Raw genomic sequence first — 72,089 nt, 5'->3', positions numbered from 1 at the left:
GAAAACACAGGATGACACCAGGACTACAGTTGAGTTATCTGTATGACACACACTCCAGAGGAGAACTCGAACACTCCACAGACACTCACTTTCTGACGGTTTCTAAACTCTGCACAGTGAATTCCTTTCTCTTTTTTTCTTTCTTTCTTTCTCTCACACTCTCTTAGGGTAGGGGTCCTGGGCATGAACCTCCAGGGTACCGCTCCTCTGCTTCTATTCTTCAACACATGAGGGTTGAAGGTACCCCTATGTGGCTGGCATTAACTCTCCGGCTGACTGGAATGGAACTCTCTGACTTGCACCTTGCAGTCACATATATCTTGTATACTTACATGACAACACAAATTGTTACACTTTCCAGACATATCCCAGACATTCACAGACATTAACCTCTCACATGCTGAAGCTGTGCAATACACATAACTGGTATCAGGACAATCTTCACAGTCCATCCACGGTGAAGACATGACATGTGAGACAAAGACAGTTATGGAGGGGCCAGATATATGTATTTCGGGCCACTACACTAACACAAGAAAATAAATATGATGTCATAGATCCAGACATTTCTTGGGAATCTCTCTCAGGCAAAAGTAATGGGTCCAACAAATTCTTATCCGCTCTTGCAGACAACCTTATCTTCCAAAATGCAGAAGAGAAAAAGGGATCTGTTATCTTGGACCTAATTATTACCAACAGGGAGGGAATGGTTGAGAAAGTTAGGGTGGCTGGGACCTTAAGAGGCAGTCATCATGCCATTCTGAGGTCCCACCTCCCCTTAACAAGGAAAATACAGACCAGTGAGCCTGACTTCTATACCAGGAAAGATCTTCGAACAAATTATTAAACAGCATGTATGCAAGTACTTGGATGAGAATGGAATAATTAACCAGAGCCGGCATGGGTTTGAAACAAACAAATCATGCTGGAGAAATCTAATTTTTTCTATGACATAATCACTGACTGTGTATAATAGAGAACAGTTCAGCTCCCTTGTATTAAACAGCTATAAGTAAGGGATGTACATTCAAACCAGAGTGAATGTTACTTACTTCACTGGGGGTATCAGGATGCAACCATTTCTTCCCATTCCAGGTCAGCCTTAAAGGAGATGTCCCGAGGCAGCAAGTGGGTCTATACACTTCTGTATGGCCATATTAATGCACTTTGTAATGTACATTGTGCATTAATTATGAGCCATACAGAAGTTATCAAAAGTTTTATACTTACCTGCTCCGTTGCTAGCGTCCTCGTCTCCATGGAGCCGACTAATTTTTGGCCTCCGATGGCCAAATTAGCCGCGCTTGCGCAGTCCGGGTCTTCTGCTTTCTTCTATGGAGCCTTTCGTGCAGGATGCCGGCTCCGTGTAGCTCCGCCCCGTCACGTGCCGATTCCAGCCAATCAGGAGGCTGGAATCGGCAGTGGACCGCACAGAAGAGCTGCGGTCCACGAAGGTAGAAGATCCCGGCGGCCATCTTCAGCAGGTGAGTATGAAGACGCCGGACCGCCGGGATTCAGGTAAGCGCTGTGCGGGTGGTTTTTTTAACCCCTGCATCGGGGTTGTCTCGCGCCGAACGGGGGGGGGGGTTAAAAAAAAAAAAAACCGGTTTCGGCGCGGGACATCTCCTTTAAAAGATAAAAAGGCTATTTTATTCTTTCACTCCTTATATTTACAAAACCAGCTGTAATTTGAATAAATAGGTATACAGGGCAACGCGTTTCAGGGTCCACATAGCCCTTTTTCAAGCCTAACGGTAATACACAAACATACTCGCATATATTATCCTATAATAGTATTCACAAATGGGCCCACAGCGTTTCCAAATGACGTCAGTTATCACGTCGGCGCAATCATTTGGCATCATCCACAGCGGGACGATGTGTTCCATTGTGCGTTCCAACTAACTCGGTCATGTGACACGTCACGTGGTGATGTGATACATCAAGGCGCACATCACATGAGGACACAGCAAGATGGCGATGCGTTCCACTGCGCGTCTCAGCTGACGCCAGTCACCAAGATCAGAATGCCCAACGCTGTCTGCATTCTACATGTATTTCAGAGCAGGCATCTTATCTGATAGAGTAAATGTGTAAATTTATGACAGATTGGAAAAATACTAAATGCTCTCTCTTTTCAGAACTTACAGATATAGTTAAATGTCTGATCCATGTTATGAAGAATATTTGTAAAAGCACATGAGTGAATCTTCACTTATTCATATGTATGTAAACACAATATATTACAAGATTAGAAAATTAAAGAAAATGATTACGTTTTTGAATAGACCCATACTCCCGATATATCTATCATTACAGGAACTCTATGGATTTTTGGTTCCCATTTGTAATAACTATTGATATAATCCTAAATATTCATGTAAAATTCTGCTATCTATAAGTATACGCAATATATTAAATTTTAAAACATTATGTATTAACCCCTTAAGGATGCAGCCCTTTTTTTCCTGACATTTTAGTTTTTTCCTCCCCTCTTAAAAAATTGTAACTCCATCGATGTAGCTGTATGAAAAAGTCATGATTGGGTTAACGGGGAGGAAAGTAGTTAAAGGAGATGTCTCGAGGAAGCAGTGATTTTTTTTTTTTTGCCCAGTCCCCCTAATTAAACATACATTACTAATTACCCCTGTAAATTACTTTTCTAGCTGGTTCGTACTTACCGTTCCAGCGTTTCAGTAACTTATAAAAGTTTCCCCAAGATGGCCGCCGGCTCTTTCCCCGTCGCTCGCTGCAGCCCGACGTGCGCGCTCCCGAGACGCTGCCAGCTGTGTCTCCATGGCAACCGGACGCCTCGCAGCCGCCGACCAGACGCCTCGCAGCCGCCGACCAGACGCCTCGCAGCCGCCGACCAGACGCCCCGCACCGCCGACCAGACGCCCCGCACCGCCAGGCAGCAGGTAACCGGCGCTAGCCCCCGGCTCCCCAGCGCTATGCTCCCGGCTCCCCAGCGCTAGACCCTCAGCCCAGGTGAAGGCCCCGGAGCCCAGCGCTGGGCTCCGGGGCCTTCACCTGTCAGTGAACATCACCCCCGGCCTAGCGGCAGCCCCCCCCCCGGCCTAGCGGCAGCCCCCCATCGCAGCGGCAGCCCCCCCCCCCGGCCTAGCGACAGCCCCCCCATCGCAGCGGCAGCCCCCCCCCCCGGCCTAGCGACAGCCCCCCCCCATCGCAGCGACAGCCCCCCCGGCCCATCACTTACCTGGACAGCTGGACGGCAGGACAGCTGGGCGGCTTCTCCGGCAGCTCTGCACCTTCCTCTAACAGAGGAAGGTACAGAATGGCCGCTCCAGCGTGCTCCCGAGCAGTGACAGCTCATCTGCGCATGCGCAGAAGAGCTGTAGCGGGGAGCACACTGAAGCGGCTCGTGCTGAATGGAGAAGACCGGACTGCGCAAGCGCGTCTAAAAAAGCAAGCTGCCGGCGAATTTAGACGGAACCATGGAGACGAGGACGCTAGCAACGGAACAGGTAACTGGAATAACTTCTGTATGGCTCATATTTAATGCACGATGTATATTACAAAGTGCATTAATATGGCCATACGGAAGTGTATAACCCCACTTTGTTTCGCGAGACCACCCCTTTAAGGAACAGGCTGCATGCTCGAAGCAGGGGGAGAGGAGGATACAATTGAAGAGTGCACGAAAGGCAGGGGAGGAGCCAGTTCCAGCAGTAAGGGAGAAGGAAGAAGAAGAACCTGGAGCAGCACGGAGAAGAGGAAAGTAAGTAACTGACTGAGGTAAAGAAGCTGGCTGGCAATCAGAAGGAGGAAGAGGAGAAGTAAGAAGAGTAGATGCAGAAAAATGCTGTCTTCACAGAGATAGTGTCCACAAGTCTTTGTTTTTATGTAGCACTTTATTCAATAGTCAGACGTCTACACAGAATGCGTTTCCACTTTGTGAGGAGTCTTGATCAAGACTCCTCACAGAGTGGAAACGCGTCCTGTGTAGACGTCTGACTGTTTTTATGTAGCACTTTATTCAATAAAGACTTGTGGACACTATTTCTGTGAAGACAGCATTTTTCTGCATCTACTTACCTGTGTACCGCAATTGGATGGAGCGGTTGAAGCAGTCTGAAAGCGATCCCAAGCCAATGCATAATTTTTCCAAAGGAGAAGACACCTAGGCAGTGGACGAGCAAAAATATTTCCAATACATATCGAGAAGTAAGAAGAGCCTGAAGAGGAGAAGAAGGAAGAGCCCGAAGATGAAGGACTTATTGAGGAGAAGATGGAAGCATTGCTGGTACGCATCCTGGTGGCAGCAGAAGAACAGGGCCTGACCTGGCTGGAACAGATCTCCGGAGCGGCCCTTGGAGCAGCAGAGACAGAGCCAGTGGCAGGTCTGAAGAGGGAGTGGAGGCTACGGAGGGTGCATGCACCCACAAGCGTTAGCCCCGAGCACATGCCAATGCGCCAACGCCAGAGAGGGAGCACATCCCAGGTCCCTTCAGGCAGGCTCTTCCCTGCATCAGCACCAAGCAGAGATAGCAAGGCTGGGGGGAATCCCGCTCAGTGGCATGGGGCGGCATCCACTAATGGGTCCCATGTGGAGAGGGAGGCGGGGACTAGTGCTGGTCTGGTATCCATGAGAGCTGAGAGAGGGGGGCTGCTCTCCTGTTGCAGGACCGATCGGGGAGTAGTCCCACCACAGACACAGCCCAGCAGAAAGAGGAGAGAGACAGGCTCCACTGGTTGGTGGAGGCAGGTGGCATGGAGAAGTTAGTGTGGGATGGCGTTCGGCCGGTTCAGCACAGAACAGGAGGATCTCAGCCCCGAAGCATGCATCGGTGGCTGTGTGCACAGCTGGGAGGAAGCAGTCCGGAGAAGAGATGGTGGCGCAAAGCAGAAACGTCATGGACTCGAAGGGAGATCGGCAGGAAGACGGGTCCTATGCAGCCTGGTGAGTTAACATTCATGTCGGTTTTGTCTAACATAGTTAGCTGGGTAGTGCCTGCAGGGAGTAGTTTTTCAGGGGATGGGTGGTTTAGTGATGCCTTTGCAGCTGTGTGCGGTGCTAGCAGTGAGGTTAGGGCATTAGTAGGGTGCATGGTGGAGTTTTTGCAGGGACAGGAATTAGGGCCTGGTCCACAGTCTGTTTCGCTGTGTCACATGCCGTTCAGCACATCATCCAGTAGGGAAAGCCTTCCGAATGGAAGCTCAGTCAGTGGGCCTGGGGTAGAAAGGCGGGGGGGGGGGGGGTCTGAGGTGTGGCCAGTCCCGTTGCTGACAGCAGCATGAAACTTGCCGATGCGAACTTCATCCAGCAGGAATGGTACTCTGGCTGGAAGCTCGGCTGGGAGGGGGGGGGGGGGGGTGAATGGTCAGGAATCGCTAGTGGGGGTTACAGTGGCAGTACAAACAGAAAAGGATGGGGATGGGGTTCGCCGGGATGATAGGGTGAAAGGGGAGGTCTATGTTTGCTTTGAGGGGCCATTATGGGCTCACTTGAAGAAAGACGTTAGGGAAAAGATCTGGAAGGATGAATATTTGGAAATATTCTCCCTCCTTCTATTGGAAAAATTAATTTAGATAAAGTGAAGAGGACAGAGTACAAGGAGGAGAAAAGACATAGGTGGCATATGATTCCTCAGACATTCACCAATTGGCTACAAGCGTTTGCCATTTTGGCAAAGGTAATTGGGGAAAAAGAAAAAAAAAAAAAAGCATGGGAAAATTGCTCCGGCCTTTTTGTTATTTGTACTCAATAGGAGAAGCATATCGAGTATACAGGGGGCAGACTTGGCTGCGCTATGATGAGCAGTTCAGGCAGTGGAAAGCAGTCCGGCCATCAATCAGATGGCATGAAAAAAACATCAGTTTGTGGCTGAGGGTAATGGCCTTAATGCATTCTGGACAGCCCTTTCAGGCAGGAGCCGCTTCTAATTCGCAAGCTGGAAGTCAAGGAGACCGGGCAGGAGGTAATAGATTTTGTTTTGTTAGCAATTCCATGAAGGCCAATGTAAATTCGGGGCGGGTTGTAGGTTCAAACACGGCTGCTCCCTCTGTAATGCAGGGTCACACAGAGCAGCTAAGTGCTTCAGGAAAGGAAAGGGGAAAGCTTACAGGGGTTTTGAAAAAAAAAGATGACCCCGGTGATGCTAGTTGAGTTGGTGTACTTCCTAAATAGATACCATGACAGGGAGAAGGCCGAGTTATTGCTGAGGGGTTTTAGGGGCGGTTTTGCCATTTCGCCCCGTTGCATAAATTACCATTTTCTACAAAGAACTTGCTGTCGGCACTGAGGTGTCCGGAGATTGTAACCGAAAAGTTGGCCGAGGTGGTTAGTTTAGGCCGCAAGGCAGGACCTTTCAAGGACCCTCCTTCACAGGAATTTGTGGTGTCACCTCTGGGGGTACTTTCAAAGAAGGAACTAAACAAGTTTCAGTTAATCCATCATTTATCCTACCCAAAAGGGGGCTTCAGTAAACGATGATATAGATCCTGAGCTATGTTTGGTGGTGTATACGTCGTTTGACACTGCGTTATGAGGGGTCAGAAAATACGGAAGTGGGGCATTATTGGCAAAATCTGATATTGAATCAGCTTTTCGCCTATTGCTGGGGCTCAAGACAACATCCAGTTACTGGGGTAATAACGGGGGTTATTTTGCAGGTCATCCTTTTTAGAGAGGGCAATAGGAGATCCATGATAATGGATGACTTGAGCAAGAATGTGAATTGGGAATTGTTGAGGTATATGGCAGGAAGCGCGGGTCTTCGCGCCTATTGCCAGGGGCAATGGTGCATGGGGAGAGTTGCCAGAGGAGTGCATAACTTCGGGTTTAGTACGCAATCTACTACTATTGGAGCTTTTCCCAATAGTTGTGGCTATTGCACTTTGGGGCACTCATTTTCAAAACAAAAAGGTGAGGTCCCACTGCAACAATATAGGGGCTGTACAGGTCATTAATTCCCTGATGGCCCCAGCTCCCCCTGGGATAAATGTGCTGCGCCATTTGGTTTTGGAGGCACTGTCCTTGAATATGTGGGTAGTGGCAGTGCACGTTCCATGGGTCAAAAACTTAATTGCGAATGCTCTCTCTCGATATCAGTAGGAGCGGTTCAGGACATTGGCCCCAGAGGCGGAGGAAGAAGGAGACCCCAGAAACCCCAAAGAAGGAGGAACAGGGAGACTGACCAGTGAGCACCGCGTAGCTGACTGGAAGCAACAAATGAACAGACCAGAGAGTAGTCGTGAAACGAGCAGGGTCAAGCCGAAAGACACCTGTGGAGTACAGCAGGGCAAAACAGAGGTGGAGTCAAATGAAAGGCCGAAGTCGAACACAGAAAAAGTCAGGTCAATAATTGCGGTTGTAGGCAGAGAAGTCAAACCAAACACTGGCAACCAGAGTCTGGGCCAGCAAGGTATAAGTGCAGAACTCCCCGCCCAGAAGAGCAGAGCGAAGTCACATGACGAGTGGAGGTAATCATAAATCTGCCTCCCCGCAGCGGCGCGCACTGGCCCGAGCACCACACGGCAGCTGCGACCAACCACCAGAGTGGGGGAACCTAGGACAGAGCTGCCAGCTTGGGCCCCCCCAGCGCAAGGATGAGCAATTTTTATCAAAGTTTCAATTTATAGCAGTCTTTAATAAGGCGGTGGAGAGTTCAGGTTTAACCCATTAAGGATCAAGCATGGTAAATATACGGTGCCTGGTCCCAGGCTAAAGCCCAGCCAATAGTGAAATTATGGAGTGTTTTTAAGACTCCTGCCTCTGCAATAAATCATGTGATCGCCGGGATTCTCCGTTACAGTAGAGCTACAGGGTCCTAGAAGACCCTGACTAGGTCTGCCAGTGACGAATGTCACTACAGGGGATGTTTTTCTCTGTAACTGGGGCTCCTATGGATGCCCCAACTACAGTGGAAAAGTGTCAAATAAAAAAAAAACCATGTGAATGTCCCCCAGAGGTCTTTTTACGATGTCAGGGGGGACATAGATAGTAAAAAACATAATTACATATATAAGTAATTAAAAAAATTACAGAATAAAACAATATATACATTAGAATGAAAACGACCCAAAGCCGACGCCAACCAAAACCGTCACCGTATGCGCCCTGTACACCAAGGCCATACATATATATCAAAACATCCAAAACAAATAGACGAACCCGTTCCCGTACTTTATTTTAGCATAAATATACCCATGAAAGGGTTTAAGAAAGTAAAAGGTTTTGGGGAGTGGCTTGAGAGACTGAGGAAGATGGTGGTGTAGAGGAGAGCTCTGTGCTGCAGCCTCCTTTCTAGAAACATCCCAGCCTGTAGAGGGAGAGAACTTTGTCCTAATCCACAACAGAGAACTTCCTAATATAGATGGCTACTATATCAAGAGCATCCAAAGCTAGGGGGCGTGGCCTGAATGCGGGGGCGGAGGCAGACGTGCAGTCTTGAGCTCCGTGCTCCACTAGCCTTACAAGCAACTAAAAAAGCGTTTCCAGCCTCACAAACTTCATAGAAACCTCTCGGAGAACCGTTAAGCATCCCAGCTAACCATGCCTAAGAGAAAAACGTCAAAGGCTCCGCTCTCAAAGGTCTCCGACTTCTCCCCTGCGGCGCGGGGCAGAAGGGGCCAACAAGAGAAAATGGCTCCCCTCACTCCACATGCTCCGAAGTGAGCGCTGACAGCTTACAGGCTTCTACAGCTACTCACCACAGCAGAGCTGCTTCTGTCGGTGATCCGAAGGGAAATGGGGATGAGATGTCAGGTGTTCTCCTGCAGTGTCGGGTGAGGGAAGACTTTGTTAAGTCAGACATACCCCGCAGGGCTGCATCTAAAATGGCACCTGAACGCAGTCACTCCACCTCTGCCCCCTCCACCCCTTCTGCAAGCCCTGAAAAACAGAGACCACGTCTCTCATCTTCCCTAAATTCATACCAGCAGCTATCCCATTTGGAAGAGGACCTTATCAAGGACCTTCCTTCATCAAACCTCCCTGCTTCAGAAGATTTTATAAAAAATATGATTTTAGCCCTCCGTGGCTCCATACAAAAGGACATAAAATCTCTTTCAAATGTGCTCAACCTTTCTATGCAAGATCTAGAAATGCGTACTGACCATATTGAAAACAAAATGGGAGAAGTTGCAACCTCCCACATCAAACTAATCGATGCGCATTATACACTGGAGGACGAAGTGGAACAAATTGACCGATCTGGAAGATAGAAGCAGACATAATAACGTCAAATTTAGGGGTATACCTGAAAGTGTCGCCCACGCTGATCTGAAAAAATTAGGGGGGCATGATCTGAGACCAATTTAAATTTTCTACCCAGTAGGTAATATCTCAGCGCATCTAGTGCCCATTTGATTGTCAAAGCCTCTTTCTCCACTATTACATTTTTTTTCTCGCAGGGGGTAGGCTTCCGACTTAAAAACATGAAAGGATGTTTTTCCCCCATTAACCTCCTGTGAAATAATGGCTCCCAGACCCACATAAGACACATCTGTATGGACTATAAACGTTTTCTTGAAGTTAGGAGCCACCAACACGGGCTGCTGACACAATGCACGTTTCAACTCTACAAATGCCTTTTCTGCTCCTGGCAACCATTGTGCCATTACCGAATTTCTCCCTTTCGTGAGTTCTGTTAACGGGGCTGCCATAGAGGCAAAAAATCAGGGATGAAACACCTGTAATAGCCCACCATCCCCAGGAAGGCTCTCACTTGTTTTTTTTGTCAAGGGTTGGGGCCAATTCTGTATGGCCTCTACTTTATTGCATTGAGGTTTTACCAAACCCCTTCTGACTATGAAGTTGAGGAATTTAACTTCCTCCATGCCTAAGGCACACTTTTTGGGGTTTATCGAGAACCCCGCTCTTCTGAGAGAGTCCAGTACCGCCTGAACTTTACTGAGGTGGCTCTCCCAATCCCGGCTAAATATTACGAGGTCATCCAGGTAAGCGGCTGCGTATTGTTTGTGAGGACCTAACAATCTATCCATCGCCCTCTGAAATGTGGCAGGGGCATGTTTCAACCCAAAAGGCATTCTCCTATATTGGAAACAGCCGCCTGGAGTTGAAAAAAACTGTCTTCTCTTTAGCTTCCTTTGTGAGGGGAATTTGCCAAGACCCTTTCGTCAAATCTTGGGTGGTAATGTACCTGGCTGGGCCTAACCTCTCAATTAGTTCATCATGGGCTAGGCATCCGACTTTGATATCTCATTGAGCTTCTGGTAATCATTACAGAATCGACATTCCCCTGAGGGTTTAGGCACCAGCGCTATTGGGCTTGACCATCCACTCTTAGACTGCTCGATTACCCCCAGTTCTAGCATTCTTTTTATTTCAGCGGACACTATTTCCCTACGAGCCTCCGGAATTCAGTACAGTTTTTGGCAGACTTTTACTTGGGGGTCTGTGAGAATCTTATGTTCAATGACCCTGGTGCGACCAGGCAGGTCAGTAAATAGGTCCTTATTGCGCTGCAGAAACTCTTTACATTGTTGTACCTGGGAATTTGACAATGCCTCAGCTATTGTCACATCATGGATGTCACTCGATGACTCCATAACCAAACATGGTCTGTCCAGAAAGTCAGTCTCCTTCCAGGCTTTCAACAGGTTAACATGATATATTTGTAGAGGTTTTCTTTTCCCCGGCTGATGAACTTTATAGTTGTCCTCACCTACTTTTTCTCCGACCTCATAGGGCCCTTGCCACTTGACCAGGAACTTGCTCTCTACCGTGGGGACAAGCACCAGTACCCGGTCCCCCGGACTGAATTGCCTGACCTTTGTCATTCTATTATACACCCGGATTGGCTCTCCTGAGCCCTGAGGAGTTACTGACTTTAGCCATTCTGTCTTGCATCTGGGCCACATGTTCCACCACACTTCTATGCGGAGTAACCTCGGCCTCCCATGTTTCTTTGGCAATTTCAAGCAATCCACGGGGTTGTCGCGCATATAACAACTCAAACAGTGAGAAGCCCATGGGATGCTTGTGGGACCTCTCGGATGGAGAAGAGCAGGTAGGGAAGCAGACAGTCCCAGTCTCATCCATCCTTCTCTACTACCTTTTTAAACATACTTTTTAAGATTTTATTAAACTTCTCTACCAACCCGTCGGTCTGGGGATGATAGACAGAGGTACATAACTGCTTAATTTTTAGCAGTTTGCAGAGTTCCTGCATCACCTTGGACATAAATGGAGTCCCCTGGTCCACTAATATTTCTTTTGGTATGCCCACTCTAGAAAATATATGAAACAATTCTTTTCCAATACTTTTGGAAGAAGTATTCCTCAGGGGAACTGCTTCTGGGTACCTGGTTGCGTAGTCCACTACTACCAAAATATACTGGTGACCCATAGCCGACTTTACCAAAGGCCCTACAAGGTCCATGGCAACCAGTTCGAATGGCACTTCAATTATTAGTAATGGGAACAATGGGCTCTTAAAATGTGGAGCAGGAGCTGTCACCTGGCAGGTGGGACAGGATTGCCAAAACTCTGCTATTACCTTGCAGCAACCTGGCCAGTAGAATCTCTGCAAGATGCGCTCCTGCGTTTTTTCGACCCCAAGTGGCCCCTAATATGTGCGTGTGTGCCAAGTGTAAGACTGTGTCTAAAGGAACCAGGTACTAGAAGCTGCTCCACTACCTCATCTCTAATTTTGGTCACTCAGTACAACAACTCATTTTTAATGGTGAAGTGAGGGAAGATCTCTGCCGCACCTGTACTCTGCGCTGCACTATTTATAACAGACACATTCTCAAACACATATTTCAAAGTCTGGTCATTAATCTGGGCAGATACAAAATTACCCAGTGCCACCTCAAGATCAATCATCTGTGGTTCTGACAGCTCCTCTTCCTTGGTTGCCCCTGCAAAAGGTAACTCATCATTATTGACTTCACTGCCCTGGTTACCCGGCGGTAACAAATTGGTTCATAAGTTCCAGAACAGGGGGGGGGGGGAGGAGACTCTCCCAAGGACAACAGGGTGGATCAAATTTTCCACCACCCCAACCTTGTGTGCACACACTCCAGAGTCAGTGTCTATGGATACCTGGGAAACTGGGTACCCTTTTGTGTCCCCTTGTATGCAAATGACCCCCAGTTTTTCCCCCTGTATCAACACATGGGGAAAGGAGGCCCTGATTAGCGTGACCAAGCTCCCAGAGCCAAGCAAAGCCGACACCTTGACCCCGTTGACCGTTACCTGGCACCTCTGGGGCTGTGGGTCTTTGCATACTGGATGTGCAAACCACGAACATCACCGACCATGTGTACAGTCCATGGGCTCTGTTTTCGCTGGACAGTGGGCTGCAATATGCCCTGGCTCCAGCGTGGGGTGACTTGGCTCCTCCTGATGGGCACCGCTCCCCACGAATTCTGTGGCTTCTCCTACATGCTGACCCGGGATTCCTTCCTCCGGGCATCCAACCCAACTGTGCTCTGACTGCCGTGCTGACTCCCAGGCGACCAAGGATTTCAGCTTTTAACTTGGTGTGCTCTCAGGCCTCCTGCTGCGCCAAATAATAATACGCCTTCTGGGGTTCTCCAATTAAGTATGGGGCCAACATCTCCGTCCACCGTCCTTGAGGCAATTCCGCCCTCTCTGCCACCCGTTCAAAAATGGCGAGGAAAGCCTCTACGTCATCTTGTGGCATCATCTTTTGTAATGTCCCTCTTACTGTTTTTAAAGTGTCCATCTGGGCATGTTGCCTGGAGGGATCTACACTCTCTTTGGCCTGCACCACCTCAGTTAGTATGGCCAATTGCCTTACCAGGAGTTGGTTTGTCTCCTGTTGTGCTAGTTGCTGCTGGGCGACTGCTTTCTGTTGCACTTGCATTACCTCTGCTTGGGCCTTCTCTTGCTGGGCCATCATTTGTTGCTGCTGAGCAAACGTTTGTTGTTGCTGCATGTTCATTTGCAACAGCTGCTTTATCGACTCCTCCATGGTTGTATTGGCCGCCTGCATGCTCACCGCTGATTTCACCCAGGACATGTACCCGTGGTTCTTTTACTGCCGGCGCATACTCCACCAATTGTAGCAATGCAGGGAAACACACTTCAGGCCACAACCGGAATACTGTCCATGTCTCTCTTTTATTCACTGGCTGAATGTAACATAAATGCACTGAAAACATCCTTTTCCACGCCAACAGTCCATCAAAGCAAAAACACCTTTAAAAAGTCCTTTTTAAATAAGAGTGGCAAAGGCCCAGCAAACCTTTGTTGCAGAGTGTGGTGAAGCCTGCAGTTCCGCTCACTTGCAGCTTGTGTCTCTCACACCAGGCAGCTCTAAACTTCCCTTCACACTGCAGCCTGCACCCATTTATGCACCTCACCTGTCTGGGCCAGGTGGAACTGGGTCTACAACGGACTGGGTCTACATCACAGATGCTAGTAGTATCCGTGATATGTACCTTCCGTCCCACACTTCACCTCTCACTCTACTACAGTCCCCTGGGGTCTATGTAAGCCCCTGATTATAGTAAGTCACGAGTAGCCCTCCAAAAGTCTGTACATCGCTAGGAATGTGTTAGCAGCTGATGTCCCAATATGGGGGGCATCTGTGGGTGAAACCTGACTATGAGACTAATGCCAGCTGGTGACAATACAGGAGGCATTACTGACTGTCACCTTAGTACAAGGGACTTGAGAGCACAGAGTCATTATATAAGGAGGGTAAGAGCCTGTTGTCAGTTTATTTATACATTTCCAGCTGGAATGACAAAAATAAAATCACGTCTTAAGGCCGAACAAAGGCAAGGTGCAGACTAACAGGGAAAAAACACCCCTGGTCATAAAAAGGGTTACAGAAGTAAAAGGTCTTGATTCTGAGGTTCTCTTCTGGATGCGGCGTCATTACTGCTTATAATAATATATTTATTACTGTAGATATTTGCTGTGCAAACAGATAGAGGGGAAGATTCAAGTAGATGCACAAATATCTTGGAACGTCTGCGAATGCCGGGCTATCTAAGGTAACCTAAAAAAACACCTTACATACAGCCCTAAATCCTTTATTTACCTCACTGCACTTAAGGGGTCTGTCAGTGACCAAAGATGGCCACTTACCTCCAGTATAATTAATGGCACCACTCATGATACAATTAATGTCACCACTCTCCTGCAGTACAATTACATCCAGCATTTACCTCCATTATAATAAATGGCACCACACACAATACATGTAAAAGGAATCTATCACTGGACTTATGGGGCCAGATTGGAGAGCTGCATAAACCTGTGGCAGAAACCGATAATGACAAATTACTGGTTTTCTTTCATTAGTTTCCATAAAATCACTATTTATGTGACAGTATTTACAGCCATCCAGGAACATGGCACCGCGCCACTTCCCTCTCTACTGGTCTCATTCCTGGGTCACACGGTGCCCTTTACACAATCCACAACCCTGACAGTCGAAACCCATTTGGTCTATTAATTCCTGGATCTGCTCACCCTGCGGCAATAGGGGTGTCACCTCTCTCTCGAAACAATAAGTTAAGTTTTGTCAGTTGTGTCCTCTATATCAGCCCACAGTCCCCTGTACAGCCTCATAAATACATATGCAGTATATATCTCAGATAAACCGTACAGTATGAGCTCCTAACATAGGAAATATGATGTCATAGGCATCACAGAAACTTGGGATGATACACAAGATTGAAATACAAGACTTGAAAGATATAACCTTTTTATAAAAAACAGACCTAATAAAGAGGAGTTGTGTTGTATGTTAGGAAAACATCCATCTCCAGAGATTGAAGCTTCACAGCATGGGAGTTCTGTTGAAACTGTTTGGGTAAGCATTAGAGATGAGCGAGCACCAAAATGCTCGGGTGCTCATTACTCGGGACGAAATTATCGCGATGCTCAAGGGTTCGTTTCGAGTAACGAACCCCATTGAAGTCAATGGGCGACCCGAGCATTTTTGTATATCGCCGATGCTCGCTAAGGCTTTCATTTGTGAAAATCTGGGCAATTCAAGAAAGTGATGGGAACGACACAGCAACGGATAGGGCAGGCGAGGGGCTACATATTGGGCTGCATCTGAAGTTCCCAGGTCCCACTATTAAGCCACAATAGCAGCAAGAGTGCCCCCCCCCCAACAACTTTTACTTCTGAAAAGCCCTCATTAGCAATGCATACCTTAGCTAAGCACCACACTACCTCCAACAAAGCACAATCACTGCCTGCATGACACTCCGCTGCCACTTCTCCTGGGTTACATGTTTATAGCCGGTTCCACTGAAAGCAATGGCCTGCCGGCATGCGCTGGATGAATTGTCGGGAAGGGCTTAAATATAGAAGCCCTTCCCTGCAATTCATCCAGAAATGTGTAAAAATAAAAAATATATACCGTATATACCGGTGTATAAGGCGACGGGGCGTATAAGACGACCCCCCAACTGTCACCTTATACACTGGGAATACAGCGGAGCAAAAAAAAAAAAATCATTACTCACCTCCCCCGGCGTTCTGCGGTGCTGCTGCAGGATGTCGCTCCCTCCTGGTCCCCGGCAGAGCATTGCTTTCTGGACGCAGGGCTTGAAACCCCCGCCTCCAGAAAACACACGTGCCTTCAGCCAATCACAGCCAATGACAATGATGTCATTGAATGGCTGTGATTGGCTGACGGCGTGTGTTAGCTAATCACAGTAGCTTTCTGGAGGCGGGGATTTCAAGCCCTGCGTCCAGAAAGCAATGCTCTGCCAGGGACCAGGAGGGAGTGACAGCCTGCAGCAGCGCCGCAGAACGCCGGGGGAGGTGAGTAATGATTTTTATTTTATTTTTTTGACACTGCCTTTTTGTTTGTATTACCGGCGTATAAGGCGACCCCCGACTTCAGAGCAGATTTTTCGGGGTTCAAAAGTCGTCTTATACGCCAGTATATACGGTATATACTTACCTTGTCCCGGCAGACGGAGTTCAGCGAGGCCGGCCTACAGTGGGTGTGAAGGGGGTGTGAGTCAGACCTGCCCCCTGATTGGCTCAGCGCTGAGCCAATCAGAGGCAGGTCTGACTCACACCCCCTTCACACCCACTGCCGGCCGCCGCGGTTGAACTCCGTCTGCCGGGACAAGGTAAGTATATATATATTTTTTATTTTAACACATTTCTGGATGAATTGCAGGGAAGGGCTTCTATGTTTAAGCCCTTCCCGAAAATTCATCCCACGCACGCCGGCAGCCCATTGCTTTCAGTGGAACCTGCTGTATTGCCGGCTCCATTGAATTCAATTGGCAAACATCGTTCTTCTCTGCCACAGCTGTTACAGCTGTGGCACAGAAGAATGATTTGTCTTCTATATGTTCTCAATGGGGTCGGCGCTGCTGCCGCCGGCCCCATTGAGCGCATATAGAGAAGAGAACAGGAATCGCAGATTGCAGATAGGTGCGATCTGCGACTTCAGACTATGGCCTAAGAAGGACCGTTGGGGTTCTTGAAGCCTAAAATAACTCCTAACACTCTCCCTATAGCAGCTCCGGCATCAACAGCACTTTCCCTGATCTCTGTCAGAATGCATCTGTGGCGAGCCGCGGGCGGGCAGATTTTAATACTCGGGTGACACCTGATCTCGCCAGCCACTCACTGCGGGGGGGGGGGGGTGGTATAGGGCTTGAACGTCGCAGGGGGAAGTTGTAATGCCTTCCCTGTCTTTCTATTGGCCAGAAAAGCGTGCTAACGTCTCAGAGATGAAAGTGAAAGTAACTCGAACATCGCGTGGTACTCGTCTCGAGTAACGAGCATCTCGAACACCCTAATACTCGAACGAGTATCAAGCTCGGACGAGTACGCTCACTCATCTCTAGTAAGCATACAAGGAGAGAACAACAGGAAGGACACAATTGTAGGCATTTACTATAGACTGCCTGGACAAGCGGAAGATATGGATGAACTCTTTCTATATCAGATGGCCAAGATCTCATAAAAGCATGACATAGTGATCATGGGAGATTTTACCCATCCAGACATTTGTTGGAAATCTCTCTCAGGCAAAAGTAATAAATCCAACAAATTCTTATCCGCTCTTACGGCTCAGTCACATGGGCGCATCCGGGCGCCGATGCGCCAGTGCTACTGCAGGATAAGACGGTTGCACTGCAGGTGCGGAGAAAGAACACATGACCGGCTCCATTGCCGGTCTTACTGACAACTTTATCTTCCAAAAGGTAGAAGAGAAGACGAGGGGATCTGCTATCTTGGACCTAATTCTTACCAACAGGAAGAGCCTGACTTCTATACCGTGAAACATCTTTGAACAAATTAGGCTGTCTGTACACGGGCAAGTTTTCATTGCGTTCCCTACGACGATAATCCGGCCGCGGGGAACGCAGTGAAAGCTCTCCATAGCGTTGCTATGGAGAGCGCTTCCCCTCTGTCCACGAGTGGAGAATCCCAGCGATTCTCCGCTTTCGAACGGCAAATCGCAGCATGCTGCAATTTTCCGCAATTTTTCAAAAACAGATATTTTTGTTATAACTTACCGTAAAATCTCTTTCTCGTCACGTTCATTGGGGGCCACAGCCTAGACGATGGGATATAGCCACTGCCCTAGGAGGCGACACTAAACAAAAAAGTGATAGCTCCTCCCTCCTGGCTCAATACCCCCTGCAGGCACTCAGCTAATTAGTCTGTCTGCAAGCAGTAGGAAGCCAGTGGGAGTACGATTATACATATTATATTTTATACATACCAAAATACATACTTTGGCATAATTCTCTGCCAAACAATGACCAAAGAACAGAAAGTTCCAGCAACCACTTAAATAAACAAGGGGTGGGTGCTGTGGCCCTCAATGAACGTGACGAGAAAGAGATTTTACGGTAAGTTATACCAAAAATATCTGTTTCTCGTCCGTATCATTGGGGGCCACAGCCTAGACCATGGGACGTCCACAAGCAGTCCCGAAAATATCTATATATTGGGTGGGCATTTAAAGTTTGACCGTGTGGTCAAAGGACCGCCGCCTGCAAGATCTTCCGGCCGAGCGCGGCGTCTGATGATGCAGATATGTGGACCTTACAAAACTTTGAAAACGTATGTAAGGAAGTCCAGGTGGCTGCCTTAAACACCTGAAGCTCCGAGGCCCCGTGCCGGACCGCCCAGGAGGCCCCTACCGCCCGTGTGGAGTGGGCCGTAACCCGAAATGGTGGCGTGCGTCCTGAGGTGCGATACGCCTCTGTTATCAAGGACCTTATCCACTTAGATAGGGTGACCTTTGAGGCTACCGAGCCTCTCCGGGCCCCCTCCGGAATCACGAAGAGGGTGTCAGTTTTACGGAATTCTTTGGTTCTTTTTACATAAATCTTCAACGCCCTCACCAAGTCCAGGTGGTGCAGTGTTTTTTTCCCTCGTGTGTACTGGCATTGGACAGAAGGAAGGCAAGACAATTTCTTATTCCGAGACTACTTTAGGTAGAAATTTTGGTGATGGTCTCAGTACCACTTTATCTTGGTGGAAAGTCATATAGGGGGTCTGTATAGACAAGGCCGCCAGCTCCGAGACCCTACGAATAGAGGTAATAGCGACGAGGAATACTACCTTCCAGGTCAGTAGTCGTATAGGAATCTCTTTCAGTGGCTCGAACGGTTGATCTGTCATAGCCTCCAACACGAGATTCAGATCCCATGCTTGAACCGGGGGTTTCAAGAGGGGTGTCGTATGGGCAACTCCCTGTAGGAATGTACGCACAGCCATTCTGTTTGCGATTGGCCTCTGAAACAGCACTGTTAGTGCTGACACCTGCCCCCTTAGCGAGCCTACCCTTAATCCTATTTCGAGACCCGATTGTAGGAATGCCAGCATTCTGGCCACCGAAAATTGCATCGGCTGCAATCGCCGCTCCTCACACCAGGTGAAGAAACGCTTCCAGACTCTGTAATAAATAGCCGACGAGGCTGGTTTCCTGGCCCGTATCATTGTCTGAATCACCTTCTCCGAGTAACCTTTTCTTCTTAACACCTCAGTCTCAACGGCCAGGCCGTCAAATGTAGAGACCTGGAATCCGGGTGTAGCAAAGGCCCTTGGGATAGCAGGTCTCTTCGATCCAGTAGGTGCCATGGTGTGTCGGTCAACATTTCTATGATGGTCGCGTACCAGCTTCTTGGCCAATCTGGCGCTATTAATATCGCTGGTCGCCCTTCCTGTTTGATTTTCCCTAGGATTCTTGGTATGAGGGGGATTGGTGGAAATACGTACAGGAGTTTGTATCCCCCCACGGGATGGTCAGTGCGTCTGTTGCTGCTGCTTGCGGATCCCGTGCTCGGGCCACAAATGGAAGAGTTTTGTAATTCAGTCTGGACGCCATGAGGTCCACGTCTGGTGTACCCCATGTCAGACATATCGTCCGGAATACTTCTGGGTGCAGCCCCCATTCGCCGGGATCTACCGTTTCCCGACTTAGGTAATCTGCCACCCAGTTGTCTACTCCGGGAATGTAGACTGCTGATATTGAGTTCAGATGATTCTCCGCCCACGTCAGTATGCAAGCTACTTCGTTCATTACTGATGCGCTCCGTGTGCCCCCTTGATGGTTGACATAGGCCACAGCTGTGGTGTTGTCCGTCTGGATGCGCACATCCTTCTTTTTGAGACTGGACCCGAAGTGCCGGAGAGTCAGGTAAATGGCCCGTAATTCTAGGATGTTGATGTGCAACCTTGTTTCTCTCTGAGACCAAACTCCCCGAACAGACTGGCCCCCCAGTGTTCCGCCCCAGCCTGAGTGGCTGGCGTCCGTCGTCAATACTACCTATCGTTTTGGGCCCAAAGGCCGTCCCGCCTGAAGCCTCCCAGGTTTCAATCACCACTTCAACGCATCCTGGACTTGAGGGGTTATCCGGATTCGTTGTTCCAGGGTCAGTGTGGACCTGTTCCAGCGGGACAATATCAGATGTTGTAGCATCCTTGACCGGAACTAGGCAAAGGGGACCGCCTCGAAGGCTGCTACTATCTGGCCCAGAATACTCATACAGTGTCTGATGGTTAGCGTTCTCTTCTGCATTAGAGATCGAATACTGTGTGAAGCTTGTCTACTTTTGTTTGCGGTAGTAGAACTCGGTGCTGGCTGGTGTCGAATATCATGCCTAAAAACTCCAACCGTTGTGCTGGTATTAGGCACGATTTTTCGTGGTTTACTATCCAGCCAAACTCTTCTAAAGTTTCCATCGTAACACGTAAACTCCTGATGTTGCCGTCCCGTGACGGTGCTTTTACTAGCCCATCGTCCAGGTATGGTATGGCCGCTATGCCCTTTGCATGGAGTAGTGCCATCACTGCTGCTAGTACTTTCGTAAAGACTCTTGGGGAGAGTCTTCACGGCAGAGCCGTGAATTGAAAACGCCTTTCCTGCGTCTCGAAACGAAGGAATTTTTGGTGTGCTTCCCGAATCGGAATGTGGAGGTAGGCGTCCTTGATGTCTATTGAGGACAATAATTCCCCCGGCTGCATGGAGGCTATCACGGATTTGATCGACTCCATCCGGAAATGCTTTGTTTTGATGCATTGGTTCAGTCTCCTTAAATCCAGTACCGGCCTGACCCTGCCATCTTTTTTGGGCACTAGAAAAAGATTTGAGTAGAACCCTTGCTTCTCTTGCGCTCCTGGCACTGGTTTTACAACTCCCTGTGCCAGAAGATTTTCCACTGCCAATTGTAGGTTGGCCACTTCTTCTGGGGTGGCAGGCACTCTGGACTTGCAGAACGAATTCTGTGGCAGAGTCGCGAATTCGACCGCGTACCCGGATGCCACGATCTCCTGCACCCACTTGTCGCTCACGCGACTCCACCATGTCTCCCGAAATAGGGAGAGCCTGCCCCACTGGGTGGGGGCGGCGCCTCATGCCGCGTTCTTTGATCCCGCCGCCTTAGATGTTCCAGGTCGGGATCGCCATGCTTGTCTCGTCTTGCAGGTTGGACCCTTCCTTGCGTCTGTCGGGGTCTTCCTAGATTGGGACCACTGCCCTGACCCAGCACAGGATGAGAAACGCCGAGAGAACCTACAAAAAGGTTTCCTCTTCAATGGAACCTTTTCCTTTCTTGTTGGAATTTGTGGCAATGACGTGCTTTTGCCGCCTGTGGCGTCCTTTATCAAGTCATCTAATTTAGGCCCAAAGAGCCTATTTCAATCAAATGGCAACTTTGTTAGGACCATCTTGGACGCTGAATCAGCTGACCAGTTCTTTAGCCAGAGGGTACGCCTTGCGGCAGACGCTCAAGCCACGAACTTAGCTGCATCTAGCTCTGCTGCGTATACGAACTTGTTCGCTTGTATGATATTGTCTGTTGCTTCCAGCAGTTCACTAGGTGGAGCGCCTGACAGAATGTCTTTCCGCAGCTGTTTGGCCCAGGCTATGGACGCTTTACTGACCCATGCGGCCGCGAAGATCGGCTGTAGGGCGATGCCCGTAGCCTGAAACACTGATTTCGTCAATGTATCCAATTTTCTGTCTTGAGGATTAGCCAGAGTTGCCACCTCGGCTGTTGGCAACGCCGTGCCTCTAGATAGCCGTGACACTGGCGGATCGACTACCGGGGGTACCGCCCAACACTTTTTCAGACTTCCTGGGAATGGGTATGTAACTTCCCAAGCTTTCCCAGGTTGCCTAAATTTTTTGTCAGGGTTCTGCCATTCTTTATTAAGGACGTCCGCGAAATCCTGATGGTCTGGAAAGACCTGTCGTGATCTCTTCTGCGGTCTAAACGACACCGTGAAAGGAGTCGTCTCTACTGGTTCCTCCGTTACTTGGAGGGTTTCTCTTACAGCTATTACTAGGCTGTCCATTAGGCTCGCCAGCAGCAAAACCTGTTCATCGTCCAGATCAGAAGCAGACGAGACCGCGGAGCGTTCGTCGTCTTCTGACCCACTGCTCTCGCCCGCTGTTTGGGCCGTATCCTGAGAAGCCAACGAGCACGATGCTCGGGGGGAGTCATGGCAAGCCCAGGCCGGTCTTGCGGAGTACCGGGACCGCGAAGAATGCCTTGACCTGTGGTAAGTATGGACGGACTCCCTGGACCCATGGGAATCATGAGAGTCTCTGGACCGCCTGGACTTGGAGGGTCTAGATGACCTCCTGCTATGGCGGGATTTACGGGAGGTGTCCTCTCTGCTGTGGGACCTCCTTCTTTTGTGTGCCCTCCCGCGCGCATATTCCGAAGAGGAAACGTCCGAGCTGGATTCTAACCGGTGTAAAAATCGCCGCAGAAGATGTGGCCAGGCCGGAAATGGCTGCGGCCAAAGACCTCGCCCATTGGGGTTCAGGCCCTGGCTCCACAGGGGCTGTGGGGGGCACCAGGATCCCTGGAACCACGCGTGCCGTGGTACACTTAGCGCAGCGGGGGTCGACTTGCCCGCAGGCAAACTTAACGCTGCAAACTGTGCAAGCATAATGCTTCACCCTCCCCTTGGCCGGGCTGGAACCCTCTGATCTAGGGTCAGACATGGCAAAAGGAAACCCCCGGGTAGGTGGGGATGCTACGTACTGCCACAGGAGTACCTGCAGGGGGGACAGGGGAGGGGAAGGGGAGACACCGCAAAGTGCTGCCTTGGCAGGGCTTACCCGGTCTAGCAGCTGTTTTAACGGTTCCCCTGATCCAGCTGGAGCCTCTGGTCCTGAAGCTTGAAAGCCGTCAGGAGTCGACATGGGTCCACCACACGGAGATAGTAGCGCTGGTGACCCGGCAGGTGTGTGGCAGAAACTGCTGCGGTGCTGCTACAGCTGCTGGTGCCCGTTACAGAAGGTGCTGCTGCTGTCCGGGTGCTCACTCTGTAGCCAAAAGTCTGCAGGGCCGTATAAGGGCTGGATGCTGCTGTGTGCTGTGTGCTGCGAGCTGAGAGCTGCGCACAGTGCTGGGCTCAGTAGTGACAGACAAACGGAGTGTCTTGCTGCTGAGAGCGGCCATTCCTCTGCCTGGCTGCTTCTTTTAAGTCTGCCGCGGTCGGAGGGGGCGTGGCTTGCCCCGGATGTCCGCCCGCGACCCAGAAGTGACGTTTTCCGGCCCAGCGTCGGCGCCCCGCCCCCCGGAGTGCCGGGGCCGGAAGTGACCTGCCCAGCCAGCGCCCCGGCGTCCTGTTAGCATGCCATGCTCCTACCCCTGCTGCCGGCAGAGCTGTTGCCGCCGCTGCCATCCTGATGTCCGTTCTGCTCCATCACGTCCTTCCTGAGGTACCTTGCGTCGTCATGGAAGCCACAGCCTGTCCGCACATCGACCTGTCTCCAGCAGTGCTGCCCCCTATGCGTCACTGGTCAGACAGTCCGCTACGTCAGGGAGGGGAGCCCTATGGCTGGCGGATAACCGATGCCAATGCACATTGCAGAGTCGGGCCCCTTTTTCTTCTCTGGGTGAGACGCCGCAGAAGTGGTGGAGACACCCCTGCCTGTGTCTCCCCCGGGAGGCCAGTAGAGCCAGGGAAAAGCCTCCTAGCAGACACTAAGCTAAAGACTAATTAGCTGAGTGCCTGCAGGGGGGATATAGCCAGGAGGGAGGAGCTAACACTTTTTTGCTTAGTGTCGCCTCCTAGGGCAGTGGCTATATCCCATGGTCTAGGCTGTGGCCCCCAATGATACGGACGAGAAATGTATTTATTGAGGTTTTCTTAAACAAAGCACAATCCGTACAAATAATAGAAGGAAAAATTAATAAAGCTCGCTTATCAGAGTTGCAAATAAATGACCTGTATCACTAAATAACTTATGGCAAGCCGCAGTCATATAAGAACAATCTATAGGTGGGTTTAAATGAACATTAGGTTAATGACATTGGCACTACTTGTCCTAGGGACCCAAAGACATGTTAAGATCTTGGATACTTGGCAGTATAATTCAATTTTAGGTAGCGAGGCATACTATATTAATCATAAGTGTGAGCCATGCGGCCCGTGGGCCCCCATCGCTCCATGAGGTCATGTGATGACAACCTCTATGTTCGACTGTGCGACCCCTCCGGGAGTCTCAGAGGTAAACCCCGTACCAGAGGGGTCAAAGGGGTAACCTATTTTTCAGAAGCATATGTATATGTAGGGGTCCATGTCCTGGGCTCCTATATCGATCTACAAAAACCACTTTAGAACAGAGAAAGAAAAAGAGGAGACAGGGAGGGGGGGGGAGGAATAGGGTAGGTATTAGCGCTCGCCTCGGTCCCCCGCGCAATATATTGAGGCTTGAAATTTGTGGTAGTAACATACATAGTAACATACTTTGTAAGGCCGAATGAAGACAAAGTCCATCTAGTCCAGCCTGTCTATCCTCCTGTGTTGTTAATCCAGAGGAAGGCAAAAAAAAAGCCAAGAGCAGAAGCCAATTAGCCCTTTTGGGGGAAAAAATTCCTTCCCGACTTCCTAATGGCAATCAGACTAATCCCTGGATCAACCCCTAATATTTCCTACCTGCTGTGTACCCAGATTAACAATTACCTAAGATTTATATCCTGTAATATTCTTCCACTCTAGAAAGACATCAAGTCCCCTTTTAAACTCCTCTATGGATTTTGCCATGACCACATCCTCAGGCAGAGAGTTCCACAGTCTAACTGCTCTTACAGTAAAGAACCATTTTCTGTGTTGGTGATGAAACCTGCTTTCCTCTAAACGTAGCGGATGCCCTCTCGTTACAGTCACAGTCCTGGGTATAAAGAGATCATGGGAGAGATCCTTGTATTGTCCCCTAATGTATTTATACATAGTTATTTGATCACCCCTTAGCCGTCTTTTTTCTAGAGTAAATAATCCCAATTTTGATAGCCTCTCTGGGTATTCCAGTCCCGTCATTCCATGTATTAGTTTAGTTGCCCTTCTTTGAACCCCCTCCACCACTGTAACATCTTTCCTGAGCACCAGTGACCAGAACTGCGCGCAGTATTCCATGTGAGGCCTGACAAGTGCCTTATATAGTGGAAGAATAATGTTCTCGTCCTTTGCCCCTATACCTCTTTTAATGCACCCCAAGACTTTATTAGCTTTTGCAGCAGCTGACTGGCATTGGTTACTCCAGTTTAGTCTACAGTTCCCTAGTACCCCCAGGTCTTTTTCCATGTCACTTTTCCCTAGCAGTACCCCATTTAGTGTATATTGGTGACATCCGTTTCTCCTGCCCATGTGCATAACCTTACATTTATCCATACTGAACTTCATTTGCCATTTTTCTGCCCAAGCCCCCAGCTTATCTAGGTCAGTTTGTAGCCTTACATTGTCCTCTGTTGTATTAATTATATTGTATAATTTTGTGTCATCTGCAAATATTGATATTTTACTGTGCAGCCCCTCTATCAGGTCATTAATAAATATATTGAACAGAATGGGGCCAAGTACTGAACCCTGTGGCACCCTGCTAGCGACGGTGGCCCACTCAGTATGAACCATTTATTACCATGCTCTGTTTTCTATCATTGAGCCAATTCTTAACCCAATTACACACGTTTTCACCCAATCCGAGCTGCCTCATTTTATATATTGTATAAATTAACCGTGAATTTATTAATTGCCGGACAAAGAATGTCGTTTACTTGGCAACATGCTCGTGCCCGTTGAACTATGTGGGCAAGACGGTTCAAGAGTTCCGTCGCCGCATTCTTGCCCACATAGGGAACATCAGGCGCAAAGAGCAAACACCTCTAGCTATACATATGTGGGAAATGCATGGGGGTGATGAATCCCAGGTCTGCTTTCAAGGCGTTGAACATATCCGCTACGATGGACGTCGCGGCGACACCAACAAACTCCTCTTACAAAAAGAGACGAGTTGGATTTTCCGGTTGCGCTCTATGTCTCCGACTGGTCTAAATGAACAGTTGTCGTTTAATTGTTTTATTTAACTGATGCACCTTGTTTGCCTTTCCTGGCACGTGTTCTATCATGTAGAAATTATCATTATTAGAAGAATGAGATAATACTTTATGTGGTTATTTATTTATATCATCATATCTCATTTATTCAGATTTGTCGCCTACTCTCTTTGACAATTCATTATAATTCATTACAGTCCTCTCCCTTTAAGAACTTTATGGGAACATTCCTTACCGTCATATCCATTATGCACAGTAGGTCATCACGAACTATGGTAATCACCAATAGCAAGGAAAAATTGCCAATTACATGCATCTGAATATGGCATGATTATACGAATTATGCATAGCATGCGACTTTGTGTCTTTTCAAGAAATACCATCTTTTCAGTATATCCATATCTACTGACAATCAAGGATATCTTTGTCTTGCCTTGACATTTGCATTTTATCATGCGCTGCTATTAATGATATCGGAGGGCATCACATAGCTCCGCCCCCTTCATAGCATATTAGTATACCTTGCTTTGTAGACTATAGAATGAAGATTACCGCCCCCAGTTCCGCCCCTTATCTATTACACATCAGCCTAGGTATACGCTGCTTACGGCAAGACGTTACTGACGTCATCACGTCAGCACGTCTCTGGAGACACCTCCTACGCCGCTACTATCCTCATGATCACTCGGCTTCGGCCACGTGATCACGGAGCAACGTCACCTGACGTGGATACGTCATCACGCCCTGGATGACAGCTCCGACACTTAAACTTTACTTCAATCCGGTACGGGATCGTAATCAGTTGCTACCGTTGTTCCTTTATGTCTGGTTGAGTCACTATCTCCACCTCTCTTGATTCTTCTTTCCATTTATTTCACCGCACTTGATCGCAGGAACGGCCTGATTGTGTAGGATCCTGGTATCCATAGCAACATCCACTAGACTACGTCACTACTAGTCTAGTGGTTATTGGGCAAATCCACACACACCCTTTATGGGCGGTACAAACAGTTCACTATATAAAGCAGAGAGGACTGCTTTTTTCATTATGCTGTCATTCCACCACTAGGACTGACATGCCGCCGGTTTTCATTTATTTATTTTGATTTCAAAAACTTTTTCCTAAGCCTCTAGAGATAGGGTTTTCTATCATCTAAAGACTACTATAGGTAGCACTATTTAGAAATACCTTTACAGCACTAGAATATCTCAGTGTTTTATTTAACCCCTTACGGTTATACCAGTGCTTAGGTCTCTAGATGTAGGGTTGTTTCATCTGACAGACCACTACAGATGGTATCCATCTAGAAAAACCTGCACAATACTAGAGTGCTTGAGGAATTTGTCCAATCTTTTACGGCTATTGTATTTTATTGTCTTGAGATTAGACCATTTCTGTAAAGTGACCTGGGAACCATTATAACTAGGTTACCTTTACTAAGCACTGTCTTGGATTTATCGTGCCCTCTAAAACGGCTGTACAATTAAGGGGCTCTGTTATTTGAGCCGTATCCAGACAGTGTCCTACTCGAGGTCTGAGATGTCTGATTTTCATCATTTTAGACATCTTTGAGATCTCGTTACAATAATGTTTCTGGCCACAATCCAGTATTTTTCTAGAATAGGGCATTGATACCCCTGAGGAACCCACTAAGTGGGTGAAACGCGTAGGGTAACGCTGGGTAAACACCTAACGTGTGTCAATTTTACGACACTTGTTTAACTGGTCTGGGTAACGCTGGGTAACACCTAAAAAACGCGTGTCAATTTTACGACACTTGTTTAACTGGCTTGACTATCATAGTCACTCCAATAAACGACCAATAAACTTTATGGGCTGAGTCTCAGTGGTTCACTGTTTTGACTCCGTGTTACGAGTCACACTGATTGACTCTAACCTGATTGGTCTAGATATATGTGTGCCAAAGATATTCACTATCGTCCTAAACGATTTTCTAATTGTTGTCTTGTCCTTGTTCTTCTTTTTTAGTTATCCCTAATAAAAGTTATATTTTATAATTATTAGCTTTACGGTCCATACAGTTAAGTCCTTCAAGTCTGCACTTGGACCTATACTGCCTTTGTAAAATCCCTTTATTCGGTCCGGTTCGTTAGTTAGTACTAAGTCCAGAATGACCCTCCCTCTTGTTGGTTCCCGCACAAGTTGGATAAGGTAATTATCTTTAATTGATCCTAAGAACATATCACCCCTATGGGATTTGCAGGTTTCATTTACCCATATTATATCTGGATAATTAAAGTCCCCCATGATAATTACTTCATTGCGGTTTGACACTTCTTCTATCTGCCTTAATAGTAAGGTTTCAGTTTCTTCTGTTGCTTTTGGTGGTCTACAGAAAACCCCTATCAGGATTTTGTTATTTTTTTCCCCCTGTATTTCCACCCACAGAGATTCCACGTGTTCATCTCCTGCACCTATATCCTCCCGTAGCTTCGGCATAAAGTACGATTTAATGTACAGACATACCCCTCCCCCTTTCTGGTTCCCACTGTCTCTTCTGAAGAGATTGTAACCCTGTAAATTCACCACCCAATCGCACTTTTCATCAAGACATGTTTCCATAATTCCAACTATATCATAGTTTTAATCGGCCATTCTCGCTTCAAGCTCACCCACTTTACCGATCAGACTTCTTGCATGCCTGGTCATACAATTTATACGTTTTTTGTTTTTTTTTGTTCTTTAAATTCGTTTTGTTACTAATGGTACTGTTGGCTCATCTGTCAGGTCTAACTGTACTAATCCCTCCTCCAGCTCGACCCCCATTCCCATTACTTGGCCCCAGATCGCTAGCTACACTGACTACCCCACTATTTATCTTTCTGCCCTTCCCTCCAGTCCCTAGTTTAAACACTTCTCCAGCCTTCTAGCCATCTTCTCCCCGGCCTAGGTCCAGGGAAGTGCACAGTGCAGATTCTTATGTTAAGCCATCGGCAAGCCACCTAACAAAGGCCACGGAGCTTTTATGGTCTAACCACACAGTCCAGGTGTCAGAGAAGTTTTCTGCTTCCTGGACTCCCTCAGAGTCGGTGCTCCTGAGCTCCTCCATGTACCTGATGTGTTCTAGTGCCTCCGTCCACATGGACCTTATTAGCTCTCCCCTCCGTTTCCAGTGTGGCGCATGGCCATTATAAAAGGTTTCAAAAGCCCCTTTTTAACATGGGAGATAGGACCTGGAAACATAGACAGAAGAGCCACTTTGGGGGTGAGGACCAGGGGTGACCTACACATCGCCTCATACAACCTGGCAACGTTACTCCAGAGTGGAGCTATTAGTGAACAGCTCCACCAGATATGATACATAGTTCCCATCCCTGAACCACACCTCCAGCACTTACCAGGAGTTGTTGGGAAAATGAATCTTGTCCGGAGTCCTGTACAAACGTATACATGCCCCACCCCTTCCGCGGCCACAGATGAGGATGACGAGGAAGACAATGATCATTGGGATTGTAAAGCCCATCTTAAAAGCATTCCTACAAGAAGTGAAATAGACGCCTTACTCACAAAAGTGACGAGTTCACAAATGCAAGCCATAGAAGAACTACAGACCGAAATAAAACATATCGGCCACAGAGTCGCTGACACAGAAGAAGCCCAGACTGAACTCCAGTCACAGCTCACAGAACATCATAACATCCTGCTAGATCACTCCTCGCAGATTGCCAACATACTTACTCATCTGGACAATATAGAAAATCATAATAGAAGGAACAACATTCGCATTCGCGGCCTAAGCGAGGAAGTGGAACAGTGTCGCCTAGAACAGTGGCAATTAGAAGCTTCGGTGATAAACTTAACAGACAAGAAGACAATCCGATCGAGCTAGACAGGATCCACAGAGCCCTAGGTCCCAAAAATGCAGACCCAGCTAGACCTCCTGATGTCATATGTAGGATCCATTTCTACAAAGAGAAGGAAGAACTCCTACGAAAAATCAGGGAGACGGGCCTGATTATTTACAAGGATATCCCTCTCCAGGACTTATCTAGAAGGACACTCCAACTAAGGAGAGCCCTTCGGCCAGTGTTGGTCGCCCTTAAAGAGAAAAAATATCCCATACCGCTGGGGATATCCCTTCCAGTTGCAAGCAGGAAGAGACGGAAACTTGGCTATCTTGAGGGGCCTAGGGGATCTTCCGAGGTTCCTGGCCAAATTTGAACTACCTATGATTGCTCTGCCCAACTGGCCAAAAGTCGGAGCGCCGGATTCGTTGCCCCAAAAGAAACCTGGCACCTGGTCGGCCCTTCCGGGAAACACTGACTAGAAGAGGGGACGCCATTGTACCCTGAGGGCCCCTCCTCTTACACCACCTGCTTGACCGCTTTCGACGGAATTATCTCTGTCATTGTCCGTGGATGACTCACCGAAGCAAAACCCCAAGATGGGTTCTGATTTAAAAGTCGGGGTTTGGGGGGCGCTGTAAGCCAAGTCTTGGTACAGGCTCCCCCAACCTAGGCCAGCAGCACAAGTTGCTGCACTAAAAATTTAATTATATCCGTAGCCTTACTTGCTATGTGAATTCACACAGGAGGCGGGGCCTTCTTGGCCTAAGACCTCGCCTCAACATGTTGCATTTACATTTGTTTTGCCTAATTGTTTTCTTTCCCTCCCCTCATGTCTCCCCTCTTTCCCTCCCTCTCTGCCCTCTACCCTCTACCCACCCATGGTCTTCCTCCACCAAACCCAGAGATCTACCATCTGTGGGCCCTGGCGATGTACCCTCTGAGCCCGCAAGATGGCATCTCTAACAGTAAGTTCCTACAATGCTGGAGGCCTAAACAGCCCAAATAAGAGGAACCAAATCCTATATAGCCTCCACAAGAAGAAAGTAATGATAATTTTATTTCAGGAAACCCACTTCACCACCGCAAATACCCCCAGCTGCCACAACCGATATTATTCACACTGGTACCATGCCCCTCATCCAGACCGCAAAGTAGGAGGGGTCTCCATAGCATTCCATAGATCATTAAAACTCCAAACCTTAGAAATAGAAAAAGACGAAGAAGGGAGATACATATTCCTGAAATTAAAACTGCTAAATGACGTGTACACTCTCGCTAACTTCTATTTCCCTAAGCAGGGGCAGGTGTCCTTCGGCTCCAGAGCTCTTCGGAGACTGTCGGACTTCGCGGAGAATTCGATGATCGTTGCCGGTGGCGACTTTAACGTACCCTTGGATCCACACCTGGACACCTCCTCGGGACGCTCCTCGGTCTCCCACTCGGCTATCCGCAGACTTAAGAGGATGCTGGTGAGTCTACACCTGGTCGACCTGTGGAGATCTCTCCATCCAGCCGACAGGGATTATAGCTGTCACTCGAGGGTATACAATACATACAGCAGAATTGATTACATCTTCGTATCGCATAAGCTTCTAGACGGGTTCCCTAAATGCTCTATAGGACATTTCATATGGTCAGATCATGCCCCAATACTAGGGGAACTCAAACCCACTAGACAAGACTATAGAGGTTTTAACTGGAAACTAAATGACAATCTCCTTAAGGATCCCACATGTCGGGCTGACATAAAAAAGACAATAGAGGTTTTCTTGGAGGCCCCAATTAAGTGGGAGGTCTTGAAATATACCCTGAGAGGGGTGTTTATGGCCCATGGAGCGAGGCTTAAAAAAGAAAGATCTCACAAACTTAAGCAGCTATTCTTGGAACTAGAAACCCGCGAGATGGCCAATAAAACTCAGAAGTCGGAAACGCTGTTAGCAGAAATTATAGACATCAGACAAAATCTTAGCCATATTAGACCACAACACTCTTAACATCAGGGACAGATGCAGGGCGAACTGTTACGAATAAGGTAACAAGTGCGGGAGGTGGCTCGTAAGGGCCTTACGCCCCCGAGTTCCCCAGACGAATGTCATGTCCATCTGGGACTCCTCTGGGGGGGGGGGAGGTCCACGCTCCGAGCGAGATATTAGAAGTTTTCAGGGCTTATTACTCCGACCTTTACAATATCTCAGGATCGGAGGGAATAGAGGAGCCCACCCACAGGGAACAAACAGTTCAATATCTATTACAAAACATACACAGAACTATCCCACAAGCAGAGGCGGAATTCCTCGAGGCGGACCTCTCTACGGAGGAACTATCCCAGGTTATACGGGACCTGAAGTTAGGGAAGAGTCCCGGGCCTGACGGCTTCACGCCAAGATTTTATAAAACCTTTTGGGGACCAGCTAGCAGAAAGTATGTGGGGCCGCATTAAATGCGGTATCTCAGGGGTGCCCATTCCCACCCCAGGCACTGCAGGCTAATATTGTGGTAATTTTGAAGCCGGGGAAGGACCCTCGGTCATGCAAAAGCTACAGACCCATCTCCCTCATAAACAGCGATTTAAAAATATTCTCAAAAATTTTGGCAAATAGATTAAATCCCCTCATCCCGTCACTCATACATGTAGACCAAGTGGGGTTTGTCCCTGGCAGGGAAGCCAGCGATAATACTATCAAAACTATCTCCCTAATCAATAAAGCACGGAACTCAGAAACCCCAATGTGCCTTCTAGCGTTGGACGCGGAGAAGGCCTTTGATAGGGTGAAATGGACCTTCCTGGAGTCAGTACTGGAGGGGATGGATCTGGGCCCAAGGGCCCTCCGCTGGATAATGTCCCTCTACAGCTCTCCCTCAGCGCGGATCAGGGTCAACGGTCTTCTGTCAGCACCCCTCGAGATACGGAACGGAACTAGGCAGGGCTGCCCCCTCTCCCCCCTCCTATATATACTCGCGATGGAGCGCTTAGGTGAGGCCCTGAGGAGAAATCCAGATATCCGACGAATAGCAGGGGGGGGGGGGAGAGAGCATAAGCTATCCATTTTTGTGGACAACTTATTATTGTACGTCTCGAGCCCTAGTACCTCGATCCCCGAGATTAAAAGGGAACTCACTAGATACGGGAACCTTAGTAATTTAAGAAACAATCAACAAAAGTCAGAAATTCTAAACGTGTCATTGTCAACCTCAGAGGCCAACCAGTTAAGCGGGTCTCTCCCATACACGTGGAGGAACGATGCAATAAAATACCTGGGCATATTAATCCCGGCTGACCCACAAGAAATCTTTTACCTAAATTATAGACCGCTATTATCATTATTCGAGACGGATCTTGAAAGTTGGTCTAAATTGTACTTATCGTGGTTCGGAAGGATTAGCTCCCTTAAAATGAACTTGCTGCCCAGAATCTTATATGTCTTTCAAACCGCGCCATATGATATCCCTAGGAACTTTTTTAATACACTAAAAAAGGCGTTAGTAAAGTTTATATGGAAGAACCAAAAACCCAGAATTAGCTATAAGACCTTAACCCGCTCTAGGCCAACCAGGGGGGGGGGGGGGCGGGCCTCCCAGACCTCGAACTATACCACAAGGCAGCGATAGGAAAATGCATAATAGACATACTCCACCATTCAGAAGAAAAAACATGGGTGACATTGGAACTAGAACAAAATAACATAAACTTGGGGGGTGCCTTCTGGATCCCAGGGAAGGTAGATTGGAGGGACCAGGGAGCGTCATCCCAAGCGCGATATCTAATTGGAGCCTGGAGACGGGTCACTAGAAACAGTAAGATAGCGACCGTACCTGGTCCCCTGACACCCCTAAAGGGAAATCCTCAACTCATAGCCACACAAGCGGCAAAGACACTGTCCATCCTCCCGGACAATTCTAGACCTCTTACTCGAGACGTATGGGGAGCAGGAGGCATGCGCTCGCTAAATGACATAATAGGAAGCCATAGAGTTAAACCGGGAGCTTGGATGCAATATTTGCAAATCAGGAATTATCTGAGCTCACTTGGGGACCCCAGGTAGCTCAACTCCGACCAGACCCCGTTTGAGGAGTTCTGTTTGGCCCCCGGACCCACGTGATATCTCTGCTGTATGGATTGTTGCTAGACGGTAGACAGAAGGAGTCACGCCCGCACTGGGGGACGAGATGGGAGGAGACAATTGGGAAGCAGTTCTCCGAGGAGCTCTGGAGCAGGGCATACAAGCTTTCTCACAAGATGTCCATATCATCCAAGGCCCAGGAACTTAACTACAAGATCACCTCACAATGGTACAGGACTCCGGAGAGACTCCATAGAATCTTTCCTGACGTGCCGGAGGAATGTTGGAGATGCGGTCTGGAGGTGGGTTCCATGTTACACATCTGGTGGTCCTGTCCACTGATTGCCTCGCTCTGGGGGACATCGCCAGGTTGTACAATAGGATATGTAGGTCTAACCTTGTCTTGACTCCCGAAATAGCCCTTCTCTCCATGTTGCCAGGCACTATATCCAGAATCAAAAAAGGTCTCCTAAGACATTTTATTATAGCTATGCACCTCATCATCTCACAGCACTGGAGACAGAGGGGCGAGCCCTGCAGGTAGACCTGGATAGAGGCAATGGCACAAACTAAACATATGGAGGAACTCAGAAGCTCAGACTCCGAGCTCGGTGACACTCATGCGACCGCAGGCGACACCTGGAGCGCCTGGATTGACTTTAAGGAATCTCCATCCTTCCGTGCATGGCTAATTAACGGCTCATTATAAACACTAACATACTGGGAGACCCGAGGTGGAAACGAGCCCCAAGCTTGGGAACTATCTGCTCATGGGCCAGATCACCTGTCGCGCTTATATATGCAAAATGTTATAAAGAGATGATAGAAGACCATACCCATTTTGTCCTCCCCCCTATCCTCCCTTCCTCCCTCTATCCCCCACTTCACCCCTTTACTTCCTTCCTGCTCTTCCCCATACCATGTCCTTGTCTGTCTTTGTTTCCCCCGTTCCTCCTGGCACTTTCCCCAGGACTATAATTTTAGTATATATTTGTACTGGATAGGTTTACATAATACCTGCATTGCTACTTATTTTACAATATGGAAATGTTTAAATAGTCTCACCAGGGGAGGCGGGAGTGTGAGGGACACCGGGACTCCCAGACACAACCAACCGAATTACCAGAAAGGGGATTTACCCTTTTGAGCACTGGGAGGCGGAGAACTAGGGCTGTGCAGACCACATCCCGAGGTTGGCAGTTCCCATAAGGATTACGAATCCCACCTCCCCTCATTAATATTTTTCGTTGGGATCCTCCCGGTGACCCTTAGCGCATCCTGCTGTCACCATGTTGGTCAAAGTATCTACTTGCCTTGGTTATATCCCACAATGCAAAATTGTCAAAGTATTTGAAAACGAATAAACAGATTTTGAAAGAATATTTCAAGAATTCAATAAATGGCTGAGCGCTGCCTGTGATTGCTGAGTGCTGTGACCAATCACAGGCAGCGCTCAAGTAGCTAGATGCACCTGAGCCCCTGCAGAGGTGTGTGTGTATGTATAATAAATAAATAAATATATATAAATATATATATATATATATATATAATATACAGCTAGGAATGATTTTCAGGGAGGGGATTATATTTACGGTCTTCCCCTGAAAATTATTTGGGGGGGGGGGGGGGGGGGGTTGCTGACATACTATTGCTTTCAATGGGGCTGCCTGCAGCAGCAGTGGCCCCACTGACAGCAATAGGCACGCAGCTTCATTCACGCGTGTTTTTGCACGTGCGTGGACTTGCGGATTTGTGTACACACACACGCATGCATGCATGTTCAATACAACGCTCGTGTTAACAAGGCCTAAGTCTGCAGCACAAAATCTGCAACAAAATTCAAACCATTTAGTGCCGATTTTTTTTTTTGTGTAAATTTAGCCCCCTAATTTGAAGAGTTAGAATCTACCTTCACACAGGCAAGCTTGATACTGGGCCAAGATGCTCCCAGCGATATCATAATAACGATTTTTCTGACTTCCGACACGCGGCGCTGCAGCGTGCTTCTTTCATGCACGATTTTGTTCTTTTTACTGTGCAAGAGATGCAGATTTGCTGATGTGTCGGTCCGGCCCGCTCTCACATCGCTGACATACAGCTCACTCTTTTGGAAGAGAACAGAGATGCTTGAGTATTTTTGCTTTGTTGGCTCATGTTTTGTATCTTCTGACATGACTTCCCAGCTAAATTCTGTCCTGAGCTGCCTTATTTCCAGGACGTCTGGCGAGCGGCGTAGCATGTTGCAAGAGGAGCCAAGAAAGAGGCGCAGCATGTGGGTGCATTCTCTGCTGGCTATGTGGTCTGAAAAAGCGCACTTCCATTCCTTGTTTTTGGATTTGCACAGGCATCCAGAAACATTTTTTTTACTTCACCCACATCTCAATTGCTACATTTGATAAGCTCCTAGAAGTGGTGCTCCGCGCACGTTTTCACACGGACAAATTGCGGCTGTGTGCATATTATTGCATTTTCTAATACAATCCTATGGCAGCGGGCGCGGGTGGGAATTGTGCAGGGAATTTCCACCAGTGTGCAGGGGGCCATTCATACTGTCCCCCAGCATGTTTACCTATGGGTAGGAATACCAGAACGGATTTAATGTATATTAATTTACAGTTTTTTATTTCATTATTATTTATCAGCCATTTTGCCCCGTTAGATATTGATTTTGCATAAGTGTGCTTTTTTTTTTTTTATAAATCAATCTTTATTGAGTTTTATATTTTTCTCCAACATTAAACCCAGAGGGGTCTAGACTAGAGATGAGCGAACACCAAAATGTTCGGGTGTTCGTTATTCGGAACGAACTTCCCGTGATGCTCGAGGGTTCGTTTCGAATAACGAACCCCATTGACGTCAATGGGCGACCAGAACATTTTTGTATTTCGCCGATGCTCGCTAAGGTTTTCATGTGTGAAAATCTGGGCAATTCAGGAAAGTGATGGGAATGACACAGTGACGGATAGGGCAGGCGAGGGGCTACGTGTTGGGCTGCATCTCAAGTTCACAGGTTCCACTATTAAGCCACAATACCGGCAAGAGTGGGCCCCCCCCCCCCCTCCCAACAACTTTTACTTCTGAAAAGCCCTCATTAGCATGGCATACCTTTGCTAAGCACCACACTACCTCCAACAAAGCACAATCACTGCCTGCATGACACTCCACTGACACTTCTCCTGGGTTACATGCTGCCCAACCGCCCCCCCTCCCCCCCCACAGCGCACACCAAAGTGTCCCTGGGCAGCCTTCAGCTGCCCTCATGCCACACCACGCTCATGTCTATTTAGAATTGCGTCTGCCATGACGAGGGACCGCAGGCACACACTGCAGAGGTTGGCACGGCTAGGCAGCGACCCTCTTTAAAAGTGGCGGAGCGATAGCCCACAATGCTGTACAGAAGCAATGAGAAATAGAATCCTGTGCCACCGCCATCAGGAGCTGCACACGTGGGCATAGCAATGGGGAACCTATGTGCCACACACTATTCATTCTGTCAAGGTGTCTGCATGCCCCAGTCAGACCGGGCTTTTTAATTCATAGACACAGGCAGGTACAACTCCCTATTGTGAAGTCCCTGTCGACCCACAGCATGGGTGGCTCCCTGGAACCCACCGGCGGTACACAGAAATATCCCATTGCATTGCCCAACACAGCTGAGGTAGTAATGTTGTGCTTAACCCTTTCCAATCCAATTTGTATATGGTTTTCCTAGGGGGCTTACTCTTTTTCTGCCGTTATACAACGGCGCTATATGCTGGCTAAAGCCAGTACTGCATGAGCTGACACGTAGGATAGGCTCCGACAGCAGAGAGGCTGGCAATATACAGTAAGAGAACCCCGACGGACGTCTACCAACAACGGAGCTGTACAGCCTTAAACCCTAATGTCTTCACAGGTCACACAGTGGACTGGAAAGGGTTAATGCAGGTGGGCTTCGGCCCACACTGCATGCCCCAGTCAGACTGGGGTTCTTTACAAGTGGACACATGTAGGTTAAACTCCCTGTGGACCCACTGCCTGGGTGGGTGCCAGGAAGCCACCGGCGGTACATAGAAATATCCCATTGCATTGCCCAACACAGCTGAGGTAGTAATGTCGTGCGTAATACAGGTGGGCTTCGGCCCACACTGCATGCCCCAGTCAGACGGGTTCTTTAGAAGTGTACAGATGTATTAAAAACTCAGTGTGCACCTACAGCATGGGTGGCTCCCTGGAACCCACCGGCGGTACACAAAAATATCCCATTGCATTGCCCAACACAGCTGAGGTAGTAATGTCGTGCTTAATGCAGGTGGGCTTCGGCCCACACTGCATGCCCCAGTCAGACTGGGGTTCTTTACAAGTGGACACATGTAGGTTAAACTCCCTGTGGACCCACTGCCTGGGTGGGTGCCAGGAAGCCACCGGCGGTACATAGAAATATCCCATTGCATTGCCCAACACAGCTGAGGTAGTAATGTCGTGCGTAATACAGGTGGGCTTCGGCCCACACTGCATGCCCCAGTCAGACGGGTTCTTTAGAAGTGTACAGATGTATTAAAAACTCAGTGTGCACCTACAGCATGGGTGGCTCCCTGGAACCCACCGGCGGTACACAAAAATATCCCATTGCATTGCCCAACACAGCTGAGGTAACGTCAGCTGTAATGCAGGTGGGCTAAAAATTAATTTGATTACACTGTAGGCGAGGGCCCACAAAAATTGCTGTATCAACAGTACTAATGTACATCCCAAAAATTGGCCATGGCCAGCCAAGAGGGCAGGTGAAACCCATTAATCGCTTTGGTTAATGTGGCTTAAGTGGTAACTAGGCCTGGAGGCAGCCCAGTGTAACGAAAAATTGGTTCAAGTTAAAGTTCCAATGCTTTTAAGCGCATTGAAACTTATAAAAATTGTTCTGAAAAATTATTTGAGTGAGCCTTGTGGCCCTAAGAAAAATTGCCCGTTCAGCGTGATTACGTGAGGTTTCAGGAGGAGGAGCAGGAGGAGGAGGAGGAGGAATATTAGACACAGATTGATGAAGCAGAAATGTCCCCGTTTTGGATGGTGAGAGAGAACGTAGCTTCCATCCGCGGGTGCAGCCTACGTATTGCTTACGTATCGCTGCTGTCCGCTGGTGGAGAACAGAAGTCTGGGGAAATCCAGCCTTTGTTCATCTTGATGAGTGTTAGCCTGTCGGCGCTGTCGGTTGACAAGCGGCTACGCTTATCTGTGATGATTCCCCCAGCCGCACTAAACACCCTCTCCGACAACACGCTAGCCGCAGGACAAGCAAGCACCTCCAGGGCATACAGCGCTAGTTCAGGCCACATGTCCAGCTTCGACACCCAGTAGTTGTAGGGGGCAGAGGCGTCACCAAGGATGGTCGTGCGATCCGCTACGTACTCCCTCACCATCCTTTTACAGTGCTCCCGCCGACTCAGCCGTGACTGGGGAGCGGTGACACAGTCTTGGTGGGGAGCCATAAAGCTGGCCAGGCCCTTAAAGACTGTTGCACTGCCTGGGATGTACATGCTGCTCGATCTACGCACATCCCCTGCTACCTTGCCCTCGGTACTGCGCCTTCTGCCACTAGCGCTGTCGGCTGGGATTTTTACCATCAGCTTGTCCGCAAGGGTCCTGTGGTATAGCAACACTCTCGAACCCCTTTCCTCTTCGGGAATCAGAGTGGGCAGGTTCTCCTTATACCGTGGATCGAGCAGTGTGTACACCCAGTAATCCGTAGTGGCCAGAATGCGTGCAACGCGAGGGTCACGAGAAAGGCATCCTAACATGAAGTCAGCCATGTGTGCCAGGGTACCTGTACGCAACACATGGCTGTCTTCACTAGGAAGATCACTTTCAGGATCCTCCTCCTCCTCCTCCTCCTCCTCAGGCCATACACGCTGAAAGGATGACAGGCAATCAGCCGGTGTACCGTCAGCAGCGGCCCAAGCTGTCTCTTCCCCCTCCTCCTCATCCTCCTCATGCTCCTCCTCCTCCTCCTGTACGCGCTGAGAAATAGACAGGAGGGTGCCCTGACTATCCAGCGGCATACTGTCTTCCCCCGCCCCCGTTTCCGAGCGCAAAGCAGCTGCCTTTATGGTTTGCAGGGAATTTCTCAAGATGCATAGCAGAGGAATGGTGACGCTAATGATTGTAGCATCGCCGCTCACCACCTGGGTAGACTCCTCAAAATTACCAAGGACATGGCAGATGTCTGCCAACCAGGCCCACTCTTCTGAAAGGAATTGAGGAGGCTGACTCCCACTGCGCCGCCCATGTTGGAGTTGGTATTCCACTATTGCTCTACGCTGCTCATAGAGCCTAGCCAACATGTGGAGCGTAGAGTTCCACCGTGTGGGCACGTCGCACAGCAGTCGGTGCACTGGCAGCTTAAAGTGATGTTGCAGGGTGCGCAGGGTGGCAGCGTCCGTGTGGGACTTGCGGAAATGTGCGCAGAGCCGGCGCGCCTTTACGAGCAGGTCTGACAAGTGTGGGTAGCTTTTCAGAAACCGCTGAACCACCAAATTAAAGACGTGGGCCAGGCATGGCACGTGCGTGAGGCTGCCAAGCTGCAGAGCCGCCACCAGGTTACGCCCGTTGTCACACACGACCATGCCCGGTTGGAGGCTCAGCGGCGCAAGCCAGCGGTCGGTCTGCTGTGTCAGACCCTGCAGCAGTTCGTGGGCCGTGTGCCTCTTATCGCCTAAGCTGAGTAGTTTCAGCACGGCCTGCTGACGCTTGCCCACCGCTGTGCTGCCACACCGCGCGACACCGACTGCTGGCGACATGCTGCTGCTAACACATCTTGATTGCGAGACAGAGGAGGAGGAGGAGGAGGAGGAGGGTGCTTTAGTGGAGGAAGCATACACCTCCGCAGATACCACCACCGAGCTGGGGCCCGCAATTCTGGGGGTGGGTAGGACGTGAGCGGTCTCAGGCTCTGACTCTGTCCCAGCCTCCACTAAATTCACCCAATATGCCGTCAGGGAGATGTAGTGGCCCTGCCCGCCTGTGCTTGTCCACGTGTCCGTAGTTAAGTGGACCGTGGCAGTAACCGCGTTGGTGAGGGCGCGCACAATGTTGCGGGAGACGTGGTCGTGCAGGGCTGGGACGGCACATCGGGAAAAGTAGTGGCGACTGGGAACTGAGTAGCGCGGGGCCGCCGCCTCCATGATACTTTTGAAGGACTCAGTTTCCACAACCCTATACGGCAGCATCTCAAGGCTGATGAATTTTGCTATGCGGACGGTTAACGTTTGAGCGTGCGGGTGCGTGGCGGCGTACTTGCGCTTGCGCTCGAACACTTGCGCAAGCGACGGCTGAACGGTGCGCTGAACTACACTGCTGGATGGGGCCGAGGACAGCGGAGATGAGGGTGTGGGTGCAGGCCATGAGGCGGTAGTGCCTGTGTCCTGAGAGGGGGGTTGCATCTCAGTGGCAGGTTGGGGCACAGGGGGAGAGGCAGGGGTGCAAACCGGAGGCGGTGAACGGCCTTCGTCCCACCTTGTGGGGTGCTTGGCCATCATATGTCTGCGCATGGTGGTGGTGGTGAGGCTGTTGGTGTTGGCTCCCCGGCTGAGCTTTGCGCAACAAAGGTTGCACACCACTGTTCGTCGGTCGTCAGGCGTCTCTGTGAAAAACTGCCAGACCTTAGAGCACCTCGGCCTCTGCAGGGTGGCATGGCGCGAGGGGGCGCTTTGGGAAACACTTGGTGGATTATTCGGTCTGGCCCTGCCTCTACCCCTGGACACCGCACTGCCTCTTGCAACCTGCCCTGCTGATGCCCTTGACTCCCCCTCTGAAGACCTGTCCTCCTGAGTAAGCGTTGCACACCAGGTGGGGTCAGTCACCTCATCGTCCTGCTGCTCTTCCTCCGAATCCTCTGTGCGCTGCTCCCTTGGACTTACTGCCCTTACTACTACCTCACTGCAAGACAACTGTGTCTGATCGTCATCATCCTCCTCACCCACAGAAAGTTGTTGAGACAGTTGGCGGAAGTCCCCAGCCTCTTCCCCCGGACCCCGGGAACTTTCGAATGGTTGGGCATCAGTGACGATAAACTCCTCTGGTGGGAGAGGAACCGCTGCTGCCCAATCTAAGCAGGGGCCCGAGAACAGTTCCTGGGAGTGTTCCCGCTCCTGAGCAGGTGTTATTGTAGTGGAGTGAGGAGGCTGGGAGGAAGGAGGAGCAGCAGACAGAGGATTCGGATTTGCAGCAGTGGACGGCGCAGAACTGCGTGTTGACGATAGGTTGCTCGAAGCACTTTCTGCCATCCAGGACAGGACCTGCTCACACTGCTCATTTTCTAATAACCGTCTCCCGCGTGGACCCATTAATTGGGCGATGAATGTGGGGACGCCAGAAACGTGCCTCTCTCCTAATCGCGCAGCAGTCGGCTGCGACACACCGGGATCAGGAGCTCGGCCTGTGCCCACACCCTGACTTGGCCCTCCGCGTCCTCGGCCGCGTCCACGTCCTCTAGGCCTACCCCTACCCCTCAGCATGCTGTATTACCAGTGATTTGATTTCACAGGCAGGAAATAAATTGGCGCAAGACTGCAGGCCAAATATAATTTTTGCCCTTTTGGGAAAACGAAAGGCCCCACTGCCTCTAGTGAATGAATAATCTAAGTTTAATAACTGTGCTGTGTCCCTGCTTATGTGTCACAGAACGTGAGGGTAGCAGAGTTATTATAACTCTGGCAGAGCAGGTATTTTTTTTCCCAATTAAGGAAAGCAAATGGCGAAGCCAGCAGTAAAGCGTAGCTGGCTGCGTATGATTTAGCAATGTTTTTCACGCAGCTCACACGTGTCCACAGGCGTAAGGACGGACAGAGGCTGGACAAATAGATTTGTTTTCAGTTTTTTCCCACCAAAAGGCAGCACTGCGTATATTCTATGAACCTGAGAAGTTTAATAACTGTGCTGTGTCCCTGCTTATGTGTCACAGAACGTGAGGGTAGCAGAGTTATTATAACTCTGGCAGAGCAGGTATTTTTTTTCCCAATTAAGGAAAGCAAATGGCGAAGCCAGCAGTAAAGCGTAGCTGGCTGCGTATGATTTAGCAATGTTTTTCACGCAGCTCACACGTGTCCACAGGCGTTAGGACGGACAGAGGCTGGACAAATAGATTTGTTTTCAGTTTTTTCCCACCAAAAGGCAGCACTGCGTATATTCAATGAACATGAGAAGTGTAATAACTGTGCTGTGTCCCTGCTTATGTGTCACAGAACGTGAGGGTAGCAGAGTTATTATAACTCTGGCAGAGCAGGTATTTTTTTTCCCAATTAAGGAAAGCAAATGGCGAAGCCAGCAGTAAAGCGTAGCTGGGTGCGTATGATTTAGCAATGTTTTTCACGCAGCTCACACGTGTCCACAGGCGTAAGGACGGACAGAGGCTGGACAAATAGATTTGTTTTCAGTTTTTTCCCACCAACAGGCAGCACTGCGTATATTCTATGAATAATAACTGTGTTGTGGCCCTGCCTATACAATTCTTTCCCTGCAGTATCAATGGAGGGTGGAATGCTCTGCAGAGGCGATTTTGAGAAGCCCAAAAAAAATGCAGCACAGCTAACAGCAGCCTGGACAGTACTGCACACGGATAAATATGGCCCTAGAAAGGACCGTTGAGGTTCTTGAAGGCTACACTCACCCCTAACACTCTCCCTGCCTATGCAGCACTTCTGTCCCTAATGCCGGGTGCAACGGTCTGCAGAGCCGATTTTGAGAAAAAAAAAAATGCCACTGCTAACAGCAGCCAACACACAGCTATCAGTGGCCCTAATAAGGACCTTTGGGGGGTCTTGAAGCCTACACTAACTACCAATTCTTTCCCTACAGCAGCTCCGGTATAAACAGCACTGTCCCTCATCTAACTCACACCGCATCTGAGGCGAGCCGCGGGAGGGGCCGACTTTTATATTAGGCGAACACCTGATCTCGCCAGCCACTCACAGCAGGGGGGTGGTATAGGGCTTAAACGTTGCAGGGGGAAGTTGTAATGCCTTCCCTGTCTTTCAATTGGCCAGAAAAGCGCGCTAACGTCTCAGGGAAGGAAGTGAAAGTAACCAGAACACCGCATGGTGTTCGTTACGAATAGCGAACATCCCGAACACCCTAATATTCGCACGAATATCAAGCTCGGACGAACGCGTTCGCTCATCTCTAGTCTAGACATATTAGCGCATTTACAAGACAAACTTCACTGGGATGTGATACATCAAATTATCGCCTTTGCCATCCGCTATGGTGCGACTATAAGTCAGCATCTCTGTACCTCTATTAACACATCTATATCTGCAATACAATAGTGTTCTAAACAGTTGTAAATAAAAAACAGGGGGGGAAGAGGGGGGGGGGAGGGAAACTCTCAGGGCGAGGGTGTGGGGGGGAGGAGGGGGGGAGGGTAAATACTCATACCTTCTGTCTCCATTCTCTTTGTTTCAAAGAGTTCCTGGGGCTCTCCCACCCGACTTGCTTAGTAGGGTTATTGTCCACTTTGTCCGTCTATCCTCTGTCCGGGGCATCTCCACATTCGGCTTCCACAGGTGAGGGGGTGGGATCTCTGCCCCTTACCTTCTCTCTTTATGACCCGAGGGGCTCACTATTTGTATGTTCATTATGCTTTGTTTGAATGCTTCTTTTTAGGGTATCCGCTTCCAGGGTGTCCACGTCTCCACAAAACCATCCCGCCTCCTGCTTTTCCAACTGGAGAGTTCCTCTAGGTTGCATATTAAATCAACCTTCTCTTTCCACTGTGAGATTGAGGGAGGAGATTTTTGCAGCCACATTAAGGGAATCAGTGCTTTCGCTGCATCAATGAGGATTGCAATTAATCTGTCTTTGAGCGGATGGAAATCCGCAGAAGGTTTCCACAAGAATATTTTTTCTGCTGTTAGGGCAAAACCCGGTTTTATAGTCCTCAGTATATTCTCCACCTCTCTCCAGAAATTAAGTAGTTTTGTACAGTCCCACCAGACATGTCGGTAGGATCAGGTCATGGTGTCACACCTCCAGCACCTGTCGTGGGGCGCTAATTTGTATGCGTGTAGCCATTGAAGGGTTTTGTACCACCTCGATGGTAGTTTGTAATGCCCCTCTTGAAGAAAGACACACGGAGAGAGGCCGAAGGATAGCTTAAGGGTGAGTTTTACCTCTGCTTCTGATAGGGATATGTTCAATTCCTTCTCCCATGAGTTAATGAAATCTGGTCTAGAGGTTATTGATGATGAGATAAATTTCCTGTGGATTCGTGAGATTATTTTATGGCGCGGGAATCCCTCTTCTATTGCTTTTTCGAATGTAGTTGTTGGTCTAGTGGATTTGTATGACTTAAGAAAATTCTCTAGAATCTTTAACACGTGTGCTTTCTGTAGAAATGGGAGTTGAACATCCAGGCATAGTATTTGTAAGATTTCACCTGCTTCTTTGTGTGCTAGCACCTGAATGTCTCCCTCTCTTAACTCCGGCAAGCGCTTCCAGATCCCTCTAGTCACAGGGTCTGTGGGGATGTTCATTAGTTTGCATAGGGTTCCTACTGGGGCCACTGGGGATGGGTCTGGGGCTAGTGTGTTTTTCAGTTTATCCCAGGTCTCGCAGGGGCCCTTCAACAGAGGGTGAAAACCCTTGGAGTTATATTGGTTCCTTCTTGGGAGCCAGAGGTCTTCTATCAGGGTCTCTCCGTATGTGCTCCCTGCTAGTTGTTGCAGCATTGGGTCTCTTACGGGGCTCACCAGCTCCAGCCAATAGCTCAGCTGTGTGGCTCTGTATACATCGTGAACGCATGGCATATAAATCCCCCCTCCCATCTCCTCTTGATCAGCGTGTTATGGGCTAAGTGGGGTCTTTTCTGTTTCCATACATAGCTGGAGAATGTCATGCGTATGTTTTAGTATAGCAACAAACACCCTCTAACGAGGGCACGGACGTATGCAGTAAGCTCTTGGCTACGTCTGTAAAAAACTTGGGGTGGTGCTTTTATTGTAAAGTCCTCTTTGAACTTCTCTTTGCCTGATCGGGTTGAGGCGCCCAGGCACCCTGTTCCTTAATGGGCAAAATTTTGAGTTCCTTCTTCAGGTGCTAGTGAAATAGACCTGCAACGGGCCTAAAATTCTGTCAAACTTTGTATCTGCATAATGCTGGGTGAGGGTTCTTCTCCCCTCACTCTTCATTTTAAACTGCTGTTCAAAGTCCACCTTGTGGTCCTAGTTGTTCAGTCAGGTATCGTCATTTTCCCCATCTTCTTTGGTTCTTTTCTTTTGTTTGTTCTTTGGGGATTTTGCTTGTCCCACTAGGCTCCACGTGTCGGGTGTTGCTAATCTGGGCATTCTGGGGAATTCCGGGAGTGGCAACCAGTTAGGGAGGTCAATGGGTTCTAAGTCCAAGTGTTGCCAGCACATCTGAAGGTCCTCAGGTGTGCGGATGTTGTGTCTCTTGCCCTTGTACGTTATTCCCAGCCCGAAAGGGAACAGCCATGCATACCTGATATTCTTGGACTTCAAGACATCCAGTAGGGGTCGTAGTAGCCGTCTCTTAGCAAATGTTGTGGGGGACAAGTCCTAATAGATCTGTATGTCCGCATCAGCGTAATTCAGATCTCTGCTATTCCTAGCTGCTTCTAAGATGGCGGCGGCATCCGGCAAGGCCAGAAATTTACATATGATATCTCTCGGTGGGTCAGATGCTGCAGGTTGTGGTCTCAGCACCCTGTGTGCTCTCTCAATTGCCATAGTAGCCGCTCTATCTCTACCCACTAGAGAAGAGAAGATTTCCAGCAGCACTTTCGGTATAGCTTCTGCCGCACACGACTCTGGAATACCTTTTATGCGCACATTGCTGCGGCAGCTGCGGTTCTCCAGGTCTTCATGGATAAGGAGCGTTTTATTTAAATATGAGTGTTGGTCTTTCAGCATTTGCTCCATCTCCAGGGAATGTGATGTTATGGCTGCAGTTGTGCACTCTAGATCCTCCACTCGTCTCCCCAGATGTGCTAAGTCCTCCTTGATCTCTGCTAAGTCGGCTCTCACTGGTTTCATAGGTTTGACCATCAGTTCTTTCATAAATCCCCTGGAAATCTGGTCCCCATCTCCCCCTCTCTCAGCCTCAGACATAGCAGCGGTGGCCGGCGTCATCTTGCCTGCGGGACGGGGGGGGGGGGGGCGCGCGCTCAGTTCTTTCAGGTATTTCTGCATACCCGTCTGGCCCCGAGCTTGGCGAGGGGTCCCCAGCTGTTCTCCACTCTTTTCTTTGCTTATTTTACCCATTTTGGGTTAGTGAAGCTTCTGCAGGGTGTCTGTATCGGCGCCTCTGTATCGGCGCTTTCAGCCTAAGCTGCCATTACCCTCCGCGGTCAGGCTCTGCCCCAAGTCTTGTGTTTTTAAAGCTACAACTCCCAACCCGTGAGGGGAGGGATTTGAGCTTTATAGGTAGGTGAGTGAGACACGCTTGTCCTCATCGGCTTACGTGCCGCAATTTTTCTTTCGTGGCCTCTTAATGGTAGTAAGGCAATAGTGTCTCAGGCTCCTCAGCCTAATGGCAGTTTTCTTTATTGTTCTGGGCTGTATCTTTATGCAGCTGTAAGGGGAGGGTGTTTAAGTCCAGTGTGCAGGTTTCAGGCTGCAGTTTATGAGGGGAAGGGGGGCAGCTGTGGATGTTTGGGAAGGTTTATTGCAGGCACCTAGTCAGAGTCCAGCAGACTGCAGGGGGTTAATAAGGGGCCCTGCTGGATAAGCTTTCCCGCTGCAGAGAACGGTTAATATGGCAGCTGCTGTTTAGTGAGGTCTCCTGTCGGCACTCAGAGGTATTTGGAGTGCGACTGGGGTCTCTTGAGAGATGTTGTGTACTCACAGCGTGTGGTATGATGCTGCTGTGCCGCTGTTGGTTCCGAAGCGCTCGCGGACCGGAAGTGAAGCTCCGATGAGATCAGCGCTTCAGAGGGTACCGCAGCTCTCAGTGGTGAGCACCTCACCCGTACCTCTGTTTCCTGGGCACGTCTGGTGGTCAGCGGGGCTGAGCGGTGGGTCTCCAGCTAGGTAAGAGGGCTGTATTGTGTCTGCGCGGCGCTCCGCTGTTTCGCGCGCTTCCGAACGGGTCAGAAATTTAGTCCCCGGATTTCTTCGGGCGCTAGGCCTCAGTTGCCGTATGTCGCCCAGCCAGGTAAGAGGACTGTATTGTGTCTGCGCAGCGCTCCGCTGTTTCGCGCGCTTCCGGCCGGGTCAGAAATGTAGTCCCACGACTTTCTTCGGGTGCTAGGCCTCAGTTGCCGTATGTCGCCCAGGCGCTCGTGGAACTCAATGTTTGTTCCCGGTCCTGCGGGGGTGATGGTGGGGTGCAGGGAGAGGTGTCTAGAGGTTCAGAGAAGCTAGGGGAAGCTTCTTTTTCTTCCTTGGCTGAGGAGCCCCGGAGCGGCACGTCTGCTTAAATTGTAGGTTAGGCCACGCCCCCATAAGTGTGCTTTTTGATAGATTTTATTGGTATTAATACAGTTATGCACATTGTGTATTTATTTCACCATTAATGTAATTTAACACGACACATTTTGTTTATCACATCATAAGTTTATTATGTGCATCAACTAACAATAATGAATTACCTGATACATACAGCTATACATTTACACTGGTTGGTGCTAATAGCAGAGCACACTCCATTTCAATGTTCTATTCAGCGTTCCAAGGGTTAACACACAGGTTGTTTTTTACTTGGTGATGGTAGATATCTATTTAAGCAGGTTGCACATGATTTTAACACTGAGGTGAAGAAGGGTTCGCTTGTGAACCCGAAACGCATTCTTTGTAAACCTGCTTGTTTTTATGGCATATTAGATCTAATATAGATTGAAGCATTTTTTCTGCTTGTCAAGTTCCCATTATCTGGATTGTGGGTTAATGATCAGAGCTGCTGTCGGCGCCAGGTTTTTATTGCAACAATTGAACTTTGCCAACGATGATTACACAGGATGTATCAATCTGCTTTCTATGGAGGCCGTTGGGAGATGTCCACGTGTACATTCTGTGGGTTGCATAAACCATGTGTTTGTTATCCTGAGACGGTTTTCATGGCAGAACTGTACTAAACGATCACCAACTTCATTTCATTTCCCCAAGCCCAAATCTTCCTGTGTCTGTCCCTTGACAAAGACCTTCTATGTAACGGTTGACACGTCGCCTTTTCATTTGATGATGTGATGTCTCCATGAAAACATAAAAACTTCTTACTGCACCTGAAAAATTGGATTGTGCTGCCTATCATATTTTATGGAACGTTGCATCCCCGCCAATAACATGCAGGGACTCCCACATTTGCACGACGCTCAGGAATCGAGAATTGCGTATCTCGGAACAGATGCGTCCAAAACTACTCATGCGTGGGCTCAAAACACACGTAAAGTCACAACAGGAAATATCGTGGTCATATTTTCATGGTGAGTCCCACCCACACGGAGTTATGAAGGAAATATGTATTTCAGGGAATTATGTGTCCCAAGATAAGCCATACCCCACGGGGGCTGGAAGGAACTAAATGGGAGTTACCCCAGTGAGAGTTTAAAAATCGCACACGGACGTGTGCTCAGGGTCAGCCCCTTGGAGGTCACTATACGTGAGGTCTCGTCCGCAGTTCTGGTGCAACTCCACACCAAAGAATGGTAACACTCTTCTTTTAACCCTTGTTATTTTACGGTCTGTGATATCACATGTAAGTCTCTTTAGCCATTTATCTTGTAACATCATTTTTGTATTTTTCTGTAAATAAGCACTGCTCTTTTCTTTGCCAATTAAACGTTAAATTAATTATTGAGCCTCGTCCGTGTTAACACGAAACCATATTCTCCGAAGATTGTATTCATAAGTCATAGATCGGGTTCCAATTTACCGTAACGAAATTGGTGGTGGCAGCATTTGTGTATGCATATTGTAGAGCTCTGGAGTGCGTTAGGACGGATCAGGTGGGTGATTTGAGTTTCCACTTCGCATGCGTGCAGAAGTCGGAGAATGCTAGATACAAATCAGCCTGTATTCTAACGACTGCCAGCTTGCAATACTGCAGAATGTTTGAGGACCAGAGGCGGGATCGATAGGTTTCGTCCCTTCCCCTCTCTCCTCTTGTCCAGTGAGGGACAAATTGTTAATAAGTGAAGGGCCAGGTGGGTTGCTGTGGAGTTGTGGCTGTGGCTCATGGTCGCTTTTCAGGAGTCTGGAAAGTTGGGAACCAGTCACTCCACAACCTAAGAGCCTTTCCTTCCTTGCCCTGTTACGTGACACTGTCCGTGTCTCTTTTTATTCATTGGCTGAATATAAGATAAATGCACCGGTAATCTCCAGATAACAGAAAAACAGGAAGAAAACGTCCTTTTCCACGTCAACAGTCCAGCAAAGACACCAAAAGTCCTTTTTAAATAAGAGTGGCAATGGCCCAGCAAACCTTTGTTGCAGAGTGTCATGAAGTCTGCAGTTCCACTCACTTGCAGCTTGTGTCTCTCACACCAGGCAGCTCTGAACTCCCCCCTCACACTGCAGCCTGCACCCATTTATGCACCTCACCTGTCTGGGCCAGGTGGAACGGAATACTGGAGTGAGGGACGGACTGGGTTTACATCACAGATGCTAGTAGTCTCCGTGATATGTACCTTCTGTCCCACAATTCACCTCTCACTCTACTACATACCCACCCTCCCTCTCCCCCCTGGGCACTAACCACCATACAATGAGCCCTTGGACAGGGCATCCGCATTACCATTGGCTTTTCCTGGCCTGTGTTCAACTTCAAAGTCAAACTCCTGTAAGGCCAGGAACCATCTTGCTACTCTGACGTTGTTCCCTTTCCTCTTGCTCATTCACTTTAGGGGGGCATGATCTGAGACCAATTTAAATTTTCTACCCAGTAGGTAATATCTCAGCACATCTAGTGCCCATTTTATTGTCAAGGCCTCCTTCTCCACTATTACATTTTTTGTCTCGCAGGGGGTAGGCTTCCAACTTAAAAACATGACAGGATGTTCTTCCCCGTTAACCTCCTGTGAAATAATGGCTCCAAGACCCACATAAGACACATCTGTATGGACTATAAACGTTTTCTTGAAGTTAGGAGCCACCAACACGGGCTGCTGACACAATGCACGTTTCAACTCTGCAAATGCCTTTTCTGCTCCTGGCAACCATTGTACCATTACCGAATTTCTCCCTTTCGTGAGTTCTGTTAACGGGGCTGCCATAGAGGCAAAAAATCAGGGATCAAACACCTGTAATAGCCCACCATCCCCAGGAAGGCTCTCACTTGTTTTTTTTTTGTCAGGGGTTGGGGCCAATTCTGTATGGCCTCTACTTTATTGCATTGAGGTTTTACCAAACCCCTTCTGACTATGAAGTTGAGGTATTTAACTTCCTCCATGCCTAAGACACACTTTTTGGGGTTTATCGAGAGCCCCACTCTTCTGAGAGAGTCCAGTACCGCCTGAACTTTACTGAGGTGGCTCTCCCAATCCCGGCTAAATATTACGAGGTCATCCAGGTAAGTGGCTCCGTATCGTTTGTGAGGACCTAACAATCTATTCATCGCCCTCTGAAATGTGGCAGGGGTATGTTTCAACCCAAAAGGCATTCTCCCATATTAGAAACAGCCGCCTGGAGTTGAAAAAAACTGTCTTCTCTTTAGCTTACTTTGTGAGGGGAATTTGCCAAGACCCTTTCGTTAAATCTAGGGTGGTAATGTACCTGGCTGGGCCTAACCTCTCAATTAGTTCATCCACCCTGGGCATGGGCTAGGCATCCGACTTTGATATCTCATTGAGCTTCTGGTAATCATTACAGAATCGCCATTCCCCTGAGGGTTTAGGCACCAGCACTATTGGGCTTGACCATCCACTCTTAGACTGCTCGATTACCCCCAGTTCTAGCATTCTTTTTATTTCAGCGGACACTATTTCCCTACGAGCCTCCGGAATTCAGTACAGTTTTTGGCAGACTTTTACTTGGGGGTCTGTGAGAATCTTATGTTCAATGACCCTGGTGCGACCAGGCAAGTCAGTAAATAGGTCCTTATTGCGCTGCAGAAACTCTTTACATTGTTGTACCTGGGACTTTGACAATGCCTCAGCTATTGTCACATCATGGATGTCACTGGATGACTCCATACCCAAACATGGTCTGTCCAGAGAGTCAGTCTCCTTCCAGGCTTTCAACAGGTTAACATGATATATTTGTAGAGGTTTTCTTTTCCCCGGCTGATGAACTTTATAGTTGACCTCACCTACTTTTTCTCCGACCTCATAGGGCCCTTACCACTTGACCAGGAACTTGCTCTCTACCGTGGGGACAAGCACCAGTACCCGGTCCCCCGGACTGAATTGCCTGACCTTTGTCATTCTATTATACACCCGGATTGGCTCTCCTGAGCCCTGAGGAGTTACTGACTTTAGCCATTCTGTCTTGCATCTGGGCCACATGTTCCACCACACTTCTATGCGGAGTAACCTTGGCCTCCCATGTTTCTTTGGCAATTTCAAGCAATCCACGGGGTTGTTGCGCATAAAACAACTCAAACAGTGAGAAGCCCGTGGATGCTTGTGGGACCTCTCGGATGGAGAAGAGCAGGTAGGGAAGCAGACAGTCCCAGTCTCATCCATCCTTCTCTACTACCTTTTTAAACATACTTTTTAAGATTTTATTAAACCTCTCTACCAACCCGTCGGTCTGGGGATGATAGACAGAGGTACGTAACTGCTTAATTTTTAGCAGTTTGCAGAGTTCCTGCATCACCTTGGACATAAATGGAGTCCCCTGGTCCACTAATATTTCTTTTGGTATGCCCACTCTAGAAAATATATGAAACAATTCTTTTCCAATACTTTTGGAGGAAGTATTCCTCAGGGAAACTGCTTCTGGGTACCTGGTTGCGTAGTCAACTACTACCAAAATATACTGGTGACCCATAGCCGACTTTACCAAAGGCCCTACAAGGTCCAAGGCAACCAGTTCGAATGGCACTTCAATTATTAGTAATGGGACCAATGGGCTCTTAAAATGTGGAGCAGGAGCTGTCACCTGGCAGGTGGGACAGGATTGGCAAAACTCTGCTATTACCTTGTAGCAGCCTGGCCAGTAGAATCTCTGCAAGATGCGCTCCTGCGTTTTTTCGACCCCAAGTGGCCCCCTAATATGTGCGTGTGTGCCAAGTGTAAGACTGTCTAAAGGAACCAGGTACTAGAAGCTGCTCCACTACCTCATCTCTAATTTTGGTCACTCAGTACAACAACTCATTTTTAATGGCGAAGTGAGGGAAGCTCTCTGCCGCCTCTGTACTCTGCGGTGCACTATTTATAACAGACACATTCTCAAAAACATATTTCAAAGTCTGGTCATTAATCTGGGCAGATCCAAAATTACCCGGTGCCACCTCAAGATCAATCATCTGTGGTTCTGACAGCTCATCTTCCTCGGTTACCCCTGCAAAAGGCAACTCATCATTAGTGACTTCACTGCCCTGGTTACCCGGCGGTAACAAATTGGTCCATAAGTTCCAGAACAGGGGGAAGACTCTCCCAAGGACAACAGGATGGATCAAATTTTCCACCACCCCAACCTTGTGTGCACACACTCCAGAGTCAGTGTCTATGGATACCTGGGAAACTGGGTACCCTCTTGTGTCCCCTTGTATGCAAATGACCCCCAGTTTTTCCCCCTGTAGCCAGACATGGGGGATGGAGGCCTTGATTAGTGTGATCAAGCTCCCGGAGCCGAGCAAAGCCGACACCTTGACCCCGTTGACCGTTACCTGGCACCTCTGGGGTTGTGAGTCTTTGGTCGGTGTCACACTGCATACTGGATGTGCAAATCATGAACATCACCGACCATGTGTACAGTCCATGGGCTCTGTTTTCGCTGGACAGTGGGCTGCAATATGCCCTGGCTCCGGGCACTCCCAGCACCACAGCGGGGTGACTTGGCTCCTCCTGATGGGCACCGCTCCCTACGAACTCTGTGGCTTCTCCTCCATGCTGACCCGGGATTCCTTCCTCCGGGCATTCAACCCAGAGTTGACACCACGAGATGCTGCTCTTGCAGTGGGAAGCGCCTCCTCCGCTGTGAGATATCTCTCTACAAGGCCCACCAACTCATCTGCATTCTTGGGATCTCCTTGGACAAACCAACGCTGCATGGGCCTAGACAGGGACTGCACAAATCAGTCCATCACCACTTTTTCGACAATGTGAGTAGGTGATGATGTTTCCTGCTGTAGCCATTTTTGAGCCAGATGTAGCAGGTCAAACATTTGAGACCGAGGCGGCTTCATGGAGAATACTTTCAATTATGCACCTGCTGTGCTCTGACTGCCGTGCTGACTCCCAGGTGAGCAAGGATTTCGGCTTTTAACTTGGTGTACTCTCGGGCATCCTGCTGCGCCAAATAATAATATGCCTTCTGGGGTTCTCCAATTAAGTACGGGGCCAACAACTCCATCCACCGCCCTTGAGGCAATTCCGCCCTCTCTGCCACCCGTTCAAAAATGGCGAGGAAGGCCTCCACGTCATCTTGTGGCATCATCTTTTGTAATGTCCATCTTACTGTTTTTAAAGTGTCCATCTGGGCATGTTGCCTGGAGGGATCTACACTCTCTTTGGCCTGCACCACCTCAGTTAGTATGGCCAATTGCCTTTCCAGGAGTTGGTTTGTCTCCTGTTGTGCTAGTTGCTACTTGGCGACTGCTTTCTTTTGCACTTGCATTACTTCTGCTTGAGCCTTCTGTTGCTGGGCCATCATTTGTTGCTGCTGAGCAAACGTTTGTTGTTGATGCATGTTCATTTGCACCAGCTGCTTTATCGACTCCTCCATGGTTGTATTGGCCGCCTGCATGCTCACCGCTGATTTCACCCAGGACATGTACCCGTGGGTCTTTTACTGCCGGCGCATCCTCCACCAATTGTAGCAATGCAGGGGAACACACTTCAGGCCACAACCGGAATACTGTCCATGTCTCTTTTTATTCACTGGCTGAATGTAACATAAATGCACTGAAAACATCCTTTTCCACGTCAACAGTCCATCAAAGCAAAAACACCAAAAGTCATTTTTAAAGAAGAGTGGCAAAGGCCCAGCAAACCTTTGTTGCAGAGTGTGGTGAAGTCTGCAGTTCCGCTCACTTGCAGCTTGTGTCTCTCACACCAGGCAGTTCTGAACTCCCCCCTCACACTGCAGCCTGCACCCATTTATGCACCTCACCTGTCTGGGCCAGGTGGAACGGAGTACTGGAGTGAGGGACGGACTGGGTCTACATCACAGATGCTAGTAGTCTCCGTGATATGTACCTTCCGTCCCACACTTCACCTCTCACTCTACTACAGTCCCCTGGGGTCTATGTAAGCCCCTGATTATAGTAAGTCACGAGTAGCCCCCAAACAGTCTGTGCATCGCTAGGAATGTGATAGCAGCTGATGTCCCAATATGGGGGCATCTGTGGGTGAAACCTGACTATGAGACCAATGCCAGCTGGTGACAATACAGGAGGCATTACTGACTGTCACCTTAGTACAAGGGGCTTGAGAGCACAGAGTCATTATATAAGGAGGGTAAGAGCCTGTTGTTCGTTTATTCATAGATTTCCAGCTGGAATGACAAAAAGGCCGAACAAAGGCAAGGTGCAGACTAACAGGCAAAAAACACCCCTGGTCATGAAAGGGTTACAGAAGTAAAAGGTCTTGATTCTGAGGTTCTCTTCTGGATGCGGCGTCATTACTGCTTATAATAATATTTTTATTACTGTAGATATTTGCTGTGCAAACAGATAGAGGGGAAGATTCAAGTAGATGCACAAATATCCTGGAACATCTGCGAATGCCGGGCAATCTAAGGTAACCTAAAAAAAACCTTACATACAGCCCTAAATCCTTTATTTACCTCACTGCACTTAAGGGGTCTGTCAGTGACCAAAGATGGCCACTTACCTCCAGTATAATTAATGGCACCACTCATGATACAATTAATGTGACCACTCACCTGCAGTACAATTACATCCAGCATTTACCTCCATTATAATAAATGGATCCTGGTACTCTCATTGCCACCCTGGATATGGGAGCCCTATATAGTTCTATCCCACACCAGGGTGGCATTAGGGCAGCCCAACATTTTCTTTCACAGAGGGCATATGAGCAGAAAATAGAGATGGAGGAGAGCTGCTACTGTTAAAAATTTCCTTCTTTATTGAATAAAATAAAGCATACAGCTCACAAGTGCACGCTGAACGCGTTTCGGCAAAAGCCTTTGTCAACAGCTATGAGGTATGGGAGTACATAAGACATTTATAGACCAAATACAAATTAAAATCAAAGGAGAGATACCTGTGTATGTTAGCTTGTCAGGGGGGGGGGGGAATGGTTGAGGGATGGTATAGAGGGTGTGTTCAAGAGCTAATTACATCACATGTTACAACCAGCATACAGAGATTTGTAGCAAGAGGATTCAAAACAGACAGAGAAACAAGTATGCATATGGATATCTGAAAAACAATTCTTAAATACATTTACATAGCGATAAATAGATAAAGAATATGAAAAAGAAAAAAAAAAAGAAAAAAAAAAATTTTTTATATAAAAAAAAATATATATATATATAAAAAAAATTTTTGAAAAAAAAAAAAAATTTTTTTCTTTTCTTTTCCTCTCCCATTCTTCTCTCTTTTTCCAGATATATAGTTGCACAAGCTATTTCCGCATAATAGTAAAGCAATTACAAAGTATATAAATTTACCAGAGTAGAAGTCAGGAGAGGGAAGAAAACACACAAAAAAAAAAAACAAAAGAAAAAACACACACACACACACACATATATATATGCATTTTCTCTTTTCTTTTTTACCTTTAATCCCCTCTTACTGTTTATTAATAAACACAGAATAAATCCGTTCTATAATTCATACCAAATGGGAATCTAGTATTTAGTTCCAAAATCCAATACGCTTCCCTGCGAAGGATATCCTTCATTTCCACTTTTTGTTTCCTATTTTTCCAAACTCTGTCTATCCCCAAACATGAAAAAATTTTTGTTTCACCACCATGTTTTAGAATAAAGTGATTTGCAACCCCTGATTTTCCTAATAGATTTTTTTGAATGTCCCTCAGGTGTTCTGCTATTCTAGTATGTAATCTCCTAGAGGTGCATCCTACATAAAGTAAGTTACATAGGGTGCATACTATTACATAGATTATTCCACTAGTTTTACAGTTAATAAAACTATTGATTTTGTATTTTTTGTTGTTCTGCGGGTTATTAAATTCCCTAGATTTATTAAGGGTGTACTGACAACAACCACAACGGGGGTCAGCACATTTGAAAAATCCATTAATATTAATCCAATTGTTTTTGGGTTTCTGACATATGAAATTCTTAGATACTCTGTCTCCAATAGTACGATTTCTGCGAGAGGTACATAACACGCCTTTGTCTAAGATAGATTTTAAATCATCATCCTGTTTTAAAATTGGAAGATAGGAGAAGAATAATTTTCTTATCTGTGGGAATTCCCTACTGTATGGTGTAATGAAGACAATTTTGTTGGATATACCATCAGATAAATCCTTATCCTTATACAGCAATGTCTTTCTGTCCATTTTATTAACCTTGTCCCTAGCATTATTCAAAGTTTGTGGGTTATAACTTCTATTCGCCAAACGGGTACAGATTTGGTTTGCTGATGTATTATAGCTTGATGTATTGGTACATATACGTTTTGCCCTAATGAATTCCGTAAGTGGTATGGCATTAATTGTATGTCGGGGGTGACAACTAGTCGCTTTAAGTATCGTGTTTCCACTACTGGGTTTGCGATATACTGAAGCATTAATACTATCCCTAGAGCAACTAACCTCTAATAGGAGATCCAGGAAATTAATTTTGTTCTGATCACTATTAATGGTAAACTGTAAGTTGCAGTTGTTCTTATTAATATAACTCAGGAATTCTAATAATTCTGAGTGGACATCAGAAATGGTGACATTATGGGAATGGAGAGATCCCTGTCTCCAAATAATAATGATGTCATCCAAGTATCTGGCATACCACACCACGCTGTCAATGAATGGATTAGATATAGAGAAAATATAAGATTCTTCCCACCAAGCCATATAAAGTATGGCTAAAGTGGGAGAGAATTTCGACCCCATAGGAGCTCCTACCAACTGTAAGAAAAATTGATTATTAAACATGAAAAAATTATGAGTGAGGAGAAACTCTGTGCAAAGCATAATAAATTCTCTCAGTTCACTACTGTATTCGCTATACTCTCTCAAATGGTAGTGTAAAGCTTGTAAGGCAGCGTGGTGTGGTATACAGGTATAGAGACTGACAACGTCGCATGTTACCCAAATGTAATCCTCCTGCCACACAAATGTATCCAATTTTTTCAAAACACTACTGCTGTCTTTCAGGTAACCCGGCACTCGCATAGCTAGTGGTTGTAAAGATTTGTCTACCCAAGCACTAAGTCTTTCACATAGAGAGTCAATTCCTGAAATAATAGGGTGCATAGGAGGAGGGAAAGAGTCCTTGTGCGTTTTGGGAAGGCCATACATAAATGGGACTTTTGGGTTGGTAGGGATAAGATATTCTCCCATATTAGTAGTAATAACACCTAAGTTGGATCCCAATTGTAATAATTCATGCAATTTTTTAGAAAAAACAATCGTAGGGTCTCCCTGTAATTTTTTATAAGTAATCCTATCCTCAAGGATGTGATTAATACAATTCATGTATAGGGTGGTGTCCATGATAGTAATATTTCCCCCTTTGTCTGACTGACAAATCCTGATGTCTTCATCTTTAGATAACCACGATAGCTCAATTCTCTCCCTCTTTGTCATATTATTGGATCCAGAATGTCCATATTGATTGTCCTTAGTTTGTGCCTGTAACAACTTCAGTTCTTTTTCCATAATCATTTGAAAATCTTCTACAACCTGTGTGCGGGTTTGTGTTGGATAGAAGTCAGGATTGGGTGTTTTTATGTTGATCCTGTGTGTAAGGACATCAGCTGTAACTGATTCCCCATGTAGATGATGTAAGTCTAAAAGGGCAGCTGTGTCTTTCGGGGTTAAATCCTCAAAAGTGTTTTGTATAAATTCTCTTTTAGTAGCTGGAGTAAAAGAGTCATCACTGTTAATGAAATGTTTTTTCACCATTAGATTGCGGACAAATTTGTTGAGATCCAGAAGAGTATGAAAAAGGTTGAAAGATATATCAGGAACAAAATTAAGTCCTTTATTAAGTACATTGATCTGATTTTGTGTCAAAACCCATGGTGTGAGGACTATGATGTTGTTGTCCTCTATTTGTTTCTCCTGGATGGATATCTTCTTCTTATGTCTGTATCGCTTGCGTCGTTTTTTGAAGTAGATGACTTATGCTGGACTCTATGGTCCTGCTCTTCAGAATATGAGCATTCCCAGCTGGAGGTGTCATACGTTCTATCTGATCCTTCCTGATCTGAGGAGGAAAAGGTGACTGTAGAATTGCGTCGTGTGGGACCCCTCCTAGTTTTTAAAATGGATCTAGGGCGATGAGCAAGCCCATCTCTCCAACCATAGACTTTATTTTCCATATAGTCCTTTTTATCCCGTTCAAGTTTGGAACGTTTTGTTTTTAATATATTCTCTTCCAATTTCTGCATATTAATATTGATGTTATCCAAAAGCTTTGTAAATTCATCTTTTCCCATTGATTTTATAAGTTTTTCTTCAGATAGTTTGATCTCCTGTTTTAGAGTGTCCAGCTTAATCTGTTCCTGGTCCACTATTAATTTCATTAATTCCAAAGAACAGGTGGATAGAGCTTGATTCCATTTATTTAAAAATTCCTCATTATATAGTGTGGTGGGGATTTTTTTGAGGCGCAATTGTTACCATGCAGGGCGGCGCTGGGTCCCGCGGCCGGCGCGCGCCGCTTCGAGCTCGGCTTCGGCGTCCCGGAGCTGTGCTGTCAGGGATCTCCCGGCGGCGTGGAGCAGCCAGCGTGCAGCAGCGTGGAGCAGCCAGCGTGCTGCGGCGTGGGCGTGTCCGCCCGTAGGGTGCCGCCCGCTCTCATCCACCTCCCTTATGCAACAGTGGGAGAGTCGGCTCCTCCCACTCTCCGCCCCGGGGCGGAGGCTTTTAGTTAAAAGGCTGGCAGTGACCTGAACTCACTGCCAGTTATTGGTTCTGCTAGCCTCTAGTCAGGTCTATTCTAGTCTGTCCTAGTTGCTTGTCAGTTTCCTTTTGTTTGCCTGTGAGCTACACCTCCAGCCTTGATTCACCAAGTAGTTTTGTTGGTCTGTTACACCTGCCTCTTCTGTCGGCACTCTGTCCCCTGTTAGTAGTTCCATCCAGGTAGTCGCCAGGTCCCTAGCCAGCGCAGGGACTGCCGCCCAGTTGTCCGCCTGGGGTTAGCCAGGGCCGAGGCAAGTAGGCAGGGACAGTGGGGTGCAGGAGATCAGGGCACCCCAACTGGCGCTCGGGGGGCAGAGTGCCGTAACATAATAACTGGCCCTTTAAAACCGTTTTTGTCATGGAGGCGATCAGTTCCCTCACGAACCAGCTGCAGGCCCTGGTGCCTGTGATCCAGGATTTATCCGCCCGCATGGTGGCCCAGGAGCAGCGGGGGGTGTCGCAGGGGTCGGACGCCTCAACCAGCCCTGAACCCAAGTGCCCTCTTCCCGAGGTGTTTTCTGGGGAGAGGAACAAGTTTTTTGTTTTCCGACAGGCGTGTCGCCTGTTTTTTCGCATGCGTCCCCGTTCTTCCGGGTCGGAGGCTCAGAGGGTCGGGCTGATAATGTCCCTGCTGCGGGGCTCGGCACAGACATGGGCTTTCTCCATCCCCGAGGGTTCCTCCTGCCTGCAGTCCGTGGACTCCTTTTTTCAGGGACTCGGGGGTATCTTCGACGAACCGGACCGAGCGGGGTTGGCGGTTTCACGGTTGTTGGCGCTGCGGCAGGGGTTGTCGTGTGGGGAGGATTATTGCTCCAACTTCAGACGCTATGCGGGGGATACGACATGGAACGATAGCGCGCTGAAGGACGTTTTTCTGCAGAGCCTCTCGGACGCAGTTAAAGACCTGTTAATTTCCCATCCTGTTCCCGGGTCCTTAAGGGAGGCTATGGAGCTAGCGGTGAGAGCAGATAGGAGGCTCAGGTCTAGGAAGCAGGACAGGCAGACCCGTAGAGTCAGGGAGGTCAGTGGCCCTGGTCCCTCCTCCTCCTTACCAGTCTCTGCGCCCGAGCCGATGGAGGTGGACCCGCTGGACCCCAAAGAGCGACGCCGGATCCGTTTGTTGCATCGTCTCTGCCTCTACTGCGGGAAAGCTGGACATCGGGTGATAACCTGCCCACTCGTGGTCTCAACGCCCGCAGCCGGAACCGCCGGAAAACTCCGAGTCCTAGGCGATTGCAGGGAGGATCGCCTAGGACTTCAGGTACTTCCTAAACTTTTGGTACCGTGTCATGTTAGATTCGGGGATTTTTCCCGATCAGGGCGGGCGTTTATTGATTCCGGAGCAGCCGCTAACTTGATAAGTCTGGGTTTTGTCCGTTCTCTGATGGCGGAATTTGTGGCGTTGAAGACGCCAATTCATTTTACCAGCATTGATGCTACCCCTCTCTCTACAGGCTTGGTACGATGGAGGACCCCAAGATTACAGTTCACGGTGGGGGTCCTCCACTCGGAAGAACTGTCTTTCTTGGTTATGGAAAAAATGTCGGTTGATGTGGTGCTTGGTATGCCCTGGTTGGCACTGCACAACCCCCAATTTGATTGGTCCACCCGGGAATTGACTCATTGGGGGTCATCGTGTCACAATCACCTGTCTACCATAGCTGTGTGCTCCGCTGATACGGTGCTCATTCCGGAGTATTTGTCAGACTTTCAGGATGTATTCTCCAAACGACTGTCTAAGGCTCTGCCCCCTCATAGGGAGTGGGACTGTGGTATCGACCTGATTCCCGACGGTCCCATCCCTAAGGGAGCCATTTTCAATCTGTCAGGTCGTGAGCATGAAGCCCTCAAGTCCTATGTCTCGGAAGCTCTGGCCAACCGACATATCCGGCCGTCCAGGTCCCCTGCCGGGGCAGGTCTCTTCTTTGTAGAGAAGAAGGACGGGACACTAAGGCCTTGTGTGGATTATCGGGCCTTGAATAAAATCACTGTGAAGAACCAGTGCTCCTTGCCCCTAATTCCTGACTTGTTGAATCAGGTGGTAGGGGCTCACTGGTTCTCCAAACTGGACTTAAGGGGGGCTTACAATTTAATTCGCATCAGAGAGGGAGATGAATGGAAGACAGCGTTCAACACCCCGTTAGGACATTTTGAATGTCTGGTCATGCCTTTTGGACTCTGTAATGCCCCCGCTGTGTTTCAGGGTTTTATGAACGCAGTCTTCCACGACTTCCTGGGGGTATTTCTGGTCATTTATCTGGACGACATCCTGGTGTACTCACCTGACTGGGATTCACATGTGCGGCACCTGAGGTTGGTCCTGACCCGTTTGCGCGAGTATCAACTTTTTGTCAAATTAGAGAAATGTACATTTGGCTCTAAACAAGTGTCCTTCCTTGGTTATGTAATTTCCCCCACAGAGATTCAGATGGAGTCTGATAAAGTAGCAGCAATCTCCCAATGGGTCAGACCCGACAACCTCAAGGCTCTCCAGCGGTTCTTAGGTTTTGCAAATTTCTACCGCAAATTCATTAGAAATTACTCAGTTATTGCTCAACCTCTGACCGACCTGACTAAGAAGGGGGCTGACTTGGGTAAGTGGTCGCCTGCAGCCCTTGAGGCCTTTAGCCGTCTAAAAAAGGCATTCACGACTGCCCCGGTGCTAATACAGCCGGACGCACGACTACCCTTTTTTATTGAGGTAGACGCGTCGGAAGTGGGGACAGGAGCAGTATTGTCGCAGGAAGTCAGTGGGAGGTCTGGCTATAGCCCATGTGCGTTCTTTTCGCGAAAGTTCAATTCAGCAGAGCGCAACTACGACGTGGGTAACCGTGAATTGTTGGCTATCAAATGGGCTCTGGAAGAGTGACGACACCATCTTGAGGGTGCTAGGCACCCAATTACCGTATATACTGATCACAAGAATCTGGTATATCTCGCCAATGCGAAAAGACTCACTGCTCGTCAAGCCAGGTGGGCGTTGTTCTTCGCCAGGTTTAACTTCGTCGTGACATATATCCCCGGAGAGAAGAACGTGAAGGCGGACGCCCTGTCACGGAGTTTCGGGGTACCAGACAGTGGGACCATGACTCCCGAGAATATCTTAGCCCCCGGCGTGGTGGTGGCAGTGTTAGAGTCTAACTTCGTCCCTCAACTACAGGATGCTCAGCAGGACGCTCCGTCAGGGGTGCCGGAGGGCAGATGGTTTGTGCCAGAGACCCTACGCCCTAGAGTCATGGATGAGTCCCACTCGTCGGCTCTCGCCGGGCATCCAGGGTTCCAGGGGACCCTGGAGCTTTGCTCCCGATACTTCTGGTGGCCAGGCATGTCTCAGGAGATCCGCAACTTTGTGAGGGGTTGCTCGGTCTGTGCTCGCAATAAGAGTCGGCAGCGTCCTCCGGAGGGTCCTCTGAGACCACTACCGGTTCCTTCCAGTCCCTGGTCTCACTTATCAGTAGATTTCATCACTGACCTACCAGAATCCCAGAAGTGCACCACTATCTTAGTGGTGGTCGACCGGTTCTCTAAGATGGCACATTTTGTGGCGTTAAAAAAGCTACCCTCGGCAAAAGAATTTGCCACGATTTTTGTAAAGGAAATAATTCGCCTACATGGGGTTCCCCAAAATATTGTATCTGATCGCGGGGTTCAGTTTGTGTCGCAGTTTTGGCGTGCCTTCTGCAGAAACCTGGGAACGTCGCTTTCCTTCTCGTCAGCGTTCCACCCGCAGACTAATGGTCAGACTGAGCGGAAGAACCAAGACTTAGTGCAATATTTACGGTTATTTGCCAGCGAAAAGGCTTACCAGTGGGCAGAGTTCCTGCCGTTGGCAGAGTTTGCACTAAACAACCGCCTTTGTTCTTCTACTGGGGTGTCTCCATTTTTTAGTGTATACGGTCAGCATCCTCGCTTCCTTACAGCAATCCCTACTCCGTTGCTCTGTCCGGCAGCGGATGACGCCACAGACACGCTTCGGGGAGTATGGACAGAGGTGCAGAGAAACTTGGAGGCAGCGGGGGCCCGTATGCAGTTGCGCAGTGGGAAGAGTCTGTCTGTGTCTGAACCTTACAGGGTGGGACAGAAGGTATACCTGTCTTCTAAAAATCTCAAATTGCGGGTCCCGTCCTTGAAGCTGGCGCCACGTTACGTGGGGCCGTTTGCCATCACACGTGTGGTGAACCCACTCGCCTACGAGCTGGGGTTGCCAGCCACATGGAGGGTTCACAGGGTATTCCATAAGTCGCTGCTGAAACCTTTTGTCCCTTCGGTGATACCCACCTCCGGTCCCCCTCCGCCCACCCTGGTCCGGGATGAAGTCGAATACGAGGTCCAGGAGATACTGGACTCTCGTCGGTGTCGAGGAATCCTACAATACTTGGTGGCCTGGAAGGGTTTTCCACCAGAAGATCATTCCTGGGTGGCCGCAGGTGATGTTCATGCTCCCGTGTTGGTACGGCGGTTCCACCGTCGTTTTCCAGATAAGCCTGGTCGAGTTTCCGGGGGCCCGGAGGTCCCCCGTCAGAGGGGGGGTAATGTTACCATGCAGGGCGGCGCTGGGTCCCGCGGCCGGCGCGCGCCACTTCGAGCTCGGCTTCGGCGTCCCGGAGCTGTGCTGTCAGGGATCTCCCGGCGGCGTGGAGCAGCCAGCGTGCAGCAGCGTGGAGCAGCCAGCGTGCAGCAGCGTGGAGCAGCCAGCGTGCTGCGGCGTGGGCGTGTCCGCCCGTAGGGTGCCGCCCGCTCTCATCCACCTCCCTTATGCAACAGTGGGAGAGTCGGCTCCTCCCACTCTCCGCCCCGGGGCGGAGGCTTTTAGTTAAAAGGCTGGCAGTGACCTGAACTCACTGCCAGTTATTGGTTCTGCTAGCCTCTAGTCAGGTCTATTCTAGTCTGTCCTAGTTGCTTGTCAGTTTCCTTTTGTTTGCCTGTGAGCTACACCTCCAGCCTTGATTCACCTAGTAGTTTTGTTGGTCTGTTACACCTGCCTCTTCTGTCGGCACTCTGTCCCCTGTTAGTAGTTCCATCCAGGTAGTCGCCAGGTCCCTAGCCAGCGCAGGGACTGCCGCCCAGTTGTCCGCCTGGGGTTAGCCAGGGCCGAGGCAAGTAGGCAGGGACAGTGGGGTGCAGGAGATCAGGGCACCCCAACTGGCGCTCGGGGGGCAGAGTGCCGTAACAGCAATCCTCTAGGAATCATACTTAGCTCCAGATACTTAACCAGTGAGTTCCTGTCCCACCAGGTTTTAATTTCACTCCTCTTTTGTTTTTCCAGGTTATATCTTAATAATTTTATATCCTGATCAGAGGAAGAAGATGCTGTATCAGTCATGTTGAACATTTGTGTCAATTTTTGCATCCGAGATTGTAATACATGTCCCTCTTGTGAATCCATATTCAGAAATAGAGAAAAAAAAGGAATGAAAAAAAGAGAAAACAAAAAGGCTTCCTTTCTTTTTTTCTTCTTTTAGTGAATAAGCCCCCTGATCAAAGCATAAATCAATTGTGGCTGTGTTTTATAATGCAAATATCAATCAGTCCTGCATTGCAATAAGTAGGAAGCAGCCTACAAATATATATATACGTAATGTGGTTCCAAAAGGAAAATCAAGACTGCGGGAGGTGGCCCCAAGCCGTGCATGTGAATAAGCCAAAAAAGAAAGATGTGGGCTCACCTCACCAGCAGTAACTTTCAATGTTGCAGGAAGATCTGGGATCCAACAGGAGCTCCATCCTCAAGTAGCCGACGGCAAACGGCCAGATTCCATATGAGCAGAAAATAGAGATGGAGGGGAGCTGCTACTGTTAAAAATTTCCTTCTTTATTGAATAAAATAAAGCATACAGCTCACAAGTGCACGCTGAACGCATTTCGGCAAAAGCCTTTGTCAACAGCTATGAGGTATGGGAGTACATAAGACATTTATAGACCAAATACAAATTAAAATCAAAGGAGAGATACCTGTGTATGTTAGCTTGTCAGGGGGGGGGGGGGGAATGGTTGAGGGATGGTATAGAGGGTGTGTTCAAGAGCTAATTACATCTAATTACATCACATGTTACAACCAGCATACAGAGATTTGTAGCAAGAGGATTCAAAACAGACAGATAGAGAAACAAGTATGCATATGGATATCTGAAAAACAATTCTTAAATACATTTACATAGCGATAAATAGATAAAGAATATGAAAAAGAAAAAAAAAAAGAAAAAAAAAATTTTTATATAAAAAAAATATATATATATATAAAGAAAAAAAAATTTTTTATAAAAAAAAAAAAAATATATAAAAAAAAAATTTTTGAAAAAAAAAAGAAAAAAAAATAATTTTTTTTCTTTTCTTTTCCTCTCCCATTCTTCTCTCTTTTTCCAGATATATAGTTGCACAAGCTATTTCCGCATAATAGTAAAGCAATTACAAAGTATATAAATTTACCAGAGTAGAAGTCAGGAGAGGGAAGAAAACACACACACAAAAAAAAAAACAAAAGAAAAAACACACACGCACACACACACACACACACACACACACACACACATATATATGCATTTTCTCTTTTCTTTTTTACCTTTAATCCCCTCTTACTGTTTATTAATAAACACAGAATAAATCCGTTCTATAATTCATACCAAATGGGAATCTAGTATTTAGTTCCAAAATCCAATACGCTTCCCTGCGAAGGATATCCTTCATTTCCACTTTTTGTTTCCTATTTTTCCAAACTCTGTCTATCCCCAAACATGAAAAAATTTTTGTTTCACCACCATGTTTTAGAATAAAGTGATTTGCAACCCCTGATTTTCCTAATAGATTTTTTTGAATGTCCCTCAGGTGTTCTGCTATTCTAGTATGTAATCTCCTAGAGGTGCATCCTACATAAAGTAAATTGCATAGGGTGCATACTATTACATAGATTATTCCACTAGTTTTACAGTTAATAAAACTATTGATTTTGTATTTTTTGTTGTTCTGCGGGTTATTAAATTCCCTAGATTTATTAAGGGTGTACTGACAACAACCACAACGTGGGTCAGCACATTTGAAAAATCCACAGAGGGGTCTATATATGTCCGAACATACCGAGTTCATTCTCTCATTGCTTGAATTTATCCTTACTCATAATTTTTTTTATTTTCGATTCGAAGTACTTCCACCAGCTCAGGGGCACTGCGATGGGGACTCCTTGTGCCCCATCGTATGCCAATCTGTACCTGGGCTGGTGGGAGGAAAAGATCGTTTTTTCAGAGGAAAATCACACTGTCACAATATGTACTTTTCTGGGCACGATATATTGATGACATCCTTATTCTCTGGTCTGGCAATGAGTTACAATTTAATCAATTTGTTGATTCTCTGAACAATAATGAGCTCAATTTACGATTCCCATCAACAATAAACGATTCCCTCATCGAATTCCTAGACGTTACAATTGAGCTGAAACAAGATGGTTCCATATCCTCCAACCTCTACCATAAACCTACGGCGGCCAACAATCTCTTGAGATGTGATAGTTTCCATCCATATTCCCTAAAAAGAGGAATCCCTAAGGGGCAATATCTCCGTGTAAGAAGGAACTGTTCAGAAATGGCTAATTTTCAAATTGAAAGCAAGAAACTACATGACCGATTCAAGCAGAGAAAATATCCACCAACACTCTTGGACAACTCATATAAATACGCCTGTGAACAGAACAGAGAACAACTCCTGATTCCCAAAGAGAAAAGAGAAACCCATACTATGAGAGTATTGGACACTTATGATACAGCACACCAGGAAATAAGAACAGTACTGGAAAGGTACTGGGATATACTATGTCACGATAAAGATCTGAAAGAAGTAATCCCAGACAGCCCAAAGATTGCATATAGACGGGGTAGAAACATCAGGGACCACCTTATCAGAAGCCACTTTGAGCGAAAAAAACAAGATGGAAACTGGCTATCTAGAAGCGTACCGAATTGTACTTTTCCCTGTTCTAATTATGCCGCCTGCTGCTTTGTTGAGAAAAGTAGCTCTTTTTCATCGAATACAACTGGGAAAATTTATACAACCAAGAGCTTCTTTAATTGTATTACCAGAAATATTGTATACTTAGCAACCGGCGTGTGCAACAAACAATATGTCGGTAAAACGAAACAAGAATTTAGGAGAAGAATCCTAGGACATATTGGGAACGTAAGAAGAAAGGAAAAAAACACCAATCTCAAATTACGTCTGGGAATTCCATGAGGGCAATCCGGATTGTTTAAAGTTTCAGGGAATAGAACTGATAAGAAGAGATGCAAGAGGGGGGGACATTGATACCTTCCTCCTACAAAAAGAAACAAGATGGATTTACAGGATGGACACAGTACAACCAAAGGGGCTAAATGAACAACTAACATTCAATAGTTTCCTATGATATGAAAAATCAACCTGATTTGGTTAAAGATGAAAATCCAATGACCTGAAATGATCCACATATGCCATAAAAAGGGATACATTTAGAAAAGGAGAATGTGTATAAAGGAAGATGGTTGTGATGGTAAATCAAAAGATATCTACTTACCTGGATGAAGAATATATGTACATATATTTTTCACAGGGGGGGGGGGGCAGTAAAAGTCTAACTAGAAATTTCAGCCCTATTCACAGGAAAGACTTATGCTAAAATAATAATCTTTATTAGAATAATTTAAAAAGAGACAGTAGACTCAGGGCACAACACAAAACAAAGAGTTGGGAAGGATGTTGCAGCCACTCAAGGGTGGTCAAGCCACCAGGTGGCAGACCCTCCGACCAACCTAGGACAAGACGTCGTTAGCTACAAAAATACTCTTGTTAGAGAGATATACTTATTGGGACTAGAACTATGGATCGTGTCACTGTATGGGAATGATAAATCCTCAACCAGAGGATAAGATGATCATACACTCTTTGTTCAGATAGTTCAGTCAGACTGAAACTGATGATAGTGTCACGGTCACGTTTCCATATGTAGCTAACGCAACAAAATACTTAGTAGGGACTTGCGGGTCTTTGTGCAAGAACTACAGAATTTTCTCATTAGGTACACTGTTCTTAGGTTAAACCAAAGTTATGAGTCTTAGATGCAATATATCCTCATGCTAATGCCTATGAACAAAAATTGCAAAGATAGATCACTGTGCTCAAGGTGAAGAGCCAAGGGATGTATATCAAAGTTGTGAGTCCTAGATGCAATATATGCTCATGCTAGTGCCTATGAACAAAAGGTAAGATGGCTTCTAGAAAAAGATGTAAACAAGCCAAAGTCTCCTTTGGGGGAAACCGATCCAGTATATAAGCTGAGACCAATCTGATTATCTCACTCTCACAGACTTAAGCATTCCATTTATGCAATTGTCAAAAAATAACTTGGAAGTCTTTGAGTCAATTCTAACACTCGTTGGCTAGCACCGAAGGCTATATCTGCCTAGAGTCAATCCTCCTAAAGTGCCAAACTGCCCAGTTAGAATCTGTAGGTAAAAGCTGGTCTCTTTAAAGGTCCAATCACCCCAGTCAAAAGATCTAGAAGAGCGAGGTATATAGCATAGATTGTTTCCCTAAGCATAATAGCAGGCTTTAGTATGGCAAAATAACAAAGAGAGGTCCCATCACCTTGATGGTAGGCAAGGGAAATCCCTACCATCAAGGTGATGGGACCTCTCTTTGTTATTTTGACATGCTATCTCTTTCTAAAAAACAATAATAAAAAAATATATAGATCTCAGATTTGTATCATATAAAGAGACTACCTATACATTAAAGGTCGTTCTCTCCTGAAAATATACAAATCTTGTACATAAAAAGAACATCCTACTGTAGTAGATCTTTATTATATAGAGAGGTTGTCTGTTCATCACAGACTGCCCTCTCTGAAAATACATAGATCATAGATCTGCCCTATACAGAGAGACCACCTAAACATCAAAGGTTGTTCTCTCTCGAAAATACGTAAATCCTATATAGGAAAAAGAACTACTTCTACTGCCTACATCACTTCTGACAGAGTAATGCATCAGTTTAAATTGAGCAAAATAAAACTCTGGAATAAGGTATCAAATTGTAACTAAATCTACAATAATACTCAAGTAATCTCCTGATGACCCGCTTAAATTAGCGGAGAAACGCGTCGAGATTAAAAAGTACTACAATCTGAGCCTATGGACGCTCCAATTGAGATTATAAAAAGAATAGTAAACACTAACTATTGAATAAATGTGTGCTCATACAGTCAATCAACAGTCATTGGAAAGGAATTGGGTTTCTCTCAATACCAATGAAAGTGTATGACACTACATTATTTGATACAAAGAGGTCATGAGCCCCCATATATTTGAACTCTACTTGGAATAAGAACTATGTTTAAGCATTTCCAAGATAAAGGGCTCATACTCTTCGTATTCGCAAATCTTCCCTTTTACAATATTGGACATGAAAACTAAATCTATACACCTATTCAATGTCACTGTGAAGAAGAATGTAAGATAGATGTTGTGACATCCAATTCCAGTACATAATAGTGACTAATTTTTATAATAAGATAAAAAATATGGGAAGTGATGCGTAAGAAACAAATTTGACTTCACCTTGACCCGAGTTCTATGACATAGCGACAGCCACCGTATCACCTCACTTTATAAACATATATCATATGGTGCCTTCTCTGAACAAAGGAAAGGTACAATAAAATCAATTAAGTAGCTATAGTCGCTTGTCATTTATATACCTCTGTCAATTTAGAGGGTTATTTGTAGTGCCCTGTTCTTGTCTACTGTGTTTTTAAAGTTATCTAATAAAAGGAATTGATTTTAATTTATGTCTAAACTGTGAAGGGTACCACACACAATACATGTAAAAGGAATCTATCACCGGACTTATGGGGCCAGATTGTAGAGCTGCAGAAACCTGTGGCAGAAACCGATAATGACAAATTACTGTTTTTCTTTCATTAGTTTCCATAAAATCACTATTTATGTGACAGTATTTACAGCCATCCAGGAACATGGCACCGCGCCACTTCCATCTCTACCGGTCTCACTGCTGGGTCACACGGTGCCCTTTACACAATCCACAACCCTGACAGTTGAAACGCATTTGGTCTATTAATTCTGCTCACCCTGCGGCAATAGGGGTGTCACCTCTCTCTCTCGAAACAATAAGAGACAAGTTTTGTCAGTTGTGTCCTCTATATCAGCACACAGTCCCCTGTACAGCCTCATAAATACATATGCAGTATATATCTCAGATAAACTGTACAGTATGAGCTCCTAAGATAGGAAATATGATGTCATAGGCATCACAGAAACTTGGGATGATACACAAGATTGGAAGACTTGAAAGATACAACCTTTTTATAAGAAACAGACCTAATAAAGAGGAGTTGTGTTGTATGTTAGGAAAACATCCATCTCCAGAGATTCAAGCTCCACAGCATGAGAGTTCTGTAGAAACTGTTTGGGTAAGCATACAAGGAGAGAACAACAGGAAGTACACTATTGTAGGCATTTACTAAAGACTGCCTGGACAAGCAGATGATATGGATGAACTCTTTCTATATCAGATGGCCAAGATCTCATAAAAGCATGACATAGTGATCATGGGAGATTTTACCCATCCAGACATTTGTTGGAAATCTCTCTCAGGCAAAAGTAATGGGTCCAACAAATTCTTTTTTTTTTTTTTTAAATTCTTTATTTTTGGTTTTTTAGTTTTACAACAATAGAAACAAAATTGTTAGGACTTCTTCAGGAATCTTAGTACAGTTAACTAATGTAAAGTCCTTGGTCACAAACAACGAGTATTCTTAGACGTGTGCCTGCGTGATTTCCAAGTTCACGCTGGCCGGTGGTCAGTTCCTTGTTCCTAGACTTCTTCCCTATGTTCTGGGTGCGCTTTTTGAGAGTCTGTTACTAGTGATCGTTCAAACATTGCATATTAAAGAACTCTTGTGACCGTAAAATGGAAACTTAACCTTGACGGAGGACAAGACACAGTGGGGAACAAATTGGTTTAGGTAAGTGGATGGTCCGGGGGGGGGGGTTATAGGAGTAGGTGTTATGGCCTTTAGTAACTGGGGTCTAGTAGCCTCCGATACTCCACGGAATTCTGGAAGTCCAACCAATGGAACCAGGTCTTTGTAAACGTTTCTCCAGTACCTTTGACCGATGCCGTGAGGTCCTCCATCTCTCTGATTCCCTGTACTGTGTTGAGCCAATGCGCTATCGTGGGGGGAGTTGTCAGGCGCCAGAGTTTCGGTATACAGGAACGGGCTGCGTTCACCAGGTGACGCACTACCGATTTCTTGTACACTGCTG

This window comes from Eleutherodactylus coqui, chromosome 1 (assembly GCF_035609145.1).
Source record: "Eleutherodactylus coqui strain aEleCoq1 chromosome 1, aEleCoq1.hap1, whole genome shotgun sequence".
In the NCBI taxonomy this organism is placed as follows: domain Eukaryota; kingdom Metazoa; phylum Chordata; class Amphibia; order Anura; family Eleutherodactylidae; genus Eleutherodactylus; species Eleutherodactylus coqui.
The sequence above is the reverse complement of the archived record's forward strand: the minus strand, read 5'-3'. Positions refer to the sequence as shown.